Source organism: Trachurus trachurus (assembly GCF_905171665.1).
Source record: "Trachurus trachurus genome assembly, chromosome: 12".
NCBI lineage: Eukaryota > Metazoa > Chordata > Actinopteri > Carangiformes > Carangidae > Trachurus > Trachurus trachurus.
In genome coordinates, this window is record NC_139908.1 from 1,606,269 (window position 1) to 1,678,357 (window position 72,089).

General features: G+C 39.1%; 3 protein-coding genes across 5 annotated transcripts in view; 2 read left to right on the top strand and 1 right to left on the bottom strand.

Moving 5' to 3' along the window:
• The window catches only part of ash2l (ash2 like, histone lysine methyltransferase complex subunit), a gene marked incomplete at its 5' end in the record, with an annotated part of 18,866 nt that extends 9,930 nt beyond the window's left edge, over positions 1-8,936 (top strand). For both annotated transcript variants that reach the window (XM_083983631.1, XM_083983632.1), the window contains 8 exons: positions 1,029-1,128; positions 2,696-2,913; positions 4,502-4,669; positions 5,385-5,578; positions 5,670-5,762; positions 6,978-7,076; positions 7,191-7,250; positions 8,212-8,936. In XM_083983631.1, coding sequence (XP_083839757.1) covers positions 1,029-1,128; positions 2,696-2,913; positions 4,502-4,669; positions 5,385-5,578; positions 5,670-5,762; positions 6,978-7,076; positions 7,191-7,250; positions 8,212-8,319 — 1,040 coding nt within the window. In that variant the 3' untranslated portion in view covers positions 8,320-8,936. The remainder of the gene's footprint in view (positions 1-1,028; positions 1,129-2,695; positions 2,914-4,501; positions 4,670-5,384; positions 5,579-5,669; positions 5,763-6,977; positions 7,077-7,190; positions 7,251-8,211) is intronic.
• A 2,268-nt stretch (positions 8,937-11,204) lies between these two features.
• grk5 (G protein-coupled receptor kinase 5) lies at positions 11,205-39,492 on the bottom strand (the record flags this gene model as incomplete). The annotated part of the gene is made up of 16 exons (XM_083983940.1): positions 11,205-11,288; positions 16,287-16,418; positions 17,369-17,506; positions 18,450-18,587; positions 20,468-20,676; positions 23,980-24,069; positions 24,486-24,523; positions 26,484-26,674; positions 28,559-28,699; positions 30,633-30,692; positions 30,893-30,989; positions 31,811-31,908; positions 32,441-32,518; positions 34,182-34,294; positions 36,875-36,964; positions 39,441-39,492. 16 exons carry the CDS (start codon positions 39,490-39,492, stop codon positions 11,205-11,207), a joined length of 1,749 nt encoding a protein of 582 aa, XP_083840066.1.
• Positions 39,493-58,132: 18,640 nt separating this feature from the next.
• scarb1 (scavenger receptor class B, member 1) overlaps positions 58,133-72,089 on the top strand; it is a 42,514-nt gene continuing 28,557 nt past the window's right edge. Inside the window, exons 1-3 of one of the 2 annotated variants that reach the window (XM_083983637.1) lie at positions 58,133-58,290; positions 63,899-64,059; positions 71,131-71,272. In XM_083983637.1, coding sequence (XP_083839763.1) covers positions 58,171-58,290; positions 63,899-64,059; positions 71,131-71,272 — 423 coding nt within the window. In that variant the 5' untranslated portion in view covers positions 58,133-58,170. Of the gene's footprint in view, positions 58,291-61,111; positions 61,420-63,898; positions 64,060-71,130; positions 71,273-72,089 lie in introns of those variants that run through there. The other variant, XM_083983638.1, reaches the window with a different exon arrangement.

Below are 72,089 nucleotides of genomic sequence, written 5' to 3' on the forward strand. Positions count from 1 at the left end.
GCTGCTTTGCTGTGTGATGTGAAGCGGCTCCTCATTATGTGCAGACTTTAAATCATCCACCACAGTGTTGAAGGGATAGTTCAACATTTAGTCAAATTCTCCTATCACCATAATCTCTATATATGTTATGTAACATTATGAGACGGAGTTGTTTTAGCCAGAACAACCTGCACATTCACCACATTATGAGATAATAACACAACGTTACCACACAGAGTTGTTTTAGAGGGAAATACAGAGACTGGTGATGAAAAACTGTCCCTGAAGGCAACGTGTATCTGTGGTTTTGCATGAATTTCCCTCTAAAACAACTCTGTGTGGTAACGTTGTGTTATTATCTCATAGCGTGGTGAATGTGCAGGTGTCTTGTCCACCAGAGCGTTGTGGAGTTTTTGGATTGTGTATTTGATGAGTTTGATGAGGGAAACCAAGAAATCCCATAATGAGCCTCCGTAGCGTAGCTCTGAGCAGCTCACGGCTCTGCTCCGCCGTTCTAAAAACAGCTTGCACCGATAATTAAAGATAACGCACCTACTGCTATGACTATAGGGATTATGGTAGGGTAGAGATAGGAGAATTTGACTAAATGTTGAATTATCCCTTTAAATGCAGCAGAAACTGTCGAGGAACAACTTTGTTTTAATCTGTTAAAACAGAAACAGGAGTGTGTTTTTTTCTCTTTCTCTGTGGTCGTTTCACAGCCACAGTTTGTTCTTTAGTTTCTAGTTTCAGCTACTTGCAGCATTATCATCATTGTCAGGGTTTTAGATTCTTCTCGTGTTTATGAAACATCCCATAATTCAGCTGAGCTCTGACTCACCGTGTGGCAGCGTCACTCTGACTCGAGGCTGATAGTGTTTGGACGACGCCGCTCCGACTAATTCCTGCCTCTTTGTGCCTGCTGTAATAACCTGCTTTCACTGTGTGTCAGTCTCTGTGTGTATATGTGTGTGTGTGTGTTTGGTGTGTATTCAGTGTAATCTAGAAATGTGTGTGTGTTTTTTTTGTGTTGTTTTGTTAAATTGAAGGTGCCTTGGCCCCCGGCCCTGGAAAAGGAAGAGGAGCCAAACGTAAACAGCAGCAGCAGCAGGAAGGAGCCACTGCAGGGGCTACGAAGAGGACACGCAGGTACACACACACACACGCTTGGATCACATGTTTGCTGTGCACACCAGTGTTTCCCATACATTCATGTATGTATAAATGATGTCCGCCACAAATAGAATAGACCAGGGGTTCTCAACCTTTTCCAAGCTGGCCCCCCCCCCCCAAGCTGGTTCAGTGCAGTTAGTCCCCCCCAACACCCGGCACTTAGGGTTCTTCGTCAGGTGTGCATATAAATGTCGTCATTTCTTGCCTTGTATTTTAAACCTGATGGAACCTTGTTCTAAAAACGTTGTTTCTTTGATATTCCATTATGATTCTGTTTTACCATTGAGGACAATGGGAAAAAATGGCAGTTTTAATTGTTGAAATGACCAGAAGGCTGACCAAGGGTGAACAAACCTCTGTAGGGGTGAATATATGCAATGCATACTGTATGCCTGCAAACTCAGAAGGAGTGAAAAAGGTGAGTCACCAAACCCCTGTAGGGGTTAAAATTGTGATTTTAACACATAAATTAAGCATTCTGGTGTACTCTGACTGAGAAGAACATGAAGGGAACATTTGTTTCAGATAAAAAAGCACATTAAGCAGGCCTACTGACTGAGGTTCCTATCATTGTAAGGCAACAAGGCAAGAATGGCTGGAGTGTATGAACTCAGAACTGGTCTAGTGGGGAGCAACAACAAATCTCATGTTTTAAATCCAGGGGTCTGGACCAGTCATTCAAGGGCCCGTTTGCTCTGCTATGGGGGGGCATGTCCGTGCAGCGGTGCACCGCGGACATGCACGGAGGAAGAAAAAAAAAAAAAAAAAACGAAACCTGATGCGCACCGCCACATCCACTCGGACCAACAGGTCCGCTCGTGCCGACAGCGGCAGGAGGATAGACATATAAAGAATATATTTATATCTATGAACAGGAGACCAAACGCTCCTCGGCGTATCACTGCCTCCAAAAAATGACTGAGTCCTGTCACCGGGCTCATACGCGCAGGCAGGCCAGGGTTGCCAGATAGTGCGAAAAATATCCCCCACAATCTTACTTTTTTCCTTCCGTGATTAGCGGGAGAAATTACCGACTGGGGGATGACCCCCACCCTCCCGTCCTGTGCTCGCGCTGCTCCGGGAGAGTGTCCACGCCCCCCCGGTTGAGAACCACTGGAGTAGAGTTGCTCACCCTGAGGTTTCTCCTGTTTTTCCCTGTTAAAAGGGTTTTCCATGGAGTTTTTCCTCAGTCGATGTGAGGGTCTAAGGACAGAGGATGTTGCTACGATGCCATGTAAAGCCCTTTGAGACAAACTGTTTGTAAAAACGGGCTATACAAATAAAATTGCCTTGCCTTGCCTTGCCTAGACCAACGCAATATCGCTCCGTTCATTCATCTCTGCAAAGCGCTCTTTCTACGTTATTGTCATTCACACACACACAGAAGCGTGCATGCATGACACATGAGTGTGCGGTAAAAGCAAAACTCATACTGTCCTCCGTGTTGGTGGTGTTTCACTGAGCTACAGTGATGTTACCTTGTCCAGAGTGAACTCGCTGGCCCAGTGCCACACAAAGTAAGCTCCTCTCTCCTTCACCGTAGCGACCCCCTGTTCTCGGCCCAGCGCCTCCCGCCTCACGGTTACCCGCTGGAGCACCCGTTCAACAAAGACGGCTACCGCTACATCCTGGCCGAGCCCGACCCCCACGCCCCCGACCCCGAGAAGCTGGAGCTGGACTGCTGGGCCGGGAAACCCATCCCTGGAGACCTGTACCGGGCCTGTCTGTACGAGAGGGTGCTGCTGGCCCTGCACGACAGAGGTGATAACCACACACACACACACACACACACACACACACACACACACACACACACACACACACACACACACACACACACACACACACACACACACACACACACACACAGTCGCTTAAACGCTGCAAAAACTCAATATCTCACCAAGAATATTTGTCTTATTTCTAGTCAAAATGTCATTTTTAGTCAAAACAAATCTCATTATACCTAAAATAAGTATATTTATACATATACATACATAGTTATACATTAAAAAGCAGCTTGTTTTTAGACACTTTTTACTTCTTTCAAGCAGATTTTCATTTGAAATAAGTAGAAAAATCTGATAGTGGAGCAAGTTTTTCTTTCTTATTACAAGCACAAAAAACTTGCTTTCACTGGCAGATTTTTCTACTTATTTCAAGTGAAAATTAGTTTGAAACAAGTGAAAATGATCTAAAAACAAGTTAATTTTTTAGTTTTGACTAAAATTGAGACATTTTGACAAGAAATAAGACAAATATTCTTGGAAAGATTTAGAGTTTTTTGCAGTGAAGGTTCCATCCCAGGCAGCTCATTTTTGGCAAAATGGCAAAATTATAAAAAATCTGAGTATCTCTGGTAAGTATTAGACAGTAATTAATGACATAAGTGATTTGACATATCAATAACGAAATGTGGTCCAGAATGTGACCGACCAATCAGATTAGTCTCAGACAACTTTGGTTGGTTGCAACCACCATTAAATAATTAATTTCAGACGTAATGTTGATCAAAATACGACGTTTATGATTCCTGATTGGACGGAGGGGCTGCGTGCTCATCAGTTGTATTGTGTTATCAGTAAAATTGTAAGTCTAGCCGCCTGGGATAGGAACTCTAAAGGTGAACAGGTTCAGAGAGCTTGAAGTGTGTGAAAAGACCTTTAGGACTGTTATTCATGACCGAGCTGAAAACTACAGTGGCCCTGAAGGCTCAACTCACTGCAGCCAAGGGTAAACACACACAAACGTGCTAAAAATTCAGAAAACGTGACAGGAACCCACAACACAAGGCGTGGCAGCTTTATTTATACAGCACATTTCATACCAAGGAGCAACTCAATGTGCTTTACATAAAAACTAAATATGTAACAGTGAGAATTGCAAAAAAAAAAAAAAAATAGTAAAAATTTGAAACATTAAACATTAGGGCTGGGACAATATGCTTTTTCCTGATTCGATTCTTCTACGATTTTTTGGATGGCGATTCGATTTAAATTGTGATTCTACGATATTGCAGATTCTCTCGATTTTCAGTCATTAGGCATTTTTAACATTTATCTGCACACAAATACTGTAGGAGCCTATAAATTAACATACTCCATTATAAAGTGAACTTAAACCCTTTTCAAAACCTGGACTCTCAGTATGTAAAAAAGGAGAACAAATGCACATTGCACAATATTTAAAAAATAAAATTTAAAAAAATCGATTTTTGAAAAAAAAAATCGATTTAAAAATCGTCAAAAAAGATACTGCGATATTTATGTGAAACGATTTTTTCTCCCACCCCTATTAAACATACAATTAAAAGCAAGAAAAAGTAATAAAATGTGTGTGTGTGTCTCAGCTCCTCAGCTGAAGATCTCTGACGACCGTCTGACGGTGACGGGGGAGAAGGGTTACTCCATGGTCCGAGCTTCACACGGCGTCCGCAAAGGGTCCTGGTACTTCGAGGTGACGGTCGACGAGATGCCGCCGGACACGGCCGCTAGGCTAGGCTGGTCGCAGCCGCTCGGTGAGCACACAGAAACACTGACTTTATTCCCATAAAATTATGACTTTTTTTCTTGTAAATTTATTACTTTATTCTTGTAAAATTCGGGCTTTATTTCTGTAAAATTGTCACTTTTTTCTCATAAAATATGACTTAATTCTTGTAATATTATGACTTTTTCTTGTAAAATTAAATTGTGACTTTATTCGTAAAATTTTGACTTTTTCGTAAAAAAAAATACTTTTTCCGTAAAATTGTCTTTTTGTCGTAAAATTATAACTTTTTCTTGTAAAACTATGACCTTTTCTTGTAAAATTATGACTTTCTTGTAAAATTATGACTTTTTCTTGTAAAACTGTGGCTTTTTTCCTCGTAAAATTGTCACTTTTTTCGTAAAACTGTGACTTTTTTCGTACAATTGTGACTTTTTCGTAAAATTGTGACCTCTTTCTCGTAAAATTATAACTTTTTCTTGTAAAATTATGACTTTTTCTTGTAAACTTATGACTTTTTCTTGTAAAATTATGACTTTTCTTGTAAAACTGTGACTTTTTCCTCCTAAAATTGTCACTTTTTTTGTAACATTGTGATTTTTTTTCGTAAAATTGTGACTTTATTCTCTAAGTCTGAGACATTTTTTTCTCAATGTAGCCCTACTACTCCGTCGTAGTGTTTGAGCTGCTGTTTGATGAAAACTTTTTCCGTTATCTGTGTGATGGTCGTGTGTCCACCTCAGGAAACCTTCAGGCTCCTCTGGGCTACGACAAGTTCAGCTACTCGTGGCGCAGCAAGAAGGGAACGCGCTTCCACCAGTCGCTGGGGAAACACTACTCGTCCAGCTACGGCCAGGGCGACACGCTGGGCTTCTTCATCGAGCTGCCCGACGGCACCGAGACGGCCAAAGCTCTGCCCGACACCTACAAGGACAAGGTGACGAAGACGAGACGAGAAGAGGCGTTCGCTGACTCCTCCTCGCTGTAGGACGTTTCTCTTTCTGACGTTTTCCTGTTTCTGTTTCCAGGCGCTGATCAAGTTCAAGAGCTACCTGTACTTCGAGGAGAAGGACTACGTGGACAAAGCAGAGAAGAGTCTGAAGTCCATCACCCCCAGCAAGGTGAGACTTCTCTTCCTCCGTTCAACATTTTGGCCGTGAGCAGGGGGTCGCGATCGACCGGAGACAGTGTGGGTCGATCGCGTGATGAAGAACAACAAAAAAAAAAGTAGATAAAAAAAACACAGTTGTCTGGACAGCAGGCATTTTTTTCACAACCAACCTCAAAAGCGAGGGCAGGTCCGCCGAAGCATCATTCCGGGTGAATCAGCTCTCCGCCCGTTGTGTTTGTTGTTACTTTGTTGCCGCTCCACAGAGCGCACATGGCTACTTAATTATGCACGTGCTGACCATATGGTTGTGCTGAGGCATTCTGGGGGTGGAATATGAGGTGTGTTCATGTCTGCACCATTCTTGGGTCCGGTGTGATTTATCAATGGAATATTGCGGAGAGTTGTGCGTACGCACAGCTTGATCAGTGTTTCCAAAAGTATCCAAAAAAAAATTATTATTTTTTTCCTCACGTGTGTTTACGTGCGGTGCGCCCGCACGCGAGAGAGGCGGCAGGTTGAGAGGCTGACTGGCGGAGATGAGAGTTGGTGAAACGCTAGCATGGTTATTAAAAATTTGGGTCCGGCAGTAAATTGGGAGTCGGCTTTTACGGGTACCCGAAGTCCTGTCACCAAGCTACAAAGGACACCACCGCGTCTCCTTCTCTCTCTCTCTCGCTCTGCGCCGGTGAGGTGCGTTGGTTCAAGCTCAGCACAACGTCTGAACGGAGCGGAGCCCCGATGAGCCCCGCCCCCGCGGGCACACAAGCAGCGCGTCAACGTCACCTTGCGGCCCGGCCCGGAGTTTAAATCAAACGCACCCCTTCTGCTGCGGTCGAGTTGAGAACGTCTCTGGTTGCAAACAGCGCCACTGAGCTTTCATTGATTTTCAATCAAGATTCAGGCGCGCGGCCGCCTCAAAATTTATAATGCAGAAAAAACCCTGCATATCGCTGGGGGCGGCACAAAATAAGGTGGAGGCGGCCGCCACGCAATTTTGAACGCAGGAAAAACCCTGTATCTATCTATCTATCTATCTCTTCCCCGAACGTTACGACACACAATGTTGATTTGCGTCGTTGCAGAAGGAACACTTTGGAGTCAGTTTCCACCTTCAAATCTTCTCATTTTGAAAATAATTTGAATTCTGTTTGAATAGTGAAGTTTGTTCTGACAGAACTAGATGAGACTCATTCTGCAGCTGTAACTCAACGCTCCTGTTTTCCAGATGATCTTCTACAAGAACGGAGTGAGTCAAGGTGTTGCCTTCGAGAACCTGTTTGAAGGCCTGTACTTCCCGGCCATCTCGCTCTACAAGAGCTGCACGGTCGGTTTCTCCAGCTCCTCATTTACACCTCCTCTCCTCTTCACCTCTGATCCCTCTGCATTTCTCTACTTTTTTTTTCTCAACGTGACGTGTTTGTAACGTTTCTCTCCTCAGGTGTCGGTGAACTTCGGGCCACATTTCAAACATCCACCGAAGGAAGTCAAGTTCCAGCCGGTGAGAACTCGCACTGCACAGATCAATGTCATCAAGATTCAGTCATTATCTGCTGATATGAACATTAATTAATGTCCAAGTGTAGCTACTATATTATCTACATGTTTCCGAGCATCACAAACGGAAACCAGTTTTCCATGGTTTCAGTAGCTGTCGTAGTCGCGTTATTCGAGCTGTGCTTTTATTTTGAAAAGCGTCTGGCTGCAGACTCTGGGTCACAGAGAAGAAGCTAACAGGAAATAGATAAATATGACCACAGAGGTTTTTTTAATTACCAATTTCCATTTACAAACATGTCAAATTAAATCAGATAACGGAAAAGATAACAATAACGATTCGTTTTCCGTTTTCATGTAGGGATGTCCCAATACCACTTTTTCACTTCCAATACGATACCGATATTGCAGCCTTAAATATCGGCCGATACCGATATTGATCCGATATTAGGGGTGGTGAAAAAAATCGATTATTTATATTTTTCAAATTCTAATACAAAGGCGAGTCCTCCTGTTACTGGCTGACAGGCTGCTGCTATATGGGACAGACAGTAGTGAGCTTACTTTTTAACTGTAAAATGTACGTGTGTGTAGCCTACGTGCCACACGGCCGACACATGGATAATATAATACATCCATGGGCCGACATCACTTCTCCTTGCTACAATCGCACCATGGATGAATCGCACACACGCTGTTGTTGTTGTGATCATGTGATCTCTGCATGAGAGTCACCTAGGACAAAAGTGCTGGAGCAGAATAATGGACTGCTTTTATCGGAGCGTTTATATCGGAGATTTTAGATGCAGTCTGATATAATCTGATATTAGTTTTTTTTGGCTGATGTCAGACAGATATCCGATATCAATATCGGATCGGGACATCCCTAGTTTCATGTCTGACGAACGAATGAACATCTTCTCACTACTTTGTCTGCTCCCCCCCCCCCCCCCCCCCTCCTTCAGATGAGCGACATGGGCTGGGGCGCCGTGATCGAACACACGCTGGCCGACATGTTGTACCACGTGGAGACGGACGTGGACGGACGACGCAGCCCCCCCTGGGAGGGATGAACGAACGCCACACACACACATTCACAGTAGAAACACAAACACAGCTCCTCCTCCTCCTCCTCTTTCTCAGACAGTGAAATGAAAACACATCATGCTGCAGTTAAGGGGATAGTTCACCCAAAATTCAAATTTCTACTCATTATCTCCTCCCCCTCATGTGGACTAAGGGCTGGGAGAAGTTTCAGAGTCCTCACTGCAAAAACTCAAAATCTTACCAAGAATATTTGTCTTATTTCTAGTCAAAACAAATCTCATTCTACCTAAAATAAGTATATTTATACATATACATACTAGTTATACATTAAAAAGTAGCTTGTTTTTAGACACTTTTTACTTCTTTCAAGCAGATTTTCACTTGAAATAAGTAGAAAAATCTGATAGTGGAGCAAGTTTTTCTTTCTTATTACAAGCAAAAAAAAACTTCCTTTCACTAGCAGATTTTTCTACTTATTTCAATTGAAAACAAGTGAAAATTATCTAAGAACAAGTTAATTTTTAGGTGATGAGTCTTATTTAAAGTGGAAAGAGTTTAGTTTTGACTAAAATTGAGATATTTTGACAAGAAATAAGACAAATATTCTTGGAAAGATTTTGAGTTTTTGCTGTGCTCCGTGGCTTCTCTGAGTTACAGGGGGTCTCGGCGTAGCAGTGCATGTCCATATGACGGTTGCAAATGGATACCAACTGTCTTCGTAACAAAAAGACACACCAAAAAACATCCATATACCTCCATGCTGCTCGTATGTAATGTCCCTCTGGTATTGAAGCCCCGACAGGAGAAATTGTTCTGAAAAAAATTAAATAAGTCTATATTTCAAGCTTGTTTGTAGCGGAAGCTCCCAGTGTAAAATATAGACTTATTTAATTTTTTTCTGAACAATTTCTCATGTCATGGCTTCAATACAAGAGGGACATTACATACGAGCAGCATGGAGGTATTTGGATGTTTTTTGGTGTGTCTTTTTTGTCTTTTTGGACGAAGAAAGAGGAGATAATGAGTAGAAATTTGAATTTTGGGTGAACTATCCCTTTAATTTGTCTGATTCCTAAAGATATTTACATTTCCGGACAGGAAGTAGAAACCTCCCTCCTTGAATCAGCTCAGTTCTCTGAGCCGCTGCCTTGAAGTGTGTGTATGTCGAAGCTCCTCTGGACGTCACGGACGCACTTCAACGTTTCTGTAGACGACGGACGATCTGACGATAGTGTGTTCTGTTGTTTTTGCTAATTTTATTTGTTTTATAACGTGTCTTGGTTTATTTACTGTTTTATACTCTGGGTTAAACAAAAAATAAATAAAATATGACGAGGACAAAGTTTCAGTTTCATTCATTTGACACGAAATAGACACGAATAGAACAAAAAAAAGTGTAGCTTCTCTCTGGAGCTCTGGGAACAACAGGTCGGTGTCAGCCAATCAGAAGAGAGGAGGAAGCTCTGAGTCTCTCTTCTGATTGGCTGACTGGTTTCTAAAGTGATCCAATCAAAAACCGAGCAGATTTCAGAATAAAACACTCAGAGAAACTAAAAATCCTGCATTGTTGTTGTTGGATGGATGGTGAGTCCAGATGGTGAGGGGGCGGGGCTTAGTTGTGACATCACAAAGTGACAGGAAGTCCTGACGGCTGGTTCCTACCTTTCTACTGTCTATGGCTTTAATATGAAATAAATTAAATAATAATATATAAATTGTTTTGTAACTGTACAGCACTTTGCTCTATAAATAAAATAATTATTCAGAATAATAATTTAAGTCACCTTTTAACTTTTGAACCTTTACAAACAGTTATTTTAACCTTTTGACTAGTCTGTTAATTGATGCTTTTTTGCTCCTATGCTTGTTTACTTCTATATCTTATTCGATCTTAAAGTCAAAGATTATTAGTCTACTTGCCAACAATGAGTACCCGGAAATGTTGAGTACCCCAAAGTTTTATGTTAGAAATAGATAGTATGGGTCCCCAGTATTCAGAAACTGCCGGATGCTAACTTATATATATTGGGCAATTACCATAACAGCCATGATTAGCATAAATTAGCATAATTGCCTATATGGGCAATATTTCTACAAAATTGACTTGGCTGATCTGGGCAATATTAGTGTGGTTTTAGGGGTTATTGATGATGCTGAATCCATTTCTGACATTTTCAAAATTCAAAATGGCTGTCTAAACCGGAAGTGACCAGATGAAATCCATCAAAATCGGCCCACTGGCGGTTAAAATCTGGTCACTTCCGGTTTAGACAGCCATTTTGAATTTTGAAAATGTCAGAAATGGATTCAGCATCATCAATAACATCTAAAACCACTCCAATATTGCCCAGATCAGCCAAGTCAATTTTGTTGAAATATTGCCCATATAGGCAATTATGCTAATTATGCCAGTTATGCTAATTGCCCAATATATATAAGTTAGCATCCGGCAGTTTCTGAATACTGGGGACCCATACTATATATTTCTAACATAAAACTTTGGGGTACTAAACATTTCCGGGTTCACAATGGGGCCCTATGGGCTGGCAAGTAGACTATATTAACTTTTGCTCATGTAAGAAAATCTGTAAATATTTAGACAATGCGGTGAAATGAGTCAAACCCAACGAGACAATTTTAATAATTAGCAACAGAAATACGTTTTATTTAGAATTACAAACAGGGCGTTTTATTATTATTTCATCATTTATGGCTCATATCATGGTTGTGAAATCAGTTCAAGTACCTTCATATTTCCAACAAAATGTTTCACAAAAGAACTCCAGTCTTCAACAAAAAATGGGCGGGACTGAGAGTCGTTGACTGACAGCTGAGCTGAACCTGAGAACAGACGAAGGAACAAGTGCTTTAGCAGAGAGAAGCTGCGGGCGGCGAAGGTCACGTGCCGCGGTCAGAGCGCCGTGCTGAGGAGTTCTGGCTTCATGTAGGTTTCACTGGGCAGCAGGTTCTGTCTGCCGTCGTCTGGAGGAGGAGGCTGCAGGAAGAGAAGTAAAACTATTATTGATTTATCGCGAAATGTTGGGAGTGAGGCAAGACACGAAAAAAAAAATGTTGCCGTATCCCTTTAACAGACTTATAATCGTCCTGAGTCCATGACCAGCAGATAGACACCATCCTTTCGACTGTGCGTGCAGTAACAAGGGAGATAGAGCCGTATCGCCCGTAATTAGCTTAGCTCAAACACTGGAAGTGTATAGGTAGTGTTAGCCTGCCTCCACCTAATAGTTAGAGCAGTTTAGCAGGATACTCTGACCATCTGTGAAAAAATTTATTACCAATAGCTTTCTTTACCATTGTGTTCCTGTAGGTGTCTAGTAACAGCTCTCAATTTATTTATTTCCAAATCCATTGGGAAAATTCTGGAGAGTCAATCAAAGTTAAGGTGCCCAGAGGGCTCGGGTGAAAAAAAAGAAAAAAAATGAAAATTCTAATTTAAGTTTGTGAGATGTCTAACTAGGGGTTTTAAGGGGTGCTGAGTCCATTTCAACCATTAGTTTTGAGTAAAAATGTTTCCCTGACCATAAATTATTGGTATATTTGAGTTATAGTGTATGGCAAAGGGATATAGTCAAAGTCATTGTTGAACAGATTCTAGCCTATTCTAAATCTAAAGATTCCATTCTAAAAATAAATAAATAAATAAAATGAAAATAAAAAAGAAGAAAGAAATACAAAATACTTCAGAAGAGTACACAAGTTAGAAAAAAATAATAACACAAATAGTGGGAACATACCGCACACTAGACTGGGTTATGAGGATCTTTAGTTTATTTCAGAGCAACGCGTTACGCTTGTGGCTTCTTCAGGCTCATGCTGAGACCAGGAAGTCAGGGGATTTTAAAGGAAATGGTACTCAATCAATTTACATAAGTAATTGAACAAGGTGAAAACATATTTAACAATCAAACATCAATGGCTGGGGAGTACCATAGAAATGGATAAAACACATATATTTAAGTGCATTCAGCAGCTTTACAGCAAATTTGAGTACAGGTGTACCTTCAGTGATTCACTTACAGAAAGGCAGTGTCTATACACAACAATACAACAATACAACACAAACAGGTCATATACAAATAGGCAATCTCATCCATCATAACATCAAAAATATATACATACCAAGGATGAACACAGGTGTTAATAGTGAGGATGATATCACACAAGTAGAGCAACAATAGGCAGATCATCTTTTCGTCATTTTCAGTCAGACCAGACCAGTCATACTTCAGAAGAGTGATAACACCAACTGTGCACATGCATGATACCCAGTACCTGAGTGTGGTTTCTATGGTCATGATGCCCTCTGGAAGGATTGAGAGGGAGCATTGCATCATGGCAAATATTTTTGGAGAACAAACACGATTTTAAGGTATGATAGTTACCTTTTGACATAATAATAGTTTTTCCTTCTGCTAGCAAACGCTTTTATCTAGTAAATTAAGAAATGCATTAATATTCTCTTGTTTATTGCTTAAAAAGAACAACCATTCACCTAGCTAATGTTAGATAACTATCTAGTTAGCAAGCATGAGAGTCATTAGCAAATGTTGATAAGGTCCATAGGAGCTAGTTTATGTTGTAATGTAGTGATGAGCTAGAGCTAATTTATGTAGTAATTCAGTTTCAATAGGTACACAACTGTCTTGATCGAGTCCATGGTCCATCATATTGGGGAAAAAATATATAACCAGTGTGATCAATTGAGTTGTGGCAACCTTCTCTACTATAGTAACCTTAGTCTAGTTGTATGGACCACCACAGTCTGTTTTGACAAAAACCATGACACTTGTCTATTTACCTATGTACCTGCTAAAATAGACAAGTGTTGACAACAGTTATCTAACATTAGCTAGGTGAATGGTTGTTCTTTTTAAGCAATAAACAAGAGAATATTAATGCATTTCTTAATTTACTAGATAAAAGCGTTTGCTAGCAGAAGGAAAAACTATTATTATGTCAAAAGGTAACTATCATACCTTAAAATCGTGTTTGTTCTCCAAAAATATTTGCCATGATGCAATGCTCCCTCTCAATCCTTCCAGAGGGCATCATGACCATAGAAACCACACTCAGGTACTGGGTATCATGCATGTGCACAGTTGGTGTTATCACTCTTCTGAAGTATGACTGGTCTGGTCTGACTGAAAATGACGAAAAGATGATCTGCCTATTGTTGCTCTACTTGTGTGATATCATCCTCACTATTAACACCTGTGTTCATCCTTGGTATGTATATATTTTTGATGTTATGATGGATGAGATTGCCTATTTGTATATGACCTGTTTGTGTTGTATTGTTGTATTGTTGTGTATAGACACTGCCTTTCTGTAAGTGAATCACTGAAGGTACACCTGTACTCAAATTTGCTGTAAAGCTGCTGAATGCACTTAAATATATGTGTTTTATCCATTTCTATGGTACTCCCCAGCCATTGATGTTTGATTGTTAAATATGTTTTCACCTTGTTCAATTACTTATGTAAATTGATTGAGTACCATTTCCTTTAAAATCCCCTGACTTCCTGGTCTCAGCATGAGCCTGAAGAAGCCACAAGCGTAACGCGTTGCTCTGAAATAAACTAAAGATCCTCATAACCCAGTCTAGTGTGCGGTATGTTCCCACTATTTGTGTTATTATTTTTTTCTAACTTGTGTACTCTTCTGAAGTATTTTGTATTTCTTTCTTCTTTTTTATTTTCATTTTATTTATTTATTTATTTTTAGAATGGAATCTTTAGATTTAGAATAGGCTAGAATCTGTTCAACAATGACTTTGACTATACCCTTTGCCATACACTATAACTCAAATATACCAATAATTTATGGTCAGGGAAACATTTTTACTCAAAACTAATGGTTGAAATGGACTCAGCACCCCTTAAAACCCCTAGTTAGACATTTCACAAACTTAAATTAGAATTTTCATTTTTTTTTTCTTTTTTTTCACCCGAGCCCTCTGGGCACCTTAACTTTGATTGACTCTCCAGAATTTTCCCAATGGATTTGGAAATAAATAAATTGAGAGCTGTTACTAGACACCTACAGGAACACAATGGTAAAGAAAGCTATTGGTAATAAATTTTTTCACAGATGGTCAGAGTATCCTGCTAAACTGCTCTAACTATAAAGTCGCTAATTAGCTTAGCTCAAACGCTGGAAATGTATGGGTAGTGTTAGCCTGCCTCCTACCTAAAGTCGCTAATTAGCTTAGCTCAAATGCTGGAAGTGTATAGGTAGTGTTAGCCTGCCTCCTACCTAAAGTCACTAATTAGCTTAGCTCAAACACTGGATGTGTATAGGTAGTGTTAGCCTGCCTTCACTTAAAGGGATAGTTCACCCTAGAATGATATTTCGCTCATTATCTACTCACCCTCATGTTGACTAAGGGCTGGAAGAATTATCAGAGTCCACCGTCCCTTCTCTGAGTTACAGGGGGTCTCGGCGTAGCAGTGCATTTCAATGCAACGGTTGCAAAGGGACACCGGAGCTCTTCGTAAAAAAACACACACAAAAAAACATCCAAATACCTCCATGATGCTCGTATGTAATGTCCGTCTTGTGCTGAAGCCCCAAATTGCGTAATTGTCCCGAAAAAAATTAAATAAGTCTATATTTTAAGCTTGTTTGTAGCGGAAGCTTCTCGAAGCTCCTCTTCCTGGTCCGTCCAAATCTCGCGTGATTTGCGCCGGCGTCAGTGCGGTTACTGCGAATCACGCGAGATTTGGACGGACCAGGAAGAGGAGCTTCGAGAAGCTTCCGCTACAAACAAGCTTAAAATATAGACTTATTTAATTTTTTTCGGGACAATTACGCAATTTGGGGCTTCAGCACAAGACGGACATTACATACGAGCATCATGGAGGTATTTGGATGTTTTTTTGTGTGTGTTTTTTTACGAAGAGCTCCGGTGTCCCTTTGCAACCGTTGCATTGAAATGCACTGCTACGCCGAGACCCCCTGTAACTCAGAGAAGGGACGGTGGACTCTGATAATTCTTCCAGCCCTTAGTCAACATGAGGGTGAGTAGATAATGAGCGAAATATCATTCTAGGGTGAACTATCCCTTTAAAGTCGCTAATTAGCTTAGCTCAAACGCTGGAAGTGTATGGGTAGTGTTAGCCTGCCTCCTACCTAAAGTCGCTAATTAGCTTAGCTCAAACACTGGAAGTGTATGGGTAGTGTTAGCCTGCCTCCACCTAAACTCGCTAATTAGCTTAGCTCAAACACTGGAAGTGTATGGGTAGTGTTAGCCTGCCTCCTACCTAAAGTCGCTAATTAGCTTAGCTCAAACACTGGAAGTGTATAGGTAGTGTTAGCCTGCCTCCTACCTAAAGTCGCTAATTAGCTTAGCTCAAACGCTGGAAGTGTATGGGTAGTGTTAGCCTGCCTCCTACCTAAAGTCGCTAATTAGCTTAGCTCAAACACTGGAAGTGTATAGGTAGTGTTAGCCTGCCTCCTACCTAAAGTCGCTAATTAGCTTAGCTCAAACACTGGAAGTGTATGGGTAGTGTTAGCCTGCCTCCACCTAAAGTCATCAGAGAAACTCTTCAGCAACTCTAAACAGAAACCGGCGGGCGGATCTTCGTCTCAGGCCGTCAACGCTAAATTTCTCACCGCCACCAGCTCCCGAGTCAGTGTTTTGTTTTTTTTCCCGACTTTTTATGCATTTATTTTGAAAGGACAGCTGGAAAGAGACACAATCCAATGTTCATGTAGTAGTCACTTTACTTTGGAAGTGGGTAAAATTGTCCCTAACCCTATGTAATTGATGTGGTGTTTTTTTCCCCTTTTTTTCTGCATTTGTGTTTATTATGAAGTCGGTCTTAAATTTCATTTCAAGTGGCTTTAAAAAAGTCTTAAATTGAACTTGGCTTAAGCTGTAGGAACCCTGGAAGAAGCATCATAGGTCTCCTTTAACCAGCCCAGTGCTGTAAAACATGATTAAAGACACTAGTTGGGACTGTTTTCTCACATGTCGGCGGAAGAGTCGGGTCAGGAGGCCGCGTTTGGGCGTCTCCTGGGTCTGGGACCAGACCAGGTCCGGAGTTCGAGTCCCACCGGCACCGAACATGTTCAGCTCCCTGAAGCAGTCGCTGTCGATGATCTACAGCACAGACAGGACACAGAGAGACAGACAGATGTTGAGGACAAAATAGTGATAGGATCACCAGGGGTACGGCAAGTGGCAACTGTAAAATCTCACGCCGTAAGAAGACCTCCTTTGGGCAATCAGCCTTCTCTATAAAGGGTTCCTCCCAGATGTGGAATTCACTACCGACCGAAATAAAACTAACCCGAGACATTAGAATTTTTAATACAAAGGTTGAAATCTGGCTGAAACAAAATCAGAACTGTATGCATTTTTAATGTGTCATGACTTGGTATGATTTTAGATGTATTGTACATTTTATAGTGTTGTATGTAACTTTGATGTCTTTCTTCTTACCTTCTTTTTTTCTACTAAAAGCCGAACTAGGGACGGGAGTTGGAAACTAGCATTAGCTACGCTGCAAAAACTCAAAATCTTACCAAAAATATTTGTCTTATTTCTAGTCAAAATGTCTCATTTCTGGTCAAAACAATCTCATTATACTTAAAATAAGACTCATCATATTAAAAAGCAGCTTGTTTTTAGACACTTTTTACTTCTTTCAAGCAGATTTTCACTTGAAATAAGTAGAAAAATCTGATAGTGGAGCAAGTTTTTTCTTTCTTATTACAAGCACAAAAAACTTACTTTCACTGGCAGATTTTTCTACTTATTTCAAGTGAAAATGATCTAAAAACAAGTTAATTTTTAGGTGATGAGTCTTATTTTAAGTGGAAAGAGATTAGTTTTGACTAGAAATGAGACATTTTGACAAGAAATAAGACAAATATTCTTGGAAAGATGTAGAGTTTTTGCAGTGTATAATCTCTGTATGCAGAACATCAGTCACATTGACTTGTTTGTAACGAGTGGAAGTGTCACTATGGTAACCTGCATTGTCCCTATCAAATAAACTGAATTAAATTAAATTAAATTAAATGTTGAGGAGGCTGTGATGTCATCACCTCGTTCTGCCAGCTGATTGGAGCGCTGCCCGTGTTGAACTTGGAGTAGAAGTTGGAGTCGGTGTCGTCGAGGGTGACGCCCTTCACCGTGGAGAACTCGTCAATGTCCTGAACGTCGCTGCAGTACACCAGCCGGGGCTGCAGGGGGCGACACCAACACCTCGTCTCATTTATCACATCACCGTCTTTGTGTTATTATTATGGACTAAACAGGCGACTCAGAAAGTTCAAGTTTAATCCATCCTCCACATTTTATAAAAGGTTCATTAGACAGTTCAGTACAAGTACAGCTGAAAAATTTTACCTCCCTTTTCTAGAATTTTAAAAACTTTTTTTTTTTGGATTTTCTTTTTTTTTTTCTAAAAGTTTTTAAAAACGTTTTTTTTTTCTTTCTTTTTTTTTTAGAAATTTTTCCACTTTTTCTAAAAAAAAAATAAAAAACTTTCTTTTTTTAGATTTTTTTTGTAGAAATTTTTCCACTTTTTCTAAAAAAATTGAAAAACTTTTTTTTTAGATTATTATTAATTTTTTTTTTAGATATTTTACCACGTTTTTTAAAATGTTTTTTTTTTTTTTTTTTTTTTTAAAGAAATTTTTTCACTTTTTCAAAAAGAAAATTTTAATATTTTTTTTGTTTTAGATTTTTCAGAAATGTTACCACTTTTTCTAAAAAAAAAAATTGGGGGGGAGAAATTTTTACCACTTTTTTCAAGATAATTTTTTTTTCTTCTAAATCTTACCACTTTTTTCCAGAAATTTCTCTACAGTATTTCCAAAAATTCACACCATTGGCCCTAATTTGAACGTACACATTGACTAAAAAAGTAATGTTCTTCAGTCGCAGAACAAATATTTATATATTTCTGGTGTTTGCTTCAAAATTTTATAACTTATTAGAAAAGGAAGCAGTGAGATAATATTTCACCCATCCATTAAGTGAAGAAGTGTCTCATGAAACAGTGGTAAAACATCTTTATATTTCTAGTCTGTTGTGCTGTTGTGACCTTGTTCACGTCAGACAGGGCGCGTCCAGCTGCTGAGGTGCATGCTGGGTAAACTGGGTAAAGTGCAGGACACTCACGTCGGGTCTGAACGGCGGCTCGATGAGTCCGGCCTCAAGCATCCTGAAGTTGATCTTCCTGAAGAAGGGATGAGACTGAACCTCTCGTCCTCCGGCCCCCCAGCAGCCGAGCCGCTGTCGGGGGTCTTTGTTCAGCAGCTGCAGCAGAGAGAGAAACCTCAGTGACGTACAGGTGTGTGTGTGTGTGTGTGTGTGTGTGTGTGCAGGGCCGTTGTCTAGGGGAGAAAGGTGGTGATAACTCTAGGGGCCCAGCGCCCAGTGGGGCCCATAAAAAACCCAGTAGTCTAATCTTTGTATGACTGATTTATTCTGTGTAAGACCCTGACTAATACTCATAGTACACTGTAAAAACTCAACATCTTTCCAAGAATATTTGTCTTATTTCTTGTCCAAATGTCTCATTTCTAGTCAAAACTAATCTCTTTCCACTTAAAATGAGACTCATCACCTAAAAATTAACTTGTTTTTAGATCATTTTCACTTGTTTCAAACAAATTTTCACTTGAAATAAGTAGAAAAATCTGCCAGTGAAAGTTTTTTGTGTTTGTAATAAAAACTTGTTCCACTATCAAATTTTTTCTACTTATTCCAATTGAAAATATGCTTGAAAAACAAGCTACTTTTAATATGATGTGTCTTATTTTAAGTAGAATGAGATTTGTTTTGACTAGAAATGACATTTTGACTAGAAATAAGACAAATATTCTTGGTAAGATACTTGAGTTTTTGCAGTGTAATGCTGCATTAGCATCAAAACAAAGAAGGCTAAATAAAAAACGATCATACATACGTAGTCTAAGAAAAAAAAGGAAAAGTTAGGGGGAGGGGCCCACTTTAGTATTCTTTAAGGGGGCCCAGAATTCATAGCAACGGCCCTGTGTGTGTGTGTGTGTGTGTGTGTGTGTGTGTGTGTGTGTGTGTGTGTGTGTGTGTGTGTGTGTCATGGTTATAATAGTGAACATGATAAAAAGCTAAGTTTAAACAGGAGCTAATGGCTGAGAATAATAATAATTCATGGCAAAATGTTATTAAAAAGAGTGTGTCATGGTGATAATATTGAACATGATAAAATGTTTAAAACAGGATATAAGCAATGAAAACAATAGGCTAATAATTCATGGAAAGACCTGATTAAAAAGATAGTTCATGATGTTCATACGTATAGCAATTCATTACAAAGAGTGAGTTAAAAGGGAATAATAATTCATTGTTTTCATGTGTCTTGAGTCAAAAAGGTTAAAATGATGATTGATCATCTATTCTGTGTTTAACTGCTTTTGCCTGGCAGGTATTGGAAACAACAACAGAGACAGTAACAGCACTTATAGATAAAAATAGTTATTTTATATCACTTTTTGTTTACAACCTTGTACTTACCTTTGATAAAAATTCACTTGTATAAGTTATTTTTTGGGAACTTCAATTGTTTTTATTTTCTTTATCAAGTCTGTGGCGAATGTGCTGCACAGCGATCGATTGTTGATGCCTGTTTCCGTGTTGTCAGAGAAGCAGTATGGCTGACTGAAGGAAAATACACACTGCACTGCAAAAACTCAAAATCTTACCAAGAATATTTTTCTGATTTCTACTCAAAACAATCTCATTCTACTTAAAATAAGACTCGTCACATTAAAAGTAGCTTGTTTTTAGACACTTTTTACTTCTTTCAAGCATTTTTTTACTTAAAATAAGTAGAAAAATCTGATAGTGGAGCAAGTTTTTCTTTCTTATTATAAGCACAAAAAACTTGCTTTCACTGGCAGATTTTTCTACTTATTTCAAGTGAAAATTAGTTTGAAACAAGTGAAAATGATCTAAAAACAAGTTCATTTTTAGGTGATGAGTCTTATTTTAAGAGGAAAGAGATTAGTTTTGACTAGAAATGAGACATTTTGACAAATATTCTTGGCAAGATTTTGAGTTTTTGCAGTGTGACGTATTAAAGAGTCTGATGGCTTTGGGACATGTAATCAGTAATTCTGTGTGTGTGTGTGTGTGTGTGTGTGTGTGTGTCTCACGGCGGAGCTCAGGTCCTTGGCGTGGTCGGTGAACGTGTCCCCGTACTCCTCCTGCTCCGTGTGAATCCTCTTCTCCATCTCGCTGACGTGCGGTCGCTCTCCTCGCGACTTGAACGGCTGCGTCCCGGCCGTCATCTCGTACACCAGCACGCCGAAGCCCCACCAGTCCGCGCTCATCCCATAATAGTTGTTGCTGATCACCTCTGGAGCTGGAAACAGGAGAAACACATCAATAGAGTGTTTCTGCTTGTAGACACTACTGTATGGAGCTTTAAAGGGATAGTTCAACATTTTGGCAAATTGGCCCATCACCATAACCCCTATAGTCATAGCAGTAGGTTCGTTACCTTTAATTGTCGGTGCAAGCTGTTTTTAGAACGGCGGAGCAGAGCCGTGAGCTGCTCAGAGCTACGCTACGGAGGCTCATTATGGGATTTCTTGGTTTCCCCTCATCATCAAACTCATCAAATACACAATCCAACAACTCCACAACGCTCTGGTGGACAAGTTGTGAGCTGCACATTCACCACGCTATGAGATAATAACACAACGTTACCACACAGAGTTGTTTTAGAGGGAAATTCATGCAAAACAGCTGATGCGTGTTGCCTTCAGGGACAGTTTTTCATGAAGCAGTCTCTGTATTTCCCTCTAAAACAACTCTGTGTGGTAACGTTGTGTTATTATCTCATAGCGTGGTGAATGTGCAGCTCACAACTTGTCCACCAGAGCGTTGTGGAGTTGTTGGATTGTGTATTTGATGAGTTTGATGAGGGAAACCAAAGAAATCCCATGAGCAATAAAGGTAACGAACCTACTGCTATGACTATAGGGATTATGGCAATGGGCCAATTTGACAAAATGTTGAACTATCCCTTTAAGATAAAACTGCACTTTATGTGGCTCCTGTTAAAGCAGAAGTGAGTGATATACAGTATTTGTGTTAATATAAGTCTTAAATAGTTCTATCTTCCGACAGCAATCACTTCTATAGAGTGTTTGGTCTGAAACACGGGTCTGTCAGTCACTCTGCTCTGCTCTGAGCCGAGGAGAAAACATTTATCGTATCCTACAGTTTTTATCCAATGAGGAGAGAGAACGGCATGCAGGGCTGTGTGTGCAGCCAAGGGACGCCGTGAATGTGGCGACGTAGGGACGAGGACTGTTATGGTGCGTTCAAGGAAACTCGTATTTTTCCGACCGTGAAGTGGTACCAGTTTGATCTGGTACGAGTTCACGGGTCAGAAGTTACGAGTGGCCGTTATAGTGACTTTCACCGGTAAAACAGGTCGGAGAAACACGAGTGGGTTGCCTGGAACGCTACAAAGTCGTAAGTTGTGACTTGAAGCTGTAATTTACGATTTCAAAAGCCTGCCTGGAACGCAGCATTAGCGAAAACGACCGGACCACTCACTTCTGCTTTAAATTCCCTAAAAAAAAAAAACGTTGTCACATCTGGTTGTGAATTCTGTGGCGGTGGACGACGCTCAAACCATCAAATTCTAACCAGTTCATCCTCAAGTCCAAGTCGACGTTAAAAGTTTTTAGTTTCCGTCCAGTCGTGGTGAAAATCTGAACCTTTTTTTTTTTTTTCAAAACATTGAGTTCAAATGTAGTGAACGTTTGTTTCCATGAATGAAAGAGCGGGTGGAGTCAGAGTCATTAAAGTAAGAAGATGAGCTCATTCATAGTTCTATTCTGAGCCGATGAAACTAGTTTATTTATTTTTAGTCTCTTCATTAGTTACGCTTCAAGTGAACGTGCAGCAGCAGCAGCGATTGTAGCTGTGCCAGCGTTGGCACAACAACAGCGATGACGATGACACAGTCCGTCATGTGCTCCATTGTTTATTTTCTGTTTCCTTTACACTGTGTCAATTTGTTCTCATCAGTGTGACTTAAATACAAGATGCAAGATTTTGTGCACAAACGAACATAAAAAACAAGAAATGAGGGTAAAATCAAGAAGAGGTGAAGATAAACCAATAGAATAAAGTCACTTAAAAACAACAGCGCAGCAACATAAGGATATAGAAACAGAAAGTGTTTTAAAATGCCAGATTAAAGTGCTATATGTAACAGTTCTATAAATAGTTATATAAGTATAAGCAGCCCGGTGCATAAAGGTTAGGTCAACGTTTTAATTACTTTTAGCTTACTTAAAAATCGCCTGCCTGAGCGCCTTTAACTGGGACACTGAATTTAATCAGTGATCTTACACAAAATCTTATATAGGCTTGTAGCGCTGCATTATGTAATAAGCTGTTACATCCTGTAGCTATAATTAGTGTCTTTATTAGAAGACAAACAGGAGCAGCAGGAACTGGCTTTCTATCATCTAGATAGAATGAATCAACTCTAATTATAATGTTATTGTTATCCCTTTAACACCTGTTAACACCTTGATCTGTTCCTCCACAGGATCCAGCCTGAACCTGCTGCTCTGCAACAAACCAACCTGAGCACGACAGAGAGTTTCTATCTTAACAAAGGCTGCGTTCAGACTGCAGGTAAATGCAGCAGTATTTTCACTTTTATTGTGAAATGGAAGCTGGAAAATGTCTGAGCAGCTGCTGAGGAGGAAAAGAGACAAACTCTGTGTTTTAGTTTCAGTTAGGCTACCATTACTTTAGTTTATAAACCTCTTAAAGGGATAGTTCACTCTCCTCCCCCTCATGTGGACTAAGGGCTGGGAGAAGTTTCAGAGTCCTCCGTGGCTTCTCTGAGTTACAGGGGGTCTCGGCGTAGCAGTGCATGTCCATATAACGGTTGCAAATGGATACCAACTGTCTTCGTAACAAAAAGACACACCAAAAAACATCCAAATACCTCCATGCTGCTCGTATGTAATGTCCCTCTTGTATTGAAGCCCCGACATGAGAAATTGTTCCGAAAAAAATTAAATAAGTCTATATTTCAAGCTTGTTTGTAGCAGAAGCTCCCAGTGTCTCAGTTCACTGCTCTTCCTGTGATTTGCACTGACCGGCGGAACAATTTCTCATGTCGGGGCTTCAATACCAGACGGACATTACAGACGAGCAGCATGGAGGTATTTGGATGTTTTTTGGTGTGTCTTTTTGTTATGAAGACAGTTGGTATCCATTTGCAACCGTCATATGGACATGCACTGCTACGCCGAGACCCCCTGTAACTCAGAGAAGCCACGGAGGACTCTGAAACTTCTCCCAGCCCTTAGTCCACATGAGGGGGAGGAGATAATGAATGAAATTTCAATTTTGGGTGAATTTTCCCTTTAAGCTCAATAAACTCAGATCATATTTGACCAGAATTTCAAACATTTGTCTGGTAAATTGAACACCTGTCGGTCACGCTGTTAGAAACCCAGCTGCAGGTGAACTGTTACTGGACCACCGTCATGAAACTCTCGACTTCTGCACAAAAGCGTCTGTTGTTGTTTCTGGTGTTTTCTCTGTGTTTCATGTTTATACAGTCTATGGTTTCGTGCTCAGAACAGGAGAATAAAACTCCGTCGACAGTAGGCTACTAACTCACCCATGTATCCGTGTGTTCCCACGCGGCCCCGGACCAGCCCCTCCTCAGGCAGCCGGACCGCCAGGCCCAGGTCGGAGATGCGGATGTGTCCTGGAGGAAAAACAACACAACACAAACACACACGACTGAATCCACTCAACTGGTTTAGTAGACTGAGATTCTCTAAATATAAATACAAACTTCAAGTATAGTACTTTTGGCTAAGGGACAGAGGCTTTCACTTCCTTCAAGCCTCCTTTGTTTTACATCCATGTCAGAATGAAAAGCATCTGTGGCGTTTCCTCCTCCAGAGCAGAACAGGTCGGTGTTTGGCAGAACTTCATTCAGACTCGTAGAGGAGCTAAAAATATCTCAGTCTGTCACAATCAGATCTCATCACGGTGAGGAATGAGGAATGTGGAATGTGAAACATGATCTGCTGCTTTACACAGTTTCTATTTATTGCTGCTCACTAAACTAAACTCTTGTTTCTCGTGGCCGCGGCTGTATGTAGCTACAGTACGTACCGTTGTCGTCCAACAGGATGTTTTCTGGCTTCAGGTCCCTGAAAACATCAAACACAGCGTTAGAGGATCAGAGACCATGGTGGACAGTACACTGCAAAAACTCAAAATCTTGCCAAGAATATTTGTCTTATTTCTAGTCAAAATGTAATTTCTTGTCAAAACAAATTTAATAAGACTCATCACATGTTAAAAAGCAGCTTGTTTTTAGACACTTTTTACTTCTTTCAAGCAGATTTTCACTTGAAATAAGCAGAAAAATCTGATAGTGGAGCAAGTTTTTCTTTCTTATTACAAGCACAAAAACTTGCTTTCACTGGCAGATTTTTCTACTTATTTCAATTGAAAATTAGTTTGAAACAAGTGAAAATGATCTAAAAAAAAAAAAAAAGAAGTTAATTTTTAGGTGATGAGTCTTATTTTAAGTGGAAATAGATTAGTTTTGACTAGAAATGAGACATTTTGACAAGAAATAAGACAAATATTCTTGTGAAGATTTTGAGTTTTTGCAGTGTAACGGTGTAAATGTACTTGAGTACTGTACTTAAATACATATCCAGATGATTTGTACTTTACTTGAGTATTAGATTTCTTTGGTACTTATTACTCTTACTTGAATACATTTCCAAGACAAATATTTTTACTTTTACTGGAGTTAAAGGGACAACAAGGAGTTTCTATTTGTTTCATTTCATTTCATTTCATTTTGATTTATTTCATTCATGGTTCTCACATAGTTGCACATATACATAGTGTACACATTTTCACCATGAATTATTATGAGTTATAAAAAGTCTGATATTAATGTGGATGAATCTACGTTACCACTTGTTAATGGTCCATTTTAGATAAATCTATGGTTTTGTCTCTATGGTTATTTTGTTATTATTAGTGGTGGTGGAAATGCTGGGCGAGCCGACCAGCGTTTCTTTACTTTCGGTTTCGTGGCGAGTCATGAGAATAACGCCGCCGAATCTCCGTTTATGGTGGGAACTATGACGGTATGTGATCGTCTTCCAACCTCTGACTTTAATTCTTGATGAATGAAAACATGAGTCTGTCTTGCACCGGTCAAAGAATTTCAACGTGTACATGGAGGCTCATAAATGTAGTGTGGAAACACTTCACTTTTACAAAACTCCTCGTTGTCCCTTTAAATTATTGAAAACACCACACTTGCTCATTCATCAACAATGCAGAGTTGTCAGTTCTTGGGCGCTTTTGCAATCAGGACCGGCCCCTGGCATAAACCCTCTATGCGGTTGTTTAGGGCCACAGCCGTTAGGTGGGGGGGGGGGGCCACATGATCAGAAAGGTACCGGGGTTCATCAAGTCATTTAAACATCCTGAGGTCTTCACGTGCAGCTATGAGCTTTAGATGTAATGTGAAGTCAATATTCAGCTTCTTTTATCTCACATTTAAGACATTAGGTGAAAATAGAACGGCAGAATGACAACATTTGTGCTCAAAAAACAATCTTACAAAATGTCATTTTAGACTTGTTTTCTACACGTATCTATTACTGTATTCATATCCTATTTCAAGCACCAAAACAGTTCATTCTCATGACTGAAGGAGTGTTTTCACAAGGGATTTGAATTGTTTTCAAAAAGCAGACCTCAAATTTCCAGCATTTGTCCTAAATTATTTCTTTCTACAGTGTTGTAGGACAAACTGGCCTCAGTGTGCTTACAGCGGAGGTTCTAATATTTAGACATAAAACACTTGAGTATTGTTACATCTGCAAGTATCTTAAAAAGATACATTTAAGAAAATATGTAAAAGTGGAGAAAATGGCCTCAAACCTCAGAGGGATAAACACGTCTGTATTCAGTTTTAACCAGTGATTTGGGCCACAAACAAAAATCTTGTTTAGGGCCACCAACATGCTAGGGCCGGCCCTGTTTGCAATACCCATATTCCTCCACCAGGAGGCGCTTCCATTGGACCAATGCTGTCCTTACTCTCTTATTCCAGTGCTCTGGTGGAGACTGACTCACCGGTACACGATGGCCTTGTCGTGCAGGTGGATCAGACCGCAGCAGACCTCGGCGGCGTAGAAGCGGACTCGGTCTACGTCCAGACCCGGCGTGCCGATGTTGTAGATGTGATACCTCAGGTCTCCTCCGCTCATCATGGTCAGCACCATGCAGAGCGCATGCTTGGTCTCGTAGGCGTAGGCCAAGTTCACCTGCAGCAGGAGGAGGAGAACTGGTTTTTACTGAGGCTACATAGAATAAACCCTGAGATGTCCCCTATGTGTGACAGATGCTTCACAGCTTCGTCCTGTGTCCCAAGTGTAAGATCTTTTGGTTTAATATCTTCAGTTTAGTCTCTAAAATACTTAACATACAGTTGGAGCCTAATCCACATATTATTATTTTGGGAATTTCAGACGATACACTGCAAAAACTCAAAAATCTTACCAAGAATATTTGTCTTATTTCTTGTCAAAATGTCTCATTTCTAGTCAAAACTAATCTCTTTCCACTTAAAATCAGACTCATCACCTAAAAATTAACTTGTTTTTAGATCATTTTCACTTGTTTCAAACTAATTTTCACTTGAAATAAGTAGAAAAATCTGCCAGTGAAAGCAAGTTGTTTGTGCTTGTAATAAGAAAGAAAAACTTGCTCCACTATCAGATTTTTCTACTTATTTCAAGTGGAAAATTGTCTAAAAACAAGCAGCTTTTAATGTGATGAGTCTTATTTTAAGTATAATTAGATTTATTTTGACTAGAAATAAGACAAATATTCTTGGTAAGATTTTGAATTTTTGCAGTGTACTAAAAGGTTAAATAACTACCAACAATGTTTCCTCTCCTATAGTCTCATCATCGCAAAGAAGCTCCTTCTTCTCATGCACTGGAAAAAGAAAGAAACACCCACCACAAAGATGTGGCTTAGTGATCAACACTGTCCACTTAGAGAGAATAAAATATAGGTCTTATGGATCAACTCCCACACTTTGAAAAAATGTGGTCACCTCTCATTCACTCTCACACCTGGTAGTGGAAATGAATGTTTCCCCCTAACTATAATAAAGTAGTATTTAGACGGAAGGGTAAGGCTGGGTAGGGAGGGAGGGATTTATTTCGGTTTTGTCTTTGTTACAATGTGCTCTAATAAAAATATTTGAAAGACGACAGGTTTTTACTGAACCTAAAAACACTGGATAAACCACTTCCTCGTTGTGACAAATCACCTGGAGAAAAACAAAAGCATCACTTCCTGATCTGGTCTGTCTGAGACGCTCAGATAAAAACCTCAACTCAGAAAACTTTGGATCCACGTCAAGGAAGTTCTGATATGAAGCTGCACATCCTCCTCATGAGAAGATGTAAAAAACACCTGAGTGTAGTTTTACACTTCCTTAATACAAACATCTACCTTTATACTGTATGGAGCTTTAACACAAACATCTACCTTTATACTGTATGGAGCTTTAATACAAACATCTACCTTTATAGATTGATAGATTGTATTTGTCATTCATTAAAGAACATAGACCTTGCGGTGAATGAAGGAACGAAATTACATTTCTGTGGCTCTGACTGATAAAGAAATACAGTAATAAATTAAAAAGAGGCTATATAGTAAAATATAAATATGCATAAATCCACAAAAGAAACTGTAAAAGGATAGTTCAACATTTTGGCAAATTGGCCCATCACCATAGTCCCTATAGTCATAGCAGTAGGTTTGTTACCTTTAATTGTCAGTGCAAGCTGTTTTTAGAACGGCGGAGCAGAGCCGTGAGCTGCTCAGAGCTACGCTACCAACGGAGGCTCATTATGGGATTTCTTGGTTTCCCTCATCAAACTCATCAAATACACAATCCAACAACTCCACAACGCTCTGGTGGACAAGTTGTGAGCTGCACATTCACCACGCTATGAGATAATAACACAACGTTACCACACAGAGTTGTTTTAGAGGGAAATTCATGCAAAACCACTGATGCACGTTGCCTTCAGGGACAGTTTTTCATCAACAGTCTCTGTATTTCCCTCTAAAACAACTCTGTCTGGTAACAACAATAGTATGATGCGTAGGTATATATATCCACCCACCACGAAGCGACTGTCCAGCCCCTCCAGGATCTGCTTCTCGTTCAGCGCCATGGCCTCGCCCCTCCACTTCTTCACGTGGGTTTTCTCCAGCTTCTTGCAGGCGTACATCATCCCCGTGGCTCGCACCTGACACGCCCACACCTGGAGGAGACACACCCACTCTGATGAAGGTTTGTACAGAAACTATTGAACTAGCTTGAGTAGCGCCGAATTCTCCAAACGAAATAGTAAACAGCTGGTATTTAGACAAATTAACGACACACTGCTGATCTAAACGGCTACTTTCTCACCTAAACATGTTTGAAATGTGGATAAAGTGATATATTTACAGAGTTTAGAGCTACAATGAAATCAGCTTCTGACTGCTGATTTCAGCTCGGGTAGCAGGCAGGCTAACACTACCCATACACTTCCAGCGTTTGAGCTAAGCTAATTAGCGACTTTAGGTGGAGGCAGGCTAACACTACCCATACACTTCCAGTGTTTGAGCTAAGCTAATTACGGGCGATACGGCTCTATCTCCCTTGTTACTGCACGCACAGTCGAAAGGATGGTGTCTATCTGCTGGTCATGGACTCGGGAGTGAGGCAAGACACGAATAAAAAAAATGTTGGCGCATCCCTTTAAGAAGCTGGAATCAGAGAATTTTGACTTTTTTTCTTTCTTAAAAAAACTATCCCATGAAGATTCATTCAGTACACTATAAAACTGTAATATTGATGTGATTGGGTTTTTCCAGCTCACGTCTTCTTCCTTGTTTACAGAGCTACGAGGAAACGAGTGTCAGTCTGTTGTACAGGTTGTAATTCAGTCAGTTTGTAAATGTGTGTGTGACAGGGCCGTTACTGACCGGTTCGGGCACCAAGACACCAGAGAAACTGAAGACAGGGAAATGAAAAGTGTGTGAAATGAGGCTGTGATGGTATGTAGCTGTAGCTGTAGCTGTGGCTGAAGCTGTGCAGATCATTTAACTTCCCTTCAGGTTTCATCTGGGTTTTGATCTGTGACGGTGGTTTGAACAGGAACCTGAGTTTCTAGAGCAACAATAGTAGATGATAGGCTACGTCCATCTCATATCTACGGTACGGCTACATGGGGGAAGATTAATCTAAAACTGTCCTGGATCGTAGATGCTGAGATAGAGATGAGATAATGAAGTGTATTTTTATAATTCTGTGGGCTGAGCTGATTCTTAGATTAACACACTAGTGCCCATCCAAAAACAAAGTCACCACTTGGATTTAAAGCAGAAGTGAGTGATATATTTGTGTTAATATAAGTCTTAAATAGTTATATCTTCCGACAGCAATCACTTACATAGAGTGTTTGGACTGAAACACGGGTCTGTCAGTCACTCTGCTCTGCTCTGAGCCGAGGAGAAAACATTTATCGTATCCTACAGTTTTTATCCAATGAGGAGAGAGAACGGCATGCAGGGCTGTGTGTGCAGCCAAGGAACGCCGTGAATGTGGTGACGTAGCGACGAGGACTGTTATGGTGCGTTCAAGGAAACTCGTATTTTTCCGACCGTGAAGTGGTACCAGTTCGATCTGGTACGAGTTCACGGGTCAGAAGTTACGAGTGGCCGTTATAGTGACTTTCACCGGTAAAACAGGTCGGAAAAACACGAGTGTGTTGCCTGGAACGCTACAAAGTCGTAAGTTGTGACTTGAAGCTGTAATTTATGATTTCAAAAGCCTGCCTGGAACGCAGCATTAGCGAAAACGACCGGATCGCTTACTTCTGCTTTAAACGATTAATTGATTAGTTGTTTGGTCAATAAAATGTTTAAAAAAATGTTGAAAAACAGTGTTCAAATGTCCTCAAATGTCTTGTTTTGTCCACAAACCAAAGAGAGACTCAGTTTATTGTCATAAAGGAACAAAGAAACCAGAAATATTCACATTTAAGAAGCTGGAATCAGAGAATCTGGACTTTTTTCCTGCCTTAAACTACTCAAACTGATTATTAGATTATTAAAATAGTTCACGATTAATTTAATAATCAATTATTGTCTGATTAATTGTTGCAGCATGTGTAGTTGTGTGAGTGAGGTGCTGAGCAACCGTCTCACCTCTCCAAACCCTCCTTTCCCCAGCAGCCGGTACTGTCTGAACATCGTCTTGGTGATCGGCTGCCTGCACGGAAAAGAAAAGAAAAGAAAAGAAAAGAAACAAACACTTTGTTTTCATTCTCAAATTATTTTTTTCCAATACAACTCTGTGGCTCCGAGCCAACGGTGAACGCAGCCGAGTGAATCCAGCACAAGTAGATAAACCTGATCTGTCCCACGTCATCACACACACACACACACACACACACACACACACACACTGACCTCTCCAACATCTTCCACTGCAGGAACCGGTCAAAGAACATGCTGTCCTGGTACTGGATGAAGGGTTCACCGCTGAGGTACTCATCTAGGTCTCTAAGGAGAGAGATGGGATGTACAACTTGAGTGCTTAAAGGGATAGTTCAACATTTAGTCAAATTGGCCCATCACCATAATCCCTATAGTCATAGCAGTAGGTTCGTTACCTTTAATTGTCGGTGCAAGCTGTTTTTAGAACGGTGGAGCAGAGCCGTGAGCTGCTCAGAGCTATGCTACGGAGGCTCATTATGGGATTTCTTGGTTTCCCTCATCAAACTCATCAAATACACAATCCAACAACTCCACAACGCTCTGGTGGACAAGTTGTGAGCTGCACATTCACCACGCTATGAGATAATAACACAACGTTACCACACAGAGTTGTTTTAGAGGGAAATTCATGCAAAACCACTGATGCGCGTTGCCTTCAGGGACAGTTTTTCATCAACAGTCTCTGTATTTACCTCTAAAACAACTCTGTGTGGTAACGTTGTGTTATTATCTCATAGCGTGGTGAATGTGCAGCTCACAACTTGTCCACCAGAGCGTTGTGGAGTTGTTGGATTGTGTATTTGATGAGTTTGATGAGGGAAACCAAGAAATCCCATAATGAGCCTCCGTAGCGTAGCTCTGAGCAGCTCACGGCTCTGCTCCGCCGTTCTAAAAACAGCTTAAAGGTAACGAACCTACTGCTATGACTATAGGGGTTATGGCAATGGGCCAATGTGGCAAAATGATGAACTATCCCATTAAATACTTGAAATTTTGAAATTTTTAATCGTGGTATTGAATGAGAATTGAGAATCGTGTCAATCCACTAGTATTGGTATCGACTGTACTGAAGTGTTGTCATGGCGACCAGCCCGGTGTGGACTTACCGTCTGCAGTCGTGGAAGACGTCGCCACAGGGATCGACCTGCAGACTCTGGACGCAGCTCTGTTCATGTCTCTGCACTACGGACACACACTGATAGGACTGAGACAGACACACACAGAGAGGGTTTTAATCACTGCACTTATTTATTACTATTAAGTGAAGAGGTGTGTGCGTGTGTGTGTCTGCTTTACACTGCAAAAACTCAAAATCTTTCCAAGAATATTTGTCTTATTTCTTGTGAAAATGTCTCATTTCTAGTCAAAACTAATCTCTTTCCACTTAAAATAAGACTCATCACCTAAAATGAACTTGTTTTTAGATCATTTTCACTTGTTTCAAACAAATTTTCACTTGAAATAAGTAGAAAAATCTGCCAGTGAAAGCAGGTTTTTTGTGTTTGTAATAAGAAAGAAAAACTTGCTCCACTATCAGATTTTTCTACTTATTTAAAGTGGAAAATTAGCTTGAAAGAAGTAAAAAGTGTCTAAAAACAAGTTGCTTTTTAATGTGATGAGTCTGATTTTAAGTAGAATGAGATTTGTTTTGACTAGAAATAAGACAAATATTCTTGGTAAGATTTTGAGTTTTTGCAGTGTGTGTGTGTGTGTGTGTGTGTGTGTGGTTTTCAGACCTGATGCCTGAAGAATTTCTGAATGATGGTGAAGCCGAAGTCTCTGCGCTCCTCGTCCGACTTGGTCTCAAACGTGTCCTGAAGGAGACAAAGAGGAAATGTAAGGATGTAAGTTTTCCTGCAAAACGAGCTGCGTGTTAAAGGACTTTCTGTTAAAGGGATAGTTCACCCAAAATTCAAATTTCCCTCATTATCTCCTCCCCCTCATGTGGACTAAGGGCTGTGAGAAGTTTCAGAGTCCTCCGTGGCTTCTCTGAGTTACAGGGGGGGGGGGGGGGGGGGGGGGGGGTCAATGGATACCAACTGTCTTCGTAACAAAAAGACACACCAAAAAACATCCAAATACCTCTGTAATGTCCCTCTTGTATTGAAGCCCCGACATGAGAAATTGTTCCGCCGGCACAGGCAGAGCAGTGAACTGAGACACTGGGAGCTTCTGCTACAAACAAGCTTAAAATATAGACTTTTTTTTTTTTTTTTTTGACTAATTTCTCATGTCGGGGCTTCAATACAAGAGGGACATTACATACGAGCAGTATGGAGGTATTTGGATTTTTTTTGGTGTGTCTTTTTGGATGAAGAAAGTTGGTATCCATTCAAATACTGCTACGCCAAGACCCCCTGTAACTCAGAGAAGCCACGGAGGACTCTGAAACTTCTCACTGCTCTTAGTCCACATGAGGGGGAGGAGATAATGAGGGAAATTTGAATTTTGGGTGAACTATCGCTTTAAATATGCAGCAGCCGGTACATGATTACTGCAAAGAAACAAGTCTGTTCTTTATTATCCCTGAAGTTTTCACTTTGTTTTGGTTGTTCAGGTCAGTATAAAGGTCGATGTTTATATCAAAGTTCCGTACCAAACAGCCACCGTCCAACAACTTTGCAGGATTTGGTTTTTCTGAGTGTTTTATTCTGAAAATCTGCTCTGTTTTTATTAAGTCACTTTAGAAAACAGCCTCCTCCTCTCTTCTGATTGGCTGACACCGACCTGTTGTTACTAGAGCTCCAGATGTAAAACTACTGTAGCCTACACTGATCTCATGGATCAGCCCTTCAAAATAAAAGACAGTAGAAGTGTAAAACATGAGACCTTTAACCGTGAAGCGCCAGATTTACACATTTCCTATCAACAGTAGTTTAACCAGGACGGTGTGTGACCACTAGGTTCAAGATTCAAGAAGTTTATTTTGCCATTTCGTGCACAGACAAGCTGGGTAATGTGCACTTTTTGCACTAGTTCTGCCTCAGTATTAAAGCTGCTCTAAACGATATCTCATTGTTATTTATAACTGTTATTATGACAATGACAATAAAGTATCTAAGTCTAAGTCTACAATTACATTTTTTGTGCACAGTCCCCGAGGAGTCAGACAAAATAACTATAAAGACAAAACAATATATTTATCGAAAATTGACCCATTAACAAGTGGTAACGTAGATTCATCCACATTAATATGAGACTCTTTTAGAACCAAAAGAAAACTCCTCGCAGAATAAGTCAAGGCATAAAAGATTAAGAAAACATTGATAAATAACATTAAAGAATAAAACAGCCAATATATATTATACACACAGAAATTTAAATATGTATGTACGCTCCACTATACACAAGTAAGGCCAACTTCTGATTCTTCACCATATTTCTTCTAATAATTTACTGCACCTTGACTTTTTATTCCCACTGTAAATCATTCTATATTTCTGGTGGTAAAAATGATATTGTCAGTTTTCATCCTACCAAAGCGTCCTGGAGGGAAATGTAGTTCTGCAGGTGTGGACGACTCCGACAGAAGAGCTGGAAGAGTTTCTTTCCGATGGGCTGCTTCACACACAGACTGTGGTAGTCGCGCTCTGAAGGAGGAGGTGAACAGAACAACCACGATGTAGAAAACACAAGACAAACTACGGTGAGACATTTTAACATTTAACAGCCAGACTGGATCATTACAGATATCTACACTGCAAAAACTCAGATGGATTTGTCTTATTTCTTCTCAAAACTAATCTCTTTCCACTTAAAATAAGACTCTTCACCTAAAAATGTACTTGTTTTTAGAAAATGTTCACTTGTTTCAAACAAATTGTCACTTGAAATAAGTAGAAAAATCTGCCAGTGAAAGCAAGTTTGTTTTTTGTGCTTGTGCAAATTCTTCTACATATTTCAAGTGAAAATATGCTTGAAAGAAGAAAAAGGTGTCTAAAAACAAGTTACTTTTTTATGTGAGAAGTCTTATTTTAATCATAATGAGATTTGTTTTGACTAGACATGACATTTTGACTAAAAATAACCCTTTTAACTCAAGGTTTTTGCAGTGTACAATTCAGTTGCAGATATCCGCTATGTGAATTACGGATATCTGTAACTGAATTACCACTAGTACTAATTCCAGTTTGAGATATCTACAATTTGATTCTGACTAGTCATAATTCCAGTTCAAGATATCTTTAATTCACCTCAATTACAGATATCTACATGTCCCTTTTCAGATATCTGTAATTAAGTTTTGACTAGGTGAAATGACGTTGTAGATATCTGTAAATGGAATTATGACGAGTCAGAATCAAGTTGTAGATATCTCAAACTGGAATTCGTACTAGTCATAACTCAGTTACAGATATCTGTAATTCACATAGTGGATATCTGCAACTGAATTATAGATATCTGTAATGACAAACCCCATACACATGAATGGTTAAAGTGACGTCATTTGTCCTAGGAAGAACATAGTTGCGGATATCTGAAATGTTCTTTTTGACAAGAGGCAAAACTGAATTACAGATATTTTGAATGAAAGATCCAACTAGTCAGTAAGACGTTGTTGATATCTACAATGTTAATTCCGGAGAGTCAAACTTAGCTTTTAAAGGGATACGCCAACATTTTTTTTACGTGTCTTGCCTCACTCCCGAGTCCATGACCAGCAGATAGACACCATCCTTTCTACTGTGCGTGCAGTAACAAGGGAGATAGAGCCGTATCGCCGTAATTAGCTTAGCTCAAACACTGGAAGTGTATGGGTAGTGTTAGCCTGCCTCCACCTAAAGTCGCTAATTAGCTTAGCTCAAACGCTGGAAGTGTATGGGTAGTGTTAGCCTGCCTCCACCTAAAGTCGCTAATTAGCTTAGCTCAAACACTGGCAGTGTATAGGTAGTGTTAGCCTGCCTCCACCTAAAGTCGCTAATTAGCTTAGCTCAAACACTGGAAGTGTACGGGTAGTGTTGGCCTGCCTCCTACCCGAGCTGAAATCAGCAGTCAGAAGCTGATTTCATTTTAGCTCTAAACTCTGTAAATATATCACTTTATCCACATTTCAAACATGTTTAGGAGAGAAAGTAGCCGTTTAGATCAGCAGTGTGTCATTAATTTGTCTAAATACCAGCTGTTTACAATTTTGTTGGGACGAATTCGGTGCTACTCAAGCTAGCCGTTGTGACCAACGCACGCAAGATGCCTTACCGGAGAGTTTTGTAGCTCTGAGATGAAGATCGGCCCGCCGGTTTCCGTTTAGAGTTGCTGAAGAGTTTCTCTGATGACTTTAGGTGGAGGCAGGCTAACACTACCCATACACTTCCAGCGTTTGAGCTAAGCTAATTAGCGACTTTAGGTGGAGGCAGGCTAACACTACCTATACACTTCCAGTGTTTGAGCTAAGCTAATTAGTGACTTTAGGTGGAGGCAGGCTAACACTACCCATACACTTCCAGTGTTTGAGCTAAGCTAATTAGCGACTTTAGGTGGAGGCAGGCTAACACTACCTATACACTTTGATTTTGGAGTGTGTAGATCGCCCCTCCAGTCTGAATTTGTATTGTTGCCCTCAGGCCGTCGGTGGAAGGTGCCTGCTCTTCGAGAGATTTAAGGTTTCCTTTGTCCCCACGGCCATTCAGTTGCTAAACAGCAGATAATAAATTGTATGTACTATACAGACTGTTCACGGCTGTTATAACCTGCCCGTTGCATTTGCACTTTAGGCCCCATGCTGTTTAGTGTTTATTATTTATTTGTTTGTACATTATTGGCACTTTTTAAATCATATTTTATCTCTGCAGTAGGTCCTTTTAATCTGCCCATGATATCTTACATGTTATTTGGTGTTGTCTATTTGTGTATGTGTTTGAATGTGTGGATCTTCCTGGCTGCAAATCAATTTTCCCTGTTTTTTAGAACAAATAAAGACACTTTGAACTTTGAACTTTGACTTTTGAACACTTCCAGTGTTTGAGCTAAGCTAATTACGGGCGATACGGCTCTATCTCCCTTGTTACTGCACACACAGTGGAAAGGATGGTGTCTATCTGCTGGTCATGGACTCAGGAGTGAGGCAAGACACCCAAAAACATTTTTGGCGTATCCCTTTAAATGTTAAATCTGCTTGCCATAGTCAAACCATTTATTGCAATGACTTTTAATTGACACACACACACACACACCTATGTTCATGGCCAGGTCCACACACTGGCTGATGTGCGGGAAGCGGAGCATGTCTTTCCATTTCCAGCTGCGGCCTTTGCTGCCTCCGCCTGCAGAGTCACAACACACACACACAGACACACACAGTGATGATAAGACACAACCATAAGTGATGATGAAAGACCGTCAACACGTCTGTCAGCAGCCGTCTGTCTCACATCACATGCACACGTACGTGCACCTCTGGCCCGTCAGGTTTCAGACAATAGTAGCCTGACTACAGTGGAAGGTCTATTAATAGCTCTGGGAACAGGTAAGTAAAGCCTGTGGGACCGCATTTCACTCTGCAACTTACTTTCAGACGTAAATAGCCTCGTTGCTGTTGCTGCACTGCAAAAACTCAACATCTTTCCAAGAATATTTGTCTTCTTTCTTGTCAAAATGTCTCAATTCTAGTCAAAACTAATCTCTTTCCGCTTAAAATAAGACTCATCACCTAAAAATTAACTTGTTTTTAGATAATTTTCACTTGTTTCAAACTAATTTTCACTTGAAATAAGTAGAAAAATCTGCCAGTGAAAGCAAGTTTTTTGTGCTTGTAATAAGAAAGAAAAACTTGATCCACTATCAGATTTTTCTACTTATTTAAAGTGGAAAATTTGCTTGAAAAAAGTAAAAAGTGTCTGAAAACAAGCTGCTTTTTAATGTGATGAGTCTTATTTTAAGTAGAATGAGATTTGTTTTGACTAGAAACGACATTTTGACTAGAAATAAGACAAATATTCTTGGTAAGATTTTGAATTTTTGCAGTGTACTGGTCAAAATTTACTCTGTTACAAGTAAAAGTAGCTCAGTCGACGAGTCCAAAAGTACTTGCTTTTAAAGGTAGGCTACTGTAAGTCAAAGTCAGAGTCAGAGTAAATGTCTTATTCTCCACATCAATGAATGACTCTAATTGTTTGTAAATGAATGTAAGGAGCTTTTAACTCTTGTTAGTGAGAATGAACTCTTTGAAAGCAGCTGCACTGATGTGCTGCTTTTAGGGGTTAGGGTTTCCTTCTTTGACAAACACAGCTTGTGTCCAATAGGATTTTAGAAAAAGACCTGAAAGTAACCAGTACTTTTCAGCCTTCCTACTAATTAACTCCAGTAAAAGTAAAAAATATTTGTCTTGGAAATGTATTCAAGTAAGAGTAATAAGTACCAAAGAAATCTACACTGCAAAAACTCAAAATCTTACCAAGAATATTTGTCTTATTTCCAGTGAAAACAAATCTCATTCTACTTAAAATAAGACTCATCACATTAAAAGTAGATTGTTTTTAGACACTTTTTACTTCTTTCAAGCAGATTTTCACTTGAAATAGTCTGATAGTGGGGCACGTTTTTCTTCCTTATTACAAGCATAAAAAACTTGTCTTGGAAATGTATATTCAAGTAAGAGTAATAAGTACCAAAGAAATCTAATACTCAAGTAAAGTACAAATCCTCTGGATATGTAGCTACAAGTACAGTACTCAAGTAAATTTACTCCGTTACTGTCCACCACTGATTTTTATGCATCAACTCTTTGTAATAAAACCTTGGAGATGTGTAAAACATGAGACCAAGAACTTCAAATGAACTTCAGTAAAGTGCCCTGTTGTTAAATGTAAACATTAGTTGCTCTTTCACTATTGGTTTTAAATAAATGTGATAAAACCAGTGTCGTGGATTCATAAAAGAGTCTTAAACTAAAAGCCAGAGGAGCCAACTGTGCGTTTCTTATCAGTTTCCTCATCTGTCAACACCTCGGTGTTTGGGGAAGTGTTCGTCCTCAGATTACCCAACCACAACACAACACAACACAACACGACGCCACCTATACATGGCATCCATCCTCACAGCAGGAATTACATAATGGACGGAAAATATTCACAGCATTCTTTTTTTTCCAAACAAAACGTCTAAAGCGACATGTCAACGTTGAGTTGTGTTTGTGTTTGATCTAAATATAACAACAGGTTGATGATGACATGCACTGCAAAAACTCAACATCTTTCCAAGAATATTTGTCTTATTTCTAGTCAAAATGTCTCATTTCTAGTCAAAACTAATCTCTTTCCACTTAAAATAAGACTCATCACATAAAAAGCAGCTTGTTTTTAGACACTTTTTACTTCTTTCAAGCAGATTTTCACTAGAAATAATGTGATAATGGGGCAAGTTTTTCTTTCTTATTACAAGCACAAAAAACCTGCTTTCACTGGCAGATTTTTCTACTTATTTCAAGTGAAAATTAGTTTGAAACAAGTGAAAATGATCTAAAAACAAGTTAATTTTTAGGTGATGAGTCTCATTTTAAGTGGAAAGAGTTTAGTTTTGACTAGAAATGAGACATTTTGACAAGAAATAAGACAAATATTCTTGGAAAGATCTGGGGTTTTTGCAGTGTGATGATAACAGGCAGCTCATCCTGCTGCTTGTTATTCTATCACGGCCTGAGAGAAGAGACGAAGCCAGAGATGAGTTTGTCTTGGAGATAGCTATATAAACATATTTCTGATATAAATTAGATTTGAGAGAAATATAGATTTGATTTCTTACCTTCCCTGGCTTTAACCAGAGCGCTGTTGGCCACCATGCTTTCTATCTCCATGGAGAAGAGTTTAATTGTCCCAAAGCAGCAGACAGTAAAGTTCAGTCCGGTCCGGTCCGGTCGTCATGCACTGACTGTACTGGAAGTCAGAGTTCATGCAGCACAAACAGACAGACAAACAGACAAACAGCAGCGGTAGTAGATATGTCATAGAGTCGGTGTGACTAGCCTGCGCTCCCTGTCACTCTCTAATGAATGGAGATGCGGGTGTTTTCTCTTCTTGTGACTTGTTGTGTCTCTGCTCCGCCCACAGGGACACGCCCACATCACAGAAACAGGTTGCATGACCTTTTCTGGATGAGGTAACATCTGTTTTCTTTATTATTCAATCTAACACAGTAGGTTTTGCAATCAAGAAAGAAAAAGATTTGGGAGCAAAAGTATCAACATTGCAATCAAAAAATGTTTTATTGACACGTTTCTATTGGCCAGTCTCGATCGGAGTGACAGCTTGCAAAGGAACTTTTAAACTGTTTGACTTGCAAACAAATGAAAATTACTTGCAAACAAAATTTAAAGATTTGCATCTTTTAGTTAATAATTTTTAACTTGCAAGGAATTTTTTTTTATTGCAATATTGATACTTTTGCTCTCAAATCTTTTTATTTTATTTTATTTTAATGCAAAACCTACTCTGTTTGATTAACTCCACAGGTACGGATGTCAACTTTGCAATTTTTTTTTACTGTATTTTGACATTTTCAATTTTATTTTGTTTTTATTTTCTATCTATATCTATCTATCTATCTATCTATCTATCTATCTATCTATCTATCTATCTATCTATCTATCTATCTATCTATCTATCTATCTATCTATCTATCTATCTATCTATCTATCTAGTCTTGTAATTTAAATTAATTGTTAATCAGAATCAGAGTTGTATGTTGCAGCTCTCTGACTTGGTCACAGTTTAATTAGCCAACCTCATAAATGTGTTTACTTTCATATTGCTAGTCTGTTATATTACTGTATTTAAAGGAAAACTCACTGTTCTCAATCTGAAGTCGCTTCATTTCATTTTAAACACGTTTTACTGACTATTATCAACCTAAGCTTGTTTCAAAGCTCTGTATATGTAAATGAATCTAGTAGGCCTATCTAGGTCTGAGCTGCAGCGTGGAGCTGAAACCAAACAGGCAGCTCGTCCTCTCACTTCCTTCACAAACTTTAAAAAGAAAAAAAATCCCCCTTCTCTCCTTTGCTTTCATCTCATCTCTGCTGCTTCACTTCCATCAGATATCGTCTCTTTGTGTGTTTTTATCTGTGTTTCTCTATCTGGGTCTTGATACCGTTGTGGTTTTTTGTGCCTTTTTCTTTCATTTCTGTCGAGCACATTATTGAATGACGTCGGTCTGTGTACGATATCACACTGTAGCTAGATGATAATCTAATGTCAAACGAAAGCAAAGGAAGAAAAAGGCTCATTTTGAATTTTGGAATTTTTACAGTAATGCTCATATAAATGATGAATAAACAGAGGGTTAAAGACAGACGCTCTCTGTAGCTTCATGGTCACATGATCAGAGTAACAAGGAAGTAGCGACACATCTGTCTGCACCTGGATTACAGGTGTCAGGTAAACTCAACACACCTGTAAATAATCAGAGTGATTTATGACTTCATAGAATCTGTGAATATGGATTTAAACTGAGACACAGTGAATAGGGTAAAAGTATAAACGAACAGATAGCACCATGAAATCTGTCAAAATCAAACCTTAATGTGGATTTTCTACCGTTTCTTTCCACTGTTCTGAAAGAAGACATGTTGAAGAAGCAAAATAGCCCCAAATCTCAAAATTGATCAGTGCATGAAAGGTCATGAAACAGTTTTGACACGAGCGTTCACACACATACATTTTAACTATAATACGGTAGCTGCTGTTAACAGAAACATACCGGTAGTTCTGGTGGTTTAAGTGTCGCAGCCTGAATTCTCTAAATGCTCCTTTAATGACTTAATGAGGTTTTTTATGGAGTTTCTCTGTTTTTTCACACGTGACACACCCACACACACACACACACGCTCCGAATGCCTGAGCTGTGAAGCTGCAGTTACACACTCAAGAGTTCATATGAAATAAAGGGTTAAATGCTGCCACCTGGTGGACAGAAGACACACTGCAGTTTGTCTGAGTTCCTCCCTGTGTGTGTGTGTGTGTGTGTCCTCACTTGTGTCTTGTTATCACAGCTGCTGCTATGGAGTAACATTTGTGTCTTTATCATTCAATCAAACAGAGTTTTGCAAATTAAAAAAAAGATTTGAGTGCGAAAGTATCAATATCGCAATCAAATTTTATTTTATTGCAAGTAAAAAAAATGATTTATTAAGAAATGCAAATCCAAAAGTTTTGTTTGCAAGTCTTTTTTTTTTCATTTTAAAAGAATTTACAATTTGTTTGTAGAAAAGTTTGATTATTAACAATTAATTAAAATTGCAAGACTACTTTTTGTAAAAAAAAGAAAAAAAAATGACACAAAGAGTAATATAATAAAAAATTCATTAACATGATAAAGATGCTTAATAGAAAAAGAATAACACAATGAAATTGAAGTATTGTAGTAGCAGTAGTAGTATTGCAGTAAATAGTGTATGAAGTTGACATTCACAATATGGAGTAAGTAACATTTGTTTCTTCATTATTGAATCAAACATAGAATAGGTTTTGCAGTCGAAAAAAAAAGCTAAAATATCGATATTGCAATCAAATTTTATTTTATTGCAAGTAAAAAATGATTGATGCAAATCCAAAAGTTTTGTTTCTTTTTTCTTTTGTGAGTCAGAAAGTTTAAATGTTCCTTTGCAAGCTGAGACCCGCAACAAAACTTTTGGATTTGCATTTTTTTAAATCAATCATTTTAAACTTTCAATAAAACATTTTTTGATTTCAATATTGATACTTTTGCTCTCAATTTTTTTTTCTGATTGCAAAACCAACTCTGTTTGACTGAATAATAAAGAAATAAATGTAACTCCATACTGATCTCCTGTGTGTATCGTCTCTCTCTTATCTAATGTGGTGAACAGTTCATTATTATTACTGGGAGAGTAAAAAACAGCTGCTGCAGTTCCTCTCCTGACCACTAGAGGGAGCCAGTCTCCATAGACTCATAATCCAAACCATAATCCCTGCTTGTATTTATAGTTTTTCTCCATTTAAATAATTTTACACATAATAGACAGTACCACATATTTTGGTTTACATATATTTTGTACACAGTGACTGTCTTGATGTTTTATTCCTCCTTACAGAACCTTCTTTATTGTCCTCTACTTCTCTGCTGCTGTTGCATGTGGATCAATAAAAAGTCTCATCATGTCTTTCATCAACAACATCAGCAGGTCCAGTCTGTCTCTGTCTCTGTCTCTCAGTTTCCTCTCAGGAATTTCATTTAAGTAAAGCAACATAATTACATTTAATTTCTTGGTTTAAAGGGATAGTTCAACATTTTGTCAAATTGGTCCATTGCCATAATCCCTATAGTCATAGCAGTAGGTTCGTTACCTTTAATTGTCGGTGCAAGCTATTTTTAGAACGGCGGAGCAGAGCCGTGAGCTGCTCAGAGCTACGCTACGGAGGCTCATTATGGGATTTCTTGGTTTCCCTCATCATCAAACTCATCAAATACACAATCCAACAACTCCACAACGCTCTGGTGGACAAGTTGTGAGCTGCACATTCACCACACTATGAGATAATAACACAACGTTACCACACAGAGTTGTTTTAGAGGGAAATACAGAGACTGTTGATGAAAAACTGTCCCTGAAGGCAACGCGCATCAGTGGTTTTGCATGAATTTCCCTCGAAAACAACTCACGGCTCTGCTCCGCCGTTGTAAAAATAGCTTGCACCGACAATTAAAGGTAACGAACCTACTGCTATGACTATAGGGATTATGGCAATGGACCAATTTGACAAAATGTTGAACTACCCCTTTTAAAGGACAAAAAAAGTGGTTTAAAAGTTGAACATGGGTGACTCACTAAATTCAGTCAAAGGTTTCATGACTGAGAAGAGAACCGACCTACAGATCATTCATCATCATCCATCATCTGTGTGAAATTGTGTCACAGTCTCTGTGTGACATCTGAAAATGAGGCCAAAGTGAAAGCTGTGTTTGACCTTTGATATTTGACCTGGGATTTCCAGAAAGACACGAGGCGACATGCCAACATCTGACTGGTTTGGATCGACTCGGCCACAACGCTCAAACGCTGCTCCTTCACACACAGCATGAACTGAATGAATAGACGTGTGAATAAAGGCTTTTTACCATCAGTTTGGTCCACCATCCAGGTAAATTCATGCAAAACCACTGATGCACGTCTCTGTATTTCCCTCAATAACAACTCTGTGTGGTAACGTTGTGTTATTATCTCATAGCGTGGTGAATGTGCAGCTCACAACTTGTCCACCAGAGCGTTGTGGAGTTGTTGGATTGTGTATTTGATGAGTTTGATGAGGGAAACCAAGAAATCCCATAATGAGCCTCCGTAGCGTAGCTCTGAGCAGCTCACGGCTCTGCTCCGCCGTTCTAAAAATAGCTTGCACCGACAATTAAAGGTAACGAACCTACTGCTATGACTATAGGGATTATGGTGATGGGCCAATTTTATAACCAAAAGCTTTTGTTGCAACAGAACTAAAAAGTTAAACCTTGTTGGTTCGATGCAGCTGTTTTTATCAATGACACATGAACTGTGGCGTCACCTTGTCGCCGGCTCAGTGTCGATAAAGGTTGAACATCGTTTTAATTTCTTTCAGACTCGTGACACACACACACACACACACACACACACACACACACACACACTTTGAGTCATGACATCGTGTGTGAGGAAGCTTAAAAAGCTTCTGGTTCAAACTTCCTTTTTTCTCCCTTTTTCTGAAAGTGTCCGTCAGCACAAAGGAAGGAAAACATGTGAGCAGACTGAGAGTGTGTGTGTGTGTGTGTGTGTGTGTGTGTAGAGTCATGGTTAAGGTTAGGCATTTGTTTTGGATGGTTAAGGTTATAGGGTAAGGGGCTACATTATATGATCGTATCATAGGGAGGGAGGAGCAGAACTATCTTAAGCTGCTATATGAGAAATCACTGCTCAGAGAAACAGAAAAGATCCTCAACCCAGGATTCGATGTGCTGCCCTAAGGCTCAGAGTTCCAAAAAGTCGACTGAATAGATATAGGAACTCATTTATCCCTTCCGCCATTAAGGCACCAGGGCCGTTGTATAGGGGAGAAAGGTGATGATAACTCTAGGGGCCCAGCGCCCAGTGGGGCCCATAAAAAACCCCAGTAGTCTAATCTTTGTATGACTGATTTATTCTGCATAAGACCCTGACTAATACTCATAGTACACTGTAAAAACTCAACATCTTTCTGAGAATATTTGTCTTATTTCTTGTCCAAATGTCTCATTTCTAGTCAAAACTAATCTCTTTCCACTTAAAATAAGACTCATCACCTAAAAATTAACTTGTTTTTAGATCATTTTCACTTAAATTCACAATAAATAGAAAAATCTGCCAGTGAAAGTAAGTTTTTTGTGCTTGTAATAAGGAAGAAAAACTTGCTCCACTATCAGATTTTTTCTACTTATTCCAAGTGAAAATCTGCTTGAAAGAAGTAAAAAGTGTCTAAAAACAAGCTACTTTTAATGTGATGAGTCTTATTTTAAGTAGAATGAGATTTGTTTTGACTAGAAATGACATTTTGACTAGAAATAAGACAAATATTCTTGCTAAGATACTTGAGTTTTTGCAGTGTAATGCTGCATTAGCATCAAAACAAAGTAGGCTAAATAAAAAACGATAATAAATACGTAGTCTAAGAAAAAAAAAGGAAAAGTTAGGGGGAGGGGCCCACTTTAGTATTCTTTAAGGGGGCCCAGAATTTTGAATGTGTGTTAAATGTGTGAAAGTCATTTCATTTCATTTCATAACCTTTATTTAAACTCAGAGATATATTGAGGAGTAAACTCATTTACAATATAGCCGAGATGAAACACAAAACACACAAGGACAGAAGACAAGACATTTGAAACATACAAAAACAGAACAGAATACCAGACATTGAAGGTGACTATAGGGTGAATTGAAACGTAGTTAAAAGCAGGAGCAGTTAGAGGTCAAATAAGATTTGTTATGGCTTTAAATTGTCCCGTTGATAAAAGTGCACTGCAAAAACTCGAAATCTTACCAAGAATATCTGTCTTATTTCTAGTCAAAATGTCATTTCTAGTCAAAACAAATCTAATTCTACTTCAAATAAGACTCATCACATTAAAAGCAGCTTGTTTTTAGACACTTTTTACTTCTTTCAAGCAGATTTTCACTTGAAATAAGTAGAAAAATCTGACAGTGGATCAAGTTTTTCTTTCTTATTACAAGCACAAAAACTTGCTTTCACTGGCAGATTTTTCTACTTATTTCAAGTGAAAATTAGTTTGAAACAAGTGAAAATGATCTAAAAACAAGTTAATTTTTAGGTGATGAGTCTTATTTTAAGTGGAAAGAGTTTAGTTTGGACTAGAAATTAGACATTTTGACAAGAAATAAGACAAATATTCTTGGAAAGATGTAGAGTTTTTGCAGTGTGAGGTAAGTTTCAAATGATTGTGCAGAGTGTTCCAGGTTGTAGGTGTGTGAAAGTATTTTGTATGAAGGTCTCGTATGTATTGAGCCCAAAACTAATTTCCCTTTGGGCCAATAAAGTACAAAGATTATCCAATCCAATTATGTCAATGAGTGTCCTCACACACATAGCCATACAAACGTGTGTGTGTGTGTGTGTGTGTGTGTGTGTGTGTGTGTGTGTGTGTGTGTGTGTGTGTGTGTGTGTGTGTGTGTGTAGGCCTGAGATGATTTCACAGCAGTCAGATGAGCAGCTGTGGTGGTCCGGTCCGTTAGTCTGATATGAATGAAGGATCATGAGCGGCGCCGGAGAAGAGAGGATTCCTTCATCGCCCAAATCCACCACGTCCATGAACAAAGTCCAAAATATCAACCGGTGGTTTTTAGTGACTTAAAACATCTCACGAGCCGCTGCGGCCGCACACAGGCGGCTTTATCCAGCGCCGAGGCCTCACGCTCACTCTGAGGGTCTGAGGGTCTGAGGGTCCACGGTTACACAACAGCGTGATGATGAGCGCCTCGGGTCCAGACTGAGACACCGCCACCGTCGCTGCTACAGGACGTATCCACGGTCTATTTGATCTTTTACACAAATTTTTAACAGTTGAGCATCAATCACAGTCAGTCATCCTTCCATAAAACCATCATTAGTTCAACTAGTTCATAAATAGATCGACAACAAGGTGCAAATGCCTACTACCCTTTAAAGCAGAAGTAGCCTACACTGCAAAAAATCTAAATCTTACCAAGAATATTTGTCTTATTTCTCATCAAAATGTCATTTCTAGTCAAAACAAATCTCATTATACTTAAAATAAGACTCGTCACATTAAAAAGCAGCTTGTTTTTAAACACTTTTTACTTCTTTCAAGCAAATTTTCACTTGGAATAAGTAGAAAAATCTGATAGTGGAGCAAGTTTTTCTTTCTTATTACAAGCACAAAAAACTTACTTTCACTGGCAGATTTTTCTACTTATTTCAAGTGAAAATTTGTTTGAAACAAGTGAAAATGATCTAAAAACAAGTTCATTTTTAGGTGATGAGTCTTATTTTAAGTGGAAAGAGATTAGTTTTGACTAGAAACGAGACATTTTGACAAGAAATAAGACAAATATTCTTGGAAAGATTTTGAGTTTTTGCAGTGCACCATTACACAACAGCGTGATCATCGCCCAGAGGGAATCGGCGCCAACGCCACCGCCGTCACTGATACTGGACAGATCCACGGTGGTAGTTTAGTTTAGGTTATTTGATCTTTTACACAAAATTATTTACAGTTGAGCATCAATCACAGTCAGTCAACCTTCCATAATACCATTAGCCTAGAAATCTATCTGCCCCCTAGCGGCAGCAAATCTATCTGCTCCGTAGATGTGGGTCTAGAAACGAGCCATAGGAACTTTTTGAGTCTCGAACACCGTTTGTGTTGACCAATCACAGCGCTCGATCTGTTTAGAGAGTCGTTGGGCGGCTTAACGCCATGACGACATACTTGCGACGGTGAAAAACATGACAAGACGATGGCTTTGGTAAAAGGAATGGTTTGAATCGGCGTTGGCATCAACTTTGAAAGAATTAAACTTGTCATTTTCTTTAAAGGGATAGTTCAACATTTTTGAAAATTGGCCCATCGCCATGATCCCCCTAGTAATAGCAGTAGGTTCGTTACCTTTAATTGTTGGTCCAAGCTGCTTTTAGATCGGGGGAGAAGAATACCGAGCGGCGCAGCTACACTACGGAGGCTAATGGAATTTCTTGGTTTTGCTCATCAAACTCAGCAAATACACAACCAAAAAACTCAAAAACGCTGTGGTGGACAAGTTGTGACCTGCACATTCACCACGCTATGAGATAATAGCGGAAAGTTGCGAGATGGAGTTGTTTTAGAGGCAAAGTCGGACTTTACACTCTAGACGGCTGCTCGGCGGAGTGATTTCAAAAGCGCCTGTTTACTGCAGATACGTCCGTATACTACGGCACTGGCTGAGGTGCGCACACTGTGTCCCTCCGACCAGTGGTTCACTGAAGAAAGTAGTTCCGAGTATTTGCTTCACTTCTCTTAACTTTCCGCTATTATCTCATAGCGTGGTGAATGTGCAGGTCACAACTTGTCCACCACAGCGTTTTTGAGTTTTTTGGTTGTGTATTTGCTGAGTTTGATGAGCAAAACCAAGAAATTCCATTAGCCTCCGTAGTGTAGCTGCGCCGCTCGGTATTCTTCTCCCCCGATCTAAAAGCAGCTTGGACCAACAATTAAAGGTAACGAACCTACTGCTATTACTAGGGGGATCATGGCGATGGGCCAATTTTCAAAAATGTTGAACTATCCCTTTAAAAGTTGAGCAGGAAACTGAACTGAAGTCGTTCATTTAGAAGAAGGATGGATTTGGTGTTTTGCCGACGGGATATGGGAAAAGTTTAATCTACTGACGTCATCCTGCTCTTTGCTCTGATTGGTCGTAGCGCTACCCTATTGGTGCAGAGGCAGTTTGAAAGACAGCCTTCATCCCGCCCCCTGGACTGAGCCGAGGTCTACCGGTCGATGACACACTAGACATGTTCATGATATAGTCTGGCTTGTCAGGATATAAAACCATCATTAGTTCAACTAGTTCATAAGTAGATAGAAAAGGTGCAGGCTGGAGCTATCTAGCTTGTAAATGCCTATACCTACCCTTTAATTCATTATTTCAGTAAGCCAAAAAATTAAATAAATAAAGAATTTAAAAGTATTACAGTTGCAACCAACACCCAATTAATCAATCCTGTTTATAGCTTTCTATCATAGCTACTATGTTTTAATCTATTTCTAAACTGTGTTATGTTTTTGCTTTGTTTGAGATCCTCTAAGATATTCCGCAGTTTTACTCCCGTCACAGAGATACACATGTTTTTTAATGTAGGATTTATTCTCTTAGCTCATATACTATCTCCCCTCTCTTTCATTGAACATTTTTTGAATATTATTAGGGAGTAGCCTACATTTTTCTTGGCTTTGTATATTATCTGTGCAGTTTTAAGTTTTACTAAGTCAGCAAACTTTAATACTCTCCATTTGTTAAATAGATTTTTGGTTTGGTGGTTGTTTCCTGCATGATTTAGTCCAGGTCCAATCAGGATAGATCAGAGCTGACACACACACACACACACACACACACACACACACACACACACACACACACACACACACACACACACACACAAACACACACACATTCAGAGTGACTCAACCCTGACGTCCGTGTGTCTGAGCGGTAGCGGCGGCGGATGCAGAGCGGCCTCGGGCGCCGCGGGGAATCAAACCCAGAACAACCTCACTGTGTCCAGACCGAGCTGTGAGATAAACTTCAAGTTTGGGGTTCTGAGGGACACGTGCACGGACCGACCGGTGACGTTGTGTGTGACGTATGTTTGTGGACGTCAGCGTCGGGTGTGAAGAAGAAGCGTGAAACCGACTTTTATAAGATGGAAGCTGAATGTTTGTTTGTTCTGTAACTCAGACCGTGGAGTTGAAGATGTTCTTCTTTTTCTGTAGGCGGCAAAATAAACATGAGCTTCAGCCGACACCTTTTCTATTAGCTTCGTCCCTCATTGTATTCTGTTGATATTGGGAGTGAATCTCATTTGTTAGGGGTGAGGGGGTTAAATGCTAGTCAAATAACCTGAACTAAACTAATAAAACAACAACAACAGCTTCCTGTTTGATGGACAACTCGCTCGACCTCCGAGGAAACTTCAGTTCTCGGAACGAGAAGTGGATCTGTGGACGGAGTCAGAGCAGCAGCTGTGAAACAAACCTATAAGGTCTTTTAAAGGAGACATATTCTGGCACTTTTCCACAAATTAAAATAGTTCCCAGATGTCTTAAAGACATGTCTGTCACATGCTTTCGTCAAAATCCTCCAAGGATCAAACACCACAGCTCTTTTCATCCTCTCTAAACAGCCCTGTTCAGAACGGCTGGTTTCAGCGCCTGTCCCTTTAAATGCTAATGAGCCACTGTTTGCCCCGCCTGCTTCTACCGGTACCAGGTAGGGGTGGGGTTATGCAAATTCGAATCCTAGTTACATCACTGGAAGACATCTGAGGGAACAGCTCGTAAAACCACATGGATTTCAACCTATAGGCAGCCTGGAAATTACAGATTTATTTTGGTCAATTCTTGCATTTTGGGGCTGGAAGGCAAAACAAAGACCTAAATATACGTTAAAGAGGCTTTAAAATGTGATGTTTCCATTATATGTCCCCTTTAAAGGTCCAGTGTGTAAAATGTTGATAAAACCGTGACATCCAGCGTTCAGATTCTAGATCACAGTGCTCACTCCCCCCTCCCGTCTGCAAAGTGATGGTGGCCTCCGAGGACAAAACAACTAGTTTACCAGGACTGGGACTACCAGGGCGACGATGCTAACCGCTTCACCAAGAGGTCCATGACCACTTGGCAAGTGGGTTAGCACGTCTTTTATGGGTGAGTGAGTTTAACTTCAGTACCGCTAACCGCCACACGCTGTCACTTCTCCTCACTGGTACCCCGTGACCTCTTGGCGAACGGTTAGCATCGTCGAGAGGTGAATGACCTCTTGGCGAAACCCCAGAACAACATCGGTCACATAGGGCTACGAAAACAGATTTTATTTTACAGCGATTATACACTTATACTAATGTAACGGAGGTCCGCGGGTATAGTCACAGTACACAGAGGTTCCAGTGAGGAGAAGTGACAGCGTGTGGCGGTTAGCGGTACTGAAGTTAAACTCACTCCCCCATAAAAGACGTGCTGTTCGAAACCCACTCAGGGAAGGCCAGACAACAGCTGTCACACTAATATAGTCAGTATATTCAGATTTTACCAATAAACCTCGACTAAAATTACACACTGGACCTTTAACAGTTCATGGAGCCGAGAATCATTTTTACATGATTTTTGTGCATATGTGTTTTGTGTTATTTGTGTTATTGCAGAGGGTTTTTTCTTTGATTTCTTTTGACGTGTAATATTTGCTGGTGTGGGGGCGTAGAAGTGTGAATGGTCGTCTCTATTTTGTGTTCACACTTTATTATGATTTTGTTTTACTGATGACTGAACTCTTTTTTCTTTCTTTTGTATTTTTGTAATTTGGTAATAAGGACCCCTTTGAAAATGACACGGTTCATCTCAGGCGCTTTCCTTTGATAAAATAAAGTCATACTAATAAAAATGTGCTCACATATAAAAGAGCAACAGCTGATCAGAGTTGTTTTCTCAGAGCTCCTGTAGGGGGCGCCGCGTCGCAACACGAGGCTGAGATGTAGAAACCAAATATGGACACTTCCACCTGTCGACCATGAGCATCAGTCTAAAGATTATTATCATCATCATATATCATCATTATTATTATTAATATGTTATTAAGTTGTATTCTGGTTCTAGTTTACCTTTCCTTCCTGTTTCAACCTGTTGATTTCCCTCTTGTGTTTATAAGTTTGTGTATTAGTGAGATTGGTTTCTTCCCGCTGTCTTATTGTCTCTGGTCCCGTGAACGCAGGTAACCCCGGAGCAGCAGACTGTGAAAAACACAAACACACACACACACACACAGGTTAAAAACAGGAAGAGGAACAAATAAATAAGAAAATAAATGTAAGAGCCTTTCTCTCTCCTTTCTTTCTTTATTCGGCCCTGCAGACCTGATCCGTGCACATCGAGACCGACCTCGGCTCGCTTCCCTCCTCCGGCCGATGCCACGCATCAATCTGTTATTTGGGGAAATCAAACAACGGGTGAACAACACCCAATCCTGTTTCCTTCTTCACTCACGTCCAGAAATGAAATGAAAAGCTTCCTAATTCCTATCCCGAGCCAGAGACCTTGAACGCCTCCTCCTCTCCGTCGTCTCTCCGCTCGGACGGCGTCTTTGTTTCCTCTGCTGCTCTTCATGTGTTAGCCCTCAGACACGACTCGGCCTGCTCCCACTCTTTCCTCTGTGTGTGTGTGTGTGTGTGTGTGTGTGTGTGTGTGTGTGTGTGTGTGTGTGTGTGTGTGTGTGTGTGTGTGTGTATGAGACACCTGGCTGCAATAAACCAGCTTATGATGACACTTTAGACTCATTCATGACAATCAACTTCCACAGAGGAGACTGATGAGTCTGCAGGGGACCAGAGACAGTTCACTCACATCTTTCCACCTTAAAGGAGAATTTGGGTCATTTTTGACCCCTAAATCGTTGTCCTGATGGTCAAAAGCAAAAAAACGTGACTAAAATTGATGCAGGTGTAGCGGTTTTGGTACTATTCATCATTGCGTTGTGTAGTTTTAACATATAGCCTATGAGGCAGACCTTCACCGTTGGCAACCTCGCCGTTTATTTTTCACATGGACTGACCTGGCAGAGGAATCAACATTACAGTCAGTCCAGTTCTACTTATCTCTCACACACACACACATACATAGCTACACGGCTGAAAAGTGTAAAATGAAAAGAAAGTGCAGGTTAGCTAACACGTGTTACCCTAGCCATTTTGTAACCAAAAACAAGAGAAAAACACTGTCAACTTTTTATGAAAAAGGACGTGCTCGACCACTCGGGAGCTATATGCTTAAGAAATACAACTTAAACCACCCTTAGTATTGAAATTGAAGTAATTAACATGAAACAATGGCAGAGCTCGTAGCTTGTGCACCTACCAGGGAAGTAGCATCGTCCGACTGGTGCTACCCGCTACCCCCCGGGGTGCACAACCCTAATCCACAGGCGTGCCGCATTTAATTACCATAGGACAAACAAGTTTTTGTGTTGTGTGGTGAGTTTTTATGGCAAGTGGAATCAAAGTACCTTTTAACTCCGTTATACAGGTATACCAGAATTACACCATGGCTACCCGGCGCTAGCGATAGCCACAACGCTAACCCATGGGGACAATTCTTTCAACCACAACAAACCCTCAGAAAACAATCAGATATCTGTGGTACATGACTGGAATCCTTAGAGACACCACTGAACTCATATAGTGTAGAGTAGAAACAGTATAAACTTTGTGTTTCTGCATGTAGCCACTCACCTCAGATAGCCCAACTCTGAAACATCCCAGAAAGACATTACTATCCCATTACACTAGAGAAACTAACACTTTGTCCTTGTTGTGATGATTTCTTTACTAAAATAAACAGTCTGGGATATGGTAGAGGAGGGTTAACAATGTAAAATAAGCTTTTAAAAAGTAGTATAAGTCTATTTTTACACAAAATATAGCCTACCATATTATGTCATGGGGACTCAAATGGCACCGGATAGTAGGAATGACCCTCCTGTCCTTATTTATAATGTATGAAAATTGTGATTTTACATTTTAAATCCGTCTAATTGGTCAAATCTCCACGGTTCTTCAGACACAAACAGGAAACACTCTTTAAGATCCTGGTTTAGCTCTTATATTCTATAATAACACATGGTAACATCATGTTTGGCCTCATAAACCTAGTTTTAAACTTCTTTTTGTATGTTTTTGTACAGTTATAGTCACAGACTTTCTCCTTACACTCATATTTGAGACAAATTTATTTACCAAAAACAGACAAAACATACAATAAACTATGATTAATGTTAATTTGTCAAGTATTAGTACGGATTTCTTCATAGATGTGGTGATAAAATCGTTATCCTGACTTGGTCATTTTCTATAATTCCTTTATTTTGTTAAAAAATAACTTTTTGTCTCATTTGACATTGATCAAAACATGTTGTCAGTCTGAACTCAACACACACACACAAACAGACACTTAATGATCCACACACACCATCTCACATCCTCCTCCTCTCTGTATCTCTGATGGAGACAATAAGTGGAAATGTGTCGATGTCCTTGTTTGTGATAAATCTCCTCTCTCTGATTATTTTAATCTTAAAAACTTGACATGTTGGAAACTCAGTGTGTCACAAAGAGGTGAGGTCGACACCTGCAGATCGACCGCAACACAACACAACACAACACAACACAACACAACACAACACAACACAACACAACACAACACACGGAAAAGCTTCTTATTTTTTTACATTTATCTGCTTAATGCGCAAAAACAAGTGGAAGGAAACACGTGAATTATAAAAAATGATATGAGATGTTCAACACTTTCCTATTTTTTCCTTTTTGTATTTAAAGGGATAGTTCAATATTTTGGCAAAATAGCCCATTGCCATAATCCCTATAGTCATAGCAGTAGGTTCGTTACCTTTAATTGTCGGTGCAAGCTATTTTTAGAACGGCGGAGCAGAGCCGCGAGCTGCTCAGAGCTACGCTACGGAGGCTCATTATGGGATTTCTTGGTTTCCCTCATCAAACTCATCAAATACACAATCCAACAACTCCACAACGCTCTGGTGGACAAGTTGTGAGCTGCACATTCACCACGCTATGAGATAATAACACAACGTTACCACACAGAGTTGTTTTAGAGGGAAATTCATGCAAAACCTCTGATGCACGTTGCCTTCAGGGACAGTTTTTCATCATCAGTCTCTGTATTTACCTCTAAAACAACTCAATTAAAGGTAACAAACCTACTGCTATGACTACAGTATATGGATTAAGGCAATGGGCCAATTTGCCAAAAAATGTTGAACTATGCCTTTAAATTGTGGCCCCTGTCTGTAGTGTTGGCCCCCAGGAGCCAGGAAAACAAACTTAATCTTACAGTTATGTTTCATCCACTTTTATTTAATTAAAATAAACATATTTTGTATAAAACTGCAGTAGAAACATGAGTTCAAGTGGAATTTCAATTTTGAGTAAGAAAAAAAATTCTTTACATTTTTTTCACCACACGTTTCCATTTTAACGACTTTCTAAGTTTTTTCCGTCACAAACTCGCCATCGATCAGATCAGTGGAGACACGGACTTTAACTCTGACAGTCTTAATGTGCTTCATGGTGGTCGTCGTGACTACAGTCAGTCTATATTCTGTTTTATTTATGGAAACTCGTGGCGTCTTTACGTTTTTTACCCTCCGGCATCACACGAGGCCGCGAGCGTCTGATTGGTTCATCTCCTGATCGGATGAGTCAACAAAATAATGTTGTTGTTCTGTTCATTCATCATTCATTTGAGGCTTTTAGTCGTTTTTCCTTTTTTTCTTTTTACATTTTCCAAGAGTTTTTCCTGCAGTGCTTTATTTTGAAAGCTTTTATTTTGAAAAGTGAGTAGTTATTTTTTGTTAAACAGTGAATTGTTGAGCCTCCACTTCAGATTTGTCACAAGAGTTTGAACCATTTTTGACGGAACAGTTGTAAAAAATAACAAAAGTTAAATAAAAAGTGTTTTTACATGAGGAACATCAGACAATTGATCAGTTATCCCTAAGATATCAGACCCAAACATTAATTAGTTCCAGTTCTGATGATGGACCAAAGTGAGACATAAACTGTTTATTCATCCCATAAATGGTAAATCTAGTTAGTATTGTATTGAGCTTACAAGGTATAGAACAAACATATAGAGAGATAAAGACATTCTGTACAGTAATGTGCCAAATGATTTCAAGAGTATATCCAGTTATTTACAAAATTGAATAAAAAATATATGAAGAGTTCATTTGCAATGGGCGTGTTGTTATTTTCAATGAAGCTTTTTTTTCTCTTTTTTCTTTTTTTTTATAGATACGTCTGTTTTGTTACTTCTCATCTCCTTGGTCAAAGACTGATATCACCTGGTGTAAATAATATATATATATATATATATTTTGTTATCTGCTTTTGCAAATGAACTCTTCATATTTTGTTCCGAAAAAAATGAGGGGGAGGAGATAATGAGGGAAATTTGAATTTTGGGTGAACTATCCCTTTTGTGTGGATTTTCTACTGCAGTGTATTATCCACCTGAACATTTTTGCTTTAATATCTTGAATTATCTTATGTTCTTCATGGTGTTTTCTTAGCCTAAAAGTTAAGGGATATGTCAGAAGTCAGTCACCATTTGGATAACAACTTCATTTGTGATAAGTAACAGTTTATAGTTAAATGGAATAAATATAAATAAATTCAGATGTTACAAGAGAGAAAGGCACATTTATACATTTACAACAAGATGTTTAGATTAGGTGTCTAGCAGTAGTGTGGAATGTATCCTGAGAAATGTGTTTCTTGTCATCTACCCATCTCTGTGGGTCATAGTTTTTGGGGGATACTGGACACTGTATCTATGTTTAAGTCAGCTTGGTCAAGAGGTTAAATGTCAGAAGGCAAAGGTTAGATTCTGTTTTTAGATTCTGTCCTTGACTGACCATCTTGGACAGACATATCCTTATATTGGGAAAAAGGTGGAGTTTATATAAGGGTTACACTGCAAAAACCCCAAATCTTTCCAAGAATATTTGTCTTATTTCTTGTCAAAATGTCTCATTTCTAGTCAAAACTAACCTCTTTCCACTTAAAATGAGACTCATCACCTAAAAATTAACTTGTTTTTAGATCATTTTCACTTGTTTCAAACTAATTTTCACTTGAAATAAGTAGAAAAATCTGCCAGTGAAAGCAAGTTTTTTGTGCTTGTAATAAGAAAAAAAACTTGCTCCACTATCACATTATTTCTAGTGAAAATCTGCTTGAAAGAAGTAAAAAGTGTCTAAAAACAAGCTACTTTTTATGTGATGAGTCTTATTTTAAGTAGAATGAGATTTGTTTTGACTAGAAATGAGACATTTTGACGAGAAATAAGACAAATATTCTTGGTAAGATTTTGAGTTTTTGCAGTGTAGAGCTTTAGGCCAAGAGAGAGAGAGAGAGATCTCATATTGGCACCATTTGACACTGTTCTTCTTCTTGTAATAAACTTTTTTTGAATGCGAGAAAAGACGTGTCAGCGGTGATTCCTTCTTTTCATCAACACATCAATATACCACACTACCATTTCTTTTGACTTTTCTGAAAGAGAAGACATGTTAAGGAAGAAAAACAGCCCAAAATCTCAAAATTGACCAGTGCATGAAACAACTGTGTCTCGCCTTAAAGGGATAGTATCATTTTTTTAAAGTGTGGTTGTATGATCTCCAAATAGCCCCTAAGTACTTTAATTGCAGTAGAAGACTCTCTGCACTCCTCCCGTTAGCAACGCCAGCCCATAATAGCCCTGCCCAGAGATTTACAACATACAGTGTTGTGAACAGACCCAAAGAAACGGCCTATTTTCACGGCCTAAAAGAGGTTTTACCAACTGCTGATCGGCGGGCGCTAACCCTGGGCGGAGGGATACGTGAGTTGGTTAGGTCCAAATAAAAACTGTGTTTTTCCTGCACTTTGAAGGGCTGGAAAAAATTATATTATAGTGAACAATGGAACTGTGTATTTTTTTTCAGGTAAAACCTCTTTTAGGCCGTGAAAATAGGCCGTTTCTTTGGGTCTGTTCACAACACTGTATGTTGTAAATCTCTGGGCAGGGCTATTATGGGCTGGCGTTGCTAACGGGAGGAGTGCAGAGAGTCTTCTACTGCAATTAAAGTACTTAGGGGCTATTTGGAGATCATACAACCCCACTTTAAAAAAATGCTACTATCCCTTTAATGTAAAGGAGTAAACATGATATTAACCTTCAGCTCTGCAAGGTGTCAGCTGATAGGTGACGTCACCTCAGGTGTCCATCATCATCATCATCATCATCATCATCCTCAGACAGAAGCAGCAGTGTGAGTGTGTGTTGGTCTGATGTGTGTAGTGCAGCTGTTGTCATCTGACTCCAGTGTGACTGCACAATAATTTGCATGGATTTGGGGGGGAAAGCCACAGAAGTGTGTGTGTGTGTGTGTGTGTGTGTGTGTGTGTGTGTGTGTGTGTGTGTGTGTGTGTGTGTGTGTGTGTGTGTGTGTGTGTGTGTGTGTGTGTGTGAGTGGGCGGGGCCAGCTGTCCGGTATAAACAGCCTCCTCCCGGTGCAACGGGCTCGGCTCTGCAGAACTCGGACTCGGACTCAGAGGCGACTGCAAAGTTTTTACCCTCTCCGATCAGACTACAACTCTTCATCTTCATCACTACCCTCCTCCTCCTCCTCCTCCTCCTCCTCTTCCTCAGCTGCACCATGCGCATCAGCAGGTCCCAGGTGGCGCTGGGCTTCGTGGTGGCAGGTGGTCTGACCGCGCTGTTCGGGGCCGTGCTGCTGTTTGTGGGTCCGGCCGTGATGACGGACCAGATCACTAAGGTAAGTCACTAAAAGTTTCTACAGTCAGGGGGGCAGACCCGATGTCAGAATTGGGTGGGGGACACAAAAGTGATTTTTTCTTTTTTCTTTTTGTCCATATGTAACTCCTACCATGCCGCCATAAATCACAGCTTGGTAGAGGCTCAGCATATCATTCAAAAGGGACTCATTTGATGTGCTTACCTTTCTTGTTTATTTGTCCTAAACAGCCAACAGCCGTATCACTGCTGTTATAGTAGTAAATCATAATTTAACCCTCTACGGTACGCTGCATTATGGGGAAAAAAATGTTTGGAGTGTTTTTATGTCTCAAAATAGACTAAATAAACATAATCTAAAGACATTTTTAAAAATTATTTATTTTTGGAAGTTTCTGGGATTTGTTGCCTGTAGCAACATTGTACCATTACGGTTCGTCATATACTGTATTAGAAACACCAGTCTCTGTTGACTTTCACCTTCACTGGCCTCATCCTCATCTTCCTCATCATCATCATCATCATCATAATAGCCTGATGTTTACTTTACTGCATCCAAAATCTAATTTATTTAAGGATAAAAAACAAAATTATGATGAATTATATGTTTTTGAACATTATATTTACACCTAAACACACACTACCATAGTCTCATAATGCAATATTGATTCCATAATGGTCCACTGTCGCCTCAAGGCAACACTGCAATTTTCTATAATGGTACGTTGTTGCTTTGGGGCAACAGGTGCATTTTAACAAGTTTCCATTATTTAATAAGTAAATAAATTGCATGGAACTATTAAAAATTAAACTTTACTAATCTATTAGTGTAAATATATATTTTTCCAGATGAAAAAGGGCCAGGAAGTTACTGTAGCCTATGTTTTCAGACCGTTTTAGTGGAGCAAAATGGCAAACCTGTTTCCTTTGAAAAAGTCTGCAAAAAAGGGTTTCAGTCAGTATGGCTTCTTGAAAGTCATGTGATAAATTAAAGCATTGTTATTGGTTCTCTAAGGTCTCTTCTCTTTTTTAAAGTATTACAGCATTAAATGGGATGAATTGTGGAGATGTGACAGGCCAGAAAGTGGTATGTTGCTGCCTGAGGGCAACATGGTACCATAGAGGGTTAAAGGGTCTCGGGCATGTAATGTCTACTCATGTTCTTATCTTTCACCTCCCACCGACCTTCCCAGATCCCCAGTTCTTCTCACCCTCTCCCTTTTCTCATGGGACTTTATGCATGATTAATTGATATGGATCAATATCAAAATATGAAGCCCTAAGATTGAGGGGGTCGTTTCTTTAAAGCCTGTCTGTGTAAGAAACTACTAATTCATTTGCATCGTAGTGGAGGAGACCAGAGATGGGATGTGGAGTCAGAAATACAGTATATTTGTCAAGCATTATGTTCCACCTTTTCAATCATTTCTTTTTAGATGTGAATCAAAAATGTAAAGAATGTTAAGTCTGAAAATACATTTGTTCAATTTTGAATAAATGAGGGTATTTTTATTGGGGGGGATCTGCACCCATGTCTACAGTTCATTAATAATGAAGCTGCAGGTTTGTGTTGATGAGGTGATGAGGATCAAAGGAGGAAGAAGCTGCTGCTTCTGTTTTGCTTTGGGCAGAAAGAGAGAAAAGGAAAAGCTCCTTTCTCTCAGTGTGACACCGGTTGATGCTGCAGCTGTAAAACTCAGGTCAGAGTGTCACAGTTTTACATGTCAATGATCAGCAGCAGATCTGAGATCAGTGTCCTGTGGACTCACACTGGGACATTTACTGAGCCCATGAAGCACAAACAAGTGAAATGTGAGGGCTACCTGTAAACCTTTCTTTTCAAGTTCTTTTCAAGTTCTTTTCATTGGTTTTTATGCAAATAATGAGGCTACAGATACAGCCTAATATATAGCCTAATAATCTAATAGTGACAGAACAGCCTCATGCTAATGTAAATCATTGTAAATAAGAGTTTGCTGTTTGTTAGTGTTTTGCAAATGCAATTTAAATCCAGTCATTTTGTGTTTTATGATTATTTAAACATTACTTTAACTTTAGATTAACACAGCTATAATCTGAATGGACCTAAATCAGTTTATATTTATATAGAATAGAATAGAATGCCTTTATTTGTCATTATACTCCGTATAACGAAATTAGAGCAGCTCCTTCAGTGCAAACAAGCAAATACAATAAAATACAATATATAAAAAAACAATAAATAGGTATAGGTTCAGTCACATGTAGTTCCAGTACTTTATGTTTTTAAATAGGCTACTTACTACTTTACTTTTATATTTGCACATTATATAACCTGCATAAACAATGAAAATAGTGAAATTAAACATTGTGCAGGAGAGGTGGAAGCCAAAAACGGTTTATGAAAATACATCCCCTATGGAAAAAATAAACAAAAAAACTGCAGTGGTCTTCAAAATTAGAAGATAGCTAATACAGAAATTCATAACATAAAAAATATAAAAGAAAAAAAGAGAAGTTTAAATTAACACAGATAAAGCCACATTTTACTTTTTAAATAGGGCTTCTTTAACTTGAAATGAACACAGCTATAATCTGAATACATCTAAATCAGTGGGTTCTTTTTATATTTTTAGTCATATTTTATATTTTATGTCATTCAGGACTTTATATTTTTAAATAGGCTATAAAACTGAGAACACGTTTTGTTTTGTTGGCTTATAGCAGCTGATATAACCTGTCAAAGTCCGTGACTGAGCGCGTCAACTAGGCCTACATTTCCCAGAATGCTTCGCGGCGCGGGAGGGGGCGGAGCCTGCAGAGTATAAATACAGGGACAACATGACATGTAGATGTAGGTTAACCTGCGATAACAGATCGATCAGAGCCACACTGAGCCTCACACACACACCGACACACACCGACAACCGGACACACACCGACCGCTGCTGCAGCTTCTCCCCGCTCCAAACCTCTCTGTCCTCGGCCGTGAAGAGCGCGCAGCCCCGGGAGGTAAACACACTGATCCAGAGCCAGTAGCAGCCAGTCAGCAGCCATGGTGAACAGAGCCAGAGTGGCCGCGGTGTTCACGGTGGTCGGCTTCCTCACCGTGGTGTTCGGGACCGTCCTCACCTTCGTGGGTCCGCTCATCATCGACGACCAGATAGTCAAGGTAAGAACAGAGGAGGAAGAGGAGGAAGAAGAGGAAGAAGAAGAAGAGGCGTAGTAGAGTCAAATCTGAGAGTTAAAGTTGCTGAGTTCAGGGTTTAATGTCAGGTGAACTCTGCCAAGAAACATTAACTGATAACAACATGATAAAAGACTAATACTCAGAATATCATACCTGCCCTATAATAAGAAATAGTATAATAAGAAATAAGGATAGGCTACCTGCAGTAGATAAGAAATAGACTAATTTAGGCTATAATAAGAAAACTTGCTGTAGGCTATAATAAGAAATACTGTAGGCCTATAATAAGAAATAATATATCATGAGAAATAAGGATACCTGCAGTAGATAATAAGAAATAATATAGGCCTATAATAAGAAATAAGGTACTTGCAGTAGGCTATAATAAGAAATAGTATAGGCCTATAATATGAAATAATATATAGTAAGAAATAAGACGTGCTGTAAAATAAGAAATAATATAGGCTATAATAAGAAATAACAGGCTGTATAATGAGAAATACATACCTGCAGCTGCTGTTTGCATCAAACTAATGATAAGACATTCATTAACACGGTGGAGAAATAATGACTGTAAATATGAGGCTGTATTGATTTCTTTCTTTCTTTTAAATGGACCTGAAGTCTAAATAATAAAGTTTACTACTGCTAACTAACGGCTGTATTTCAAGCCTATACTTCATTTACTTAAAAAGACTAAAAAAAATGACTTTTTAAGAAAAGTGCAGACACTTTACTGACTCTGAAACAACAGAAAACATAGATTTTCTGCCTCTGTTGCTGATTTTATTGATTGATTTGATTTCATATATTTCAACTTTTTTTTTTAATCAGGGAGTGAGATCAACAAGTCATTTATCATTATTTACAGCATCATGCAAAAGTTTGTTTCCCTTTTTCACTCTGAAACTGTAGAAAACTAAAATAAAACACTGATATGGATTAAAATATTGAAAAAAAGAGTGTTTCATGTGTAACTTTATGTCTTTTGGATCATTTCATCTTCCACTTGATGAACTGTTCACATTGACAGACATTTTAAACCCAAACTTTTGCATGATGACACTGTCAATAATGATGAAAAAAGTTGAAATATATGAATAAATCAATTGATAACATCCACAACAGAGGTTTCTAATCTCTTCTCTCCTGCATCTCTCCATCCTGGTGTTTTATATCCCATAATATCCCCATTTCCTAAGACACACAGAGAAAGGATCAATGAATGGATGAATGAGGTCGACGGGTGCAGGTGCAAAGGTGCAACGTGAAAATCAAGAAAAAAGAGTGTGATGATGAGATAGTGTAATCTGTGTAATCTGAGCAGCTGGTTAGTGAGTTACAGGATTCATGTGACTCCGTCTGCAGCTCAGCATGAAACTGTTCAAATGTCGACTTTATTATGAATTAATTATTAATGTAAAAATCTGTTTATTTAACTCAGTTATATCAGTATCAGCTCTGAAGTGATACTGTAGGCTGATCAATGGGAATGAAGATTTAATGTTTTTCTTTGACATTCTTAATAATATTAATAATAAACTGAATAAGTTTTGATTATTCCACAAATTAAGAACTTTTCCCCAACTACTGGATATTTAAGTGAAATATGAAGTTTGAATTTGAAACACATGGAAAAAATATTCACAATTGAGTACTGTAGCTATTGTAGATGTGCTTTTTTATTTGTTCAAACAGCCAGACCAGATAGACCAGGTTCCTTTTAAAACACTCGATCCGATCCAACTGAGCTTTGAAGAACTGGGATAAAAGTAAAGATTAAATGATCCTGGATGAAAAACAAAGGATATCAAAATCTGGATAGTTTTGATCCAGATTAAACCTTTTGAACAACGGCCCAGAGGATTAAACTGATCTGAGGCCGTAGGAATTTAACATAAAACGAGTCAAAGTTCAGAAGCTCCGTGATGTTTCCTTCTCCAGGTCCAAAGACTTGTAGGTGAATCGACCTGCACTGCAAAAACTCAATCTCTTACCAAGAATATTTGTCTTATTTCTAGTAAAAACAATCTCATTCTACTTAAAATAAGACTCATCAAATAAAAAGTAACTTGTTTTTAGACACTTTTTACTTCTTTCAAGCTGATTTTCACTTGAAATAAGTAGAAAAATCTGATAGTGGAGCAAGTTTTTCTTTCTTATTACAAGCACACAAAAAAAACTTACTTTCACTGGCAGATTTTTCTACTTATTTCAAGTGAAAATGTGTTTGAAACAAGTGAAAATTATCTAAAAACAAGTAAATTTTTAGGTGACGAGTCTTATTTTGAGTGAAAAGAGATTAGTTTTGACTAGAAACGAGACATTTTGACAAGAAATAAGACAAATATTCTTGGTAAGATGTAGAGTTTTTGCAGTGTGCCAGTGTGAGCAACATGAAGACGGGTTTTTTTTAATGTGAAATCATTCAGTAATTGATGTTTTTCTTGTTTTCTGTCAGAACACGGTGATCGACCCGAAGAACGACTTGTCCTACACCATGTGGAAGGACGTCCCCGTCCCCTTCTACATGTCCGTCTACTTCTTCAACGTCCTCAACCCCAAGGAGATCCTGAAGGGAGAGAAGCCCATGGTGGAGCAGCGAGGGCCGTACGTCTACAGGTAAACACCTCACACACACACACACACCTCACATGATGCACGCACACAGACATATTGTATTTTTTCCTATCAGTAAACTTTGTCCTGCAGACCGACGCGTTGCAAGACGCTCGTCTCAGTCTCAGTTTGAGCAACACGCTGCAAAAAACTCAAAATCTTTCCAAGAATATTTGTCTTATTTCTTGTCAAAATCTCTAATTTCTAGTCAAAACTAATCTCTTTCCACTCATCACCTAAAAATTTACTTGTTTTTAGATCATTTTCACTTGTTTCAAACTAACTTTTACTAGAAATAAGAGGAAAAATCTGCCCCACTATCGGATTTTTCTACTTATTTCAAGTGGAAATCTGCTTGAAAGAAGTAAAAAAGTGTCTAAAAACAAGCTCCTTTTTAATGTGATGAGTCTCATTTTAGGCACACTGCAAAAACTCAAAATCTTTCCAAGAATATTTGTCTTATTTCTTGTCAAAATGTCTCATTTCTAGTCAAAACTAATCTCTTTCCACTTAAAATAAGACTCATCACCTAAAAATGAACTTGTTTTTAGATCATTTTCACTGTTTCAAGCTGATTTTCACTTGAAATAAGTAGAAAAATCTGCCAGTGAAAGCAGGTTTTTTGTGCTTGAAATAAGGAAGAAAAACTTGCTCCACTATCAGATTATTTCAAGTGAAAATCTGCTTGAAAGAAGTAAAAAAGTGTCTAAAAACAAGCTGCTTTTTATGTGATGAGTCTCATTTTAGGTAGAATTAGATTTGTTTTGACTAGAAATGACATTTTGACGACAAATAGGACAAATCTTCTTGGTAAGATTGTGAGTTTTTGCAGTGCAGGATGGTTTTTCTGCATTGTTTAACATGTCTGGTGCAGCTCCAGTCCATCTGTTCTTTTTCCTTACTGTATGTGACCCGTTAAATGAAACCTCGGTCCGTCCTCCAGTGGATGTAGGTTTTGCGGTTTTGGCCGAGCAGAGCTGTGTCTCTGATTGGTTCGTTTTGAGGAACACAATGTGCCCCTCTCACAGTATGTGGGTCACCGTGCATTCATGCTGTAAACTTTTCTCCAGTAACATGGTGGGATGCAATCCAAATACTGTTATGTAACCGCACCATATGTACGGAACGATTACTCAACATAAACCTCAGCTGCATAGGTTGACCTATATTTTGTGACGGAGAGAAGGTCTTACACTGCAGAAACTCTTGTACTTAGAATAAGATACATCAGATAAAAAGATAAAGCAGCTTGTTTTTAGACACGTTTTACTTCTTTCAAGCATGTTTTCACTTGAAATAAGTAGAAAAATCTGATAGTTTCTACTTATTTCAATTGAAAATTTGTTTGAAACAAGTGAAATTATCTAAAAACAAGTTAATTCTTTAGGTGATGAGTCTTATTTTAAGTGGAAAGAGGTTAGTTTTGACTAGAAATGATGAGAAAAATGATCCTGCACTGCAAAAACTCAAAATCTTACCAATAATATTTGTCCTATTTCTCGTCAAAATGTCATTTCTAGTCAAAACAAATCTCATTTTACTTAAAATAAGACTCATCACATTAAAAGTAGCTTGTTTTTAGACACTTTTTATGTCTTTCAAGCAGATTTTCACTTGAAATAAATAGAAAAATCTGATAGTGGAGCAAGTTTTTCTTTCTTATTACAAGCACAAAAAACTTACTTTCACTGGCAGATTTTTCTACTTATTTCAATTGAAAATCAGTTTGAAACAAGTGAAAATGATCTAAAAACAAGTTAATTTTTAGGTGATGAGTCTTATTTTAAGTGGAAAGAGATTAGTTTTGACTAGAAATGAGACATTTTGACAAGAAATACGACAAATATTCTTGGAAAGATTTAGAGTTTTTGCAGTGTATAGAAACACAGTGATTACATAACTGATCCTCAGTTCCCCTGTCAGAGGAAACAGATGCAAATAAAGCCAATGCACCTCATGACCTAATATACGACACGACACACAGACTGTGTGAGGTCAGTGCATAGAAAACCGTCTGCATGCAGAGTTTTTATAGAGGAGCAGAGACTCTGCTCGGTGTGTGAGGGCTGTTACATAAGGTCCTGCATGTGGCTTCACAGTCTAAAGGAAAGTCACAGCGAGCTCCTCGTTAAACTGGAAACAGCCTCAGATCCACTGAGTCAGGAGCTTGTGCCTGTTTGATGATGTAAAACGCAGATTATTGATCGATTCAGGATCCACAGAGTCAGGAAAATCAAGATACACTCTGCAAAAACTCAAAATCTTACCAAGAATAGTTGGCTTGTTTCTAGTCAAAATGTCATTTCTAGTCAAAACCAATCTAATTATACTTAAAATGAGACTCAAAAAGTAGTTGTTTTTAGACACTTGCACAAAAAAACTTGCCGACTACGCCATTTTCAGACTAGTCTAGTCCACGATCATTGGTTTTATTCATCAGATTTGGTACAGTAAATCTTATTTCAAAAGATGGGCTACATATACTGTAAGTGATGCAATTTCCATAACGTATCACATTAGGCACTAATGGTCAAATTTAAATAATTTATTTACAATATAAAGGTAACAAAAAAATAAATGAGAGGGTGCATGTCATTTTTTAGGTGATGAGTCTTATTTTAAGTGGAAAGAGATTAGTTTTGACTAGAAATTAGACTTTTTTTTTTTTTTACAAGAAATAAGACAAATATTCTTGGAAAGGTTTGGAGTTTTTGCAGTGCATAAACTCAGGATCTACAGAGTCAGGATACATAGATCCTGACTTTCTGTAGAACAGGTTTTACAGAAAGTCCGGTTCTTTTCAGAGCTGAGGAGTCGGACAAGGTTTCTGAATGTTAAATGATGTAAATGCATGACTGTTAAAATCATGGTTAAGAATGAGTGGACTGAAACACATGTTAATTTTAACTTTGCAGAATGCATGAGACCAATTAGTGAAAATGTTTCTGGCTTTTCAGAAAGTTAATGGGATAGTCCACCCAAAATTCAAATTTCATTATCTCATTATCTCCCCCCCCTCATGTGGACTAAGGGCTGGGAGAAGTTTCAGAGTCCTCCGTGGCTTCTCTGAGTTACAGCGGGTCTCCGTGCAGCACTGCATGTCCATATAACGGTTGAGAACGGAGCTCACTTTTCTTCGTCCAAAAAGACACACCAAAAAACATCCAAATACCTCCATGCTGCTCGTCTGTAATGTCCCTTTTGTATTGAAGCCCCGACATGAGAAATTGTTCAGAAAGAAATGAAATAAGTCTATATTTCAAGCTTGTTTGTAGCAGAAGCTCCTCTTCCCAGTTCGTCCAAATTTGACGAACCGGGAAGAGGAGCTTCCGCTACAAACAAGCTTGAAATATAGACTTTTTTCGGGACAATTTCGCATTTCATGGCTTCAATACAAGACGGACATTACAGACGAGCAGCATGGAGGTATTTGGATGTTTTTGGTGTGTCTTTTTGTTACGAAGACAGTTGGTATCCATTTGCAGGACTCTGAAACTTCTCCCAGCCCTTAGATATAGATAATGATAATGAGTGAAATTTCAATTTTGGGTGAACTATCCCTTTAATTTTAACTTTGCAGAAAGCACGAGACCAATTAGTGAAAATGTTTCTGCATTTCAGAAAGTTAATCAAACTATGTCAAACTGAGCCAACGAGGCGATTTATAAACGGTTCTTTAAAGAAGTCGCTCGGTTTCATATGAACTTTAGCTTGGATTGTGACTTTCATTTGGAATTCGTCACGTATCCATCGTGGTTACATTTCCTGTTTCTATCTTTAAAAAAGTGCAAATTTTATTATATACAATTTTATATACTGTAGGCTATATAATTAAAGCCCTTTCCTAGTGGGCCGTCCTCCTCTGGTCTGAGTTGGAACGGATCGACAGCTGGAATCTGCAGAGAGAGACGAGTGTCAGAGGAAAGTTTCCAACATCTGGTGGATTCGTGGCTGAAAGCTGTGAAGCTGCAGTGAGTCGCTGTCAGTGTGTGTTCCCGATGAAGCGATCAGGCTGAGAAAACACACAGCTTCGATCAAAAACAACAAAACATCCAATTAAAATTTACTTGATGATAACTGAGCAAGAAGAGTGTGTTAGAATCCGCAGAGACAAAAGTGACTATGCAGCTTTTATTTTGAAAACTGTCACAGATTCTTTAGTTTCTTCTCCTTCGTCTTCACTAATAAAGTGAATGTTTTTAGTTTTTCCTCTGTTGGTTTGGGAACTTCACCAAACTTCAGGCTGCAGGAAGTTCAGATGGTAACGGATTAGAGAGTCAATTATCATCGGATTGCATCTAATTAAAACGATGCTTTGTTAACTAATTGTTATAAACGCTGTGTTTGGGTCGTTTGTGGTGCAACAACTGACCAAGAATATTTGTCTTATTTCTAGTCAAAACAAATCTATTTGTGCTTAGAATAAGATACATCACATTAAAAAGCAGCTTGTTTTTAGACACTTTTTAAATCTGATAGTGGAGCAAGTTTCTTATTGCAAGCACAAAAAACTTGCTTTCACTGGCAGATTTTTCTACTTATTTCAATTGTAAATTTGTTTGAAACAAGTGAAAATGATCTAAAAACAAGTTAATTTTTTAGGTAATGAATCTTATTTTAAGTGGAAAGAGATTAGTTTTGACTCGAAATGATGAGAAAAACGATCCTGCACTGCAAAAACTCAAAAACTTACCAAGAATATTTGTCCTATTTCTTGTCAAAATGTCTCATTTCTAGTCAAAACAAATCTAATTGTGCTTAGAATAAGACTCATCACATTAAAAAGCAGCTTGTTTTTAGACACGTTTTACTTTTCAAGCATGTTTTCAGTTGAAATGAGTAGAAAAATCTGATAGTGGAGCAAGTTTCTTATTACAAGCACAAAAAACTTGCTTTCACTGGCAGATTTTTCTACTTATTTCAATTGAAAATGTGTTTGAAACAAGTGAAATGATCTAAAAACAAGTTAATTTTTAAACCTTTTTCCTCTGTTGGTTTGGGAACTTCACCTCAGGCTGCAGGAAGTTCAGATCGTAACGGATTAGAGAGTCAATTATCATCGGATTGCATCTAATTAAAAAGATGCTTTGTTAACTAATTGTTATCGTAATTAAAGATCTCAGACTGACCTTTAATAAACGCTGTGTTTGGGTCGTTTGTGGTGCAACAACTGACCCAACATGTGACCTGAGTCAGTCTGAGTCACGTTGTTTCTGTTCCTGCTGCTGATTCATCAAACATGCAAACCCAATTTGCAATAATGATAATAATAATGCTATAATTTTGCAATAGTCCTTAAAAATATGATTCAAACACAACTTGTGACGAATCTGTATCAGAGGTTCAACATTTAATAACTGTCGTCATTTCCTCAGTGCAGCTCTGCAGGAAACTCTGAGTGTAAAACAGTAGAAACATGAATAATTGACAACTGTGAACACGACACTACCATCATTATTATTAAATCTAGTGGATCAACCAATGAGAGTTCATCTGTACGTTAGTTTTAGATCAGGGCCCAGTTGTTCACAAGTAATCTGATCAGATTCTTGATAAAGGAATCAGATCAAATCTTGAAAATGAGTTGTTTCAAAACAAACAAAAAAAGTTTGGTGGATTCAGGAACAAAATGTGGTTTAAATTAAATGCAAATTGTTCAAATAAACAACATTTATAATGTAGTATATAGACATGTATTGATTGATTTATATTTTGCGCCTGATTTTTAAACCATCACAGTGATAAAGTAAATAAAGTAAACTTTTGATTATCCCACAAATTAAGAACTTTTCCCCAACTACTGGATATTCAAGTGAAATTTGAAGTCAGAATTTGAAACTTTCACAATGTATTTGACTACTGTAGCTACTGTAGATGTGCTTTTTTATTTGTTTGCCAGACCATGTTAGAGAATAATTTCACTTCTCTATAGACAGTTTGTGTAGTTAATGGTCAACTCCTCTGTGTTATAGTGACTGTCTGTCAGATTACTGCTGGGATCAGTTATCTGCCCTGTTGTCTCTCTGAGGAACAGGCCAAGGCCACGGATGGTCGCTCTTCGGTTGGTTGGTTACAGACACAGCTAGAATCAGATGATAATCTTCATGTTTATTCTAGTATAAGAATCTGAGCTTTACTGTTTGACCCTTAGAACTGAGGTGGACTCATGCACTTATGTTGTGATGACGAATCTAAATAAACTCCTTCAGTATAAGACATACAGTACTAGGTTACATCATACACATGCCTTTTAATAACCATATTTTTGTATTAAGAGTATTTGCTCATATATTTCAGGTCCACTGTGTGCCACCAGTGAAAGACTACTGTTTGTTCATTGTCATTATCTGTCAAACTGCTGATTTATCAAGGCAATTAAATAATTAATATTTATCCCTAAAAATGGGTTTGGGGTTCTTTTATCAAGACGGTCACCAAAACCTTCAGGGATGAACAGCCCCACCTAGAATATTTTTCACCAGCCGCCACTGCAAACAGGACTCTGGTAGCTACTTCATCACCACAAATTCCTCCCTAACAGACCAGATAGACCAGGCTCCTTTTAAAACGCTCAATCCGATCCAACTGAGCTTTGAACAACTGGGATAAACGTAAAGATTAAATGATCCTGGATGGAAAAACAAAGGATTTCAAAATCCGGATCATTTTGATCCAGATTAAACCTTTTGAACAACTGGAGGCCCAGAGGATTAAACTGATCTGAGGCCGTAGGAATTTAACGTAAATCAAAGTTCAGAAGCTCCATGATGTTTTCTTTTCCAGGTCCAAAGACTTGTAGGTTAATCGTTGTTTGACTCGGTTGTGCTCACCTGTCGGGCTCCAGCTCCAGGTCATCGCGACCTCTGGGCAGATGTGAGCTGTGATTGGCCAATCAGGGCATCTCTGTCCTATCAGCAGCGATAACACAGCAGCAGCAGTTATCTCTTTATCACAGTATATGAAGGCTCTCTGGACCTTGAACCGCCGCGTTTTCCTTTTCAAGACTCCTACTGCTGCTGGAGAAGAAAGGTGTGGACTCATGATGTTGATGTTGTTGTTGTTGTTGTTTGTCAGGAAGCGCATCCAGAAGGACAACATCACCTTCCACCCCAACTACACGGTGTCCTACCGGGAGTACAGGAGGTACTACTTCGAGCCGTCCATGTCCGTGGGCAACGAGTCCGACATCCTCACCATCCCCAACATGCTGGTGCTGGTAAGACCCAGTTTCACTGACCGATAGCCTACCATTAGTTTATTCTATTCTATTCTATTCTATTCTATTCTATTCTATTCTATTCTATCCACAAGTTTCCGAACGTCATCTATGGTCAAAACCGGAAGCCAGTTTTGCCGGTTTGGTGGAATTGTACCTTTACGTTTCCATGGTTTTCAGTCGTTGTCATAGTTGCGGTAAACGCATGGATCTATTAACGCTGGCTTTTAACACGGATGTCAGTCTGTGTGATATCCATTGTTAAAAGCTGGTGTGATGATCCAAGCGTTTTACAGATTTTCTTTGAAAAAAAAAAAAAAAAAAATCCATGCATTTACCGCGACTACCGAAACCATGGAAACGTAAACATAAAATTCTCCCGGAAGAGCAAAACCGGCAAAACAGGCTTACTTTTTTGATGTTCGGAAAAAGGTGGATTCTAGTGCAGCAGAATCGTTCACTTCTCTCTAGTAGCTAAGGGTCACTCTGTTGGAAAGAGGCACTGCCCACTCAAAAAATTCAATATGGCCGCCATTTTTCAAGATGGCTTGTAGCTATAGAATCAAAACTGTGTTTCTGTGTTCGAAATCATCTGCTCATTCACTCACTCACTCACTCCCTCTCCCTTACATTGTGTATGATATAGGATAGTGCACTAGCTACACGATGTAGGGGACGACGGGAGGAGAATTCAGACACTACACGGTCATTTTCTGAACGTGTTGCTGTGACGGAAGCAGACGCGCTGAGAATCATGTAAACAAACAGGACACATGAAAATAAAATAATAAAAACCGACACTAGTGGGAACATTTGA